The 64,918-nt window shown below is 43.0% G+C and overlaps 1 protein-coding gene across 1 annotated transcript; it reads right to left on the reverse strand.

The window, feature by feature from the left end:
• Nucleotides 1-4,817: 4,817 nt before the first annotated feature.
• Nucleotides 4,818-38,809, reverse strand: LOC137562267 (olfactory receptor-like protein COR4). Its single transcript, XM_068273600.1, has 5 exons — nt 38,176-38,809; nt 19,664-19,699; nt 19,354-19,479; nt 17,585-17,775; nt 4,818-4,868 (listed from the first exon to the last, which is right to left on the reverse strand). Exons 1-5 carry the CDS (start codon nt 38,807-38,809, stop codon nt 4,818-4,820), a joined length of 1,038 nt encoding a protein of 345 aa, XP_068129701.1.
• Between the last annotated feature and the right edge of the window lie 26,109 nt (nt 38,810-64,918).

A 64,918-nucleotide genomic window follows, 5' to 3' on the forward strand; every position in this document is an offset into this window, starting at 1 on the left:
TGAGCGTGTGTAGGGGGTTTTAAAGACAGAAGAGTTAAGGTGGCCATACACTTATGGATTTGCAGCAGATTCGACCATCAGATAGATTTCTGTCAGATACCTGTCAAGCCGAATCTCACAGGAATCTATCTGATGTGTGCCACACACTAGGAACAGATTTCCAATAAATTTCAGGATTAAATCTATCGGAAATCTATCTAAATGCATTATTGGACCATTAAATAAAAGCTACAAATCATTTCTTGTTGATAAGCAGCTATAAAGTTATTAGCGAAAAAATGGGAGGAGCGCTGACAGGTGACAATTGCTCTAGTACATACTGTAAGTGAAAAAAAAAACCTTAGTAGGGAAGTGGTTAAAGGGACTCCGAGCAGTGCAGAAACTATAGAAAGATGCATATCATTTTAAAGCTCTCTTTCTCCTCTTTCCAATGATATATAAACCGCCGCCCTACGCCTTTTAGTTTTCGCTATTTTCGCGATTGAAATTGCCGCGGCCGCGATTTCAATCACGAAAATAAAGAAAATGAAAAGGCGTAGAGCGACGATTTAGGTGTCGCCGGAAAGAGGAGAAAGAGATCTTTAAAATGATATCCATCTTTCCATAGTTACTTGTATTACACAGGACGACACTTTCCCCAGTGTCAGCAGCTCCATTCAGCAGAAAAAGTCAGCCTGTGTAATACAATGTAACTATGGAAAGATGGATATCATTTTAAAGCTCTCTTTCTCCTCTTTCTGGCGACACCTAAATTGTTGCCCTAGGCCTTTTAGTTTTCTTTATTTTCGTGATTGAAATAACAGCCGCGGCAATTTCAATCGCGAAAATAGCGAAAACTAAAAGGCGTAGGGCAGCGGTTTATATATCATTGGAAAGCGGAAAAGGAGAGCTTTAAAATGGTATGCATCTTTCCATAGTTTCTGCACTGCTCGGAGTCCCTTTAAGGGCCTGAGCACACTAACGTGCTTCTATCCACTTGTGTCTACTTTTCTCAATCTTTAATAATGACATGTTGCTATAAAGTGGGCAGAAGTGCGCTAGTGTGCTCAGGCCCTAAATGTTAATGTCAATGCAACTCAGTTTTTGTTAGTACATTACATAAAAATCACTGACATAAATGTATGAAAAATACAATACCAAAGAAGCATAAATAAACTCCACACAAGTCAGTGTTCATTTCCCCTAGATGTTTCATTTGCGTTATTCCACATACAAAAATGTGTTACACCTGACAGCCCATGATAATCAGCGTAAGTCAATAAGTTGGCTCACATCTACTGGTAATGTGTTTTTGCATGTGAAGTCGGGGAAAAAACGTCTTTTTGTAGATCTTTCCTTTCTTTTTGTAGATCCTTTTTCCTATTAATATGAATTTCATTTGTGAAAAATGGAGGTGCCCGCAAATGCAGTATGATGTTTGTAAAAATGCATGCAGAAAAACACGCTAAGAAAGCCACATTTTAAATAGAAAAATACCTCAAAGTGCACCTGACAAAAAATAAATAATAATACATACCTGGTACTTCCTTCAGCACTATTCAGGCTCATTGGCCCCTTGTCATCCTCACAAGCCTCCTGGATACCCTGCTAGGCGACCTGATAATTAAGCCAGTCAGGGCCAGTCTGCGCAGGCGCAGTCCAGCCACACGCGCTCCCCATCGCACTCCCATCACCAGAAGCATTCTGTGCCTGTACAGTAGCAGTAGACAGGGGGCGTCTAGTGGAAGATCCCAAAAAACAAGAGCAGCGCAAAATTAGATGGATTGCAGCTAGGAGGTAAGGGCAGGTTCCAAGCCCAATTAGGTGGTAGTGAATGTAGACAATTACCTCAGTGCAAAGGAAATCACTTACATGAGCGCTATCAGCCCATGATTGATGTTACACATACAATTAGAAACAACGGCACCTTCTCCTGAAGATATAGAGCACTTAGGAGCAGACGTGCGCTGACACTGAAGATAATCTTGCTGTAATCCCGATTATCCCGCGACAAACCTGCTACTGCCAGAGCGGCAAGGCTCCGCTCAGAACGATGCTGCGGCCAGCCTCCAGATTCTTGTGGCCCTCCGGTCAGTGATCACCCGACTCCTGTTCTGCCGGCCGTTACAGCGTGGTTATGTTCTGTAATCTCAAGCCAGTGACAGTTAAAAGATGCTTCCTGGCTATAGAAGAGATTGAACAGATAGTGCACAATGCAGAATAAAAGGGGCCACACACGAAGGGTGCACTTACTAGAGTTCTTATTGGTTTATTGCATATAAAAATAACCTCCACTTCCCGACTCGATTTTCTGCAGTTTGCCTGACGAAGGCATCCTTTGCGCTGAGGTAATTGTCTACATAGTTGAGGATCCAGGCGGTCTGGAAGGACAGAGAGGGACTGATGAGCTTGAAGGGGGCTGGAGAAAGTCTAAGGAATGTATATATTTTTTCTAGATCTCATGATTAGTTTAAGGCTGCGTTGACAGTTGACAGTTGACATTGCGTTGCGTTCCCTGTGACAGCAGGAAAGCAATGCAACAGATAAAGCCAGCAGCGTCACACGTTGAGCTTGCATTGTGTCAGATACAGTAAAGCAGTAAAGCATTAAAAGTATGCTCAGTAAGGAGTTCAAGGAGCTCCCTAACACTGCAGGGTGGCCTCTTGAGCATGTCCCGGCGGCTGCAGCTCTTGAGCGCTTTGAGTCCGACAGGAGAAAAACGCTATACAAATGTTCAGATTATTATTATTAGATTATTATAATGTTAACATGCACAGTTACTGGTAACGCACTCTATGCATGCAGTACATTATCATGCAGCAACCCTTTAAACTGTAGCACACCTGCCACTCAGTGAACGTTGAATAGGTGGTGCATTACAGTGCAGTAAGCCATGTTAGAAAGTGACTGTTACACCGCACTGCAATGCACCATTGTGAACTTAGCCTAAAGCTGGCCATACACTGGCCCGATTTGCCGCCGTTTTGACAGCAGATTCGATCACTGGGATCGAATCTGCTGCCAATCGTTCGCGCTACACGCCGAATTTCGATCCATTCCGTCCGATCCCGTCGATCGCGCCGTGCGGAAAATAACCGTCGATCGCCTGCGGGTAAAGAGCGCATCGCTAGCGGCGTTCGAGTGCCCGACGACCGACGCAATAGAGCTGCAATACATTACCTGCTCCGCCAGCGCGACTCCCGGGTCTCCGCTCTTCTTTTCCGCTCTGGTCTGGTCTCCGGCATGCTTCCCTTCTTCCTGTCCCGGCAGGAAGTTTAAAAAGTAGAGGGCGCTCTACTGTTTAAACTTCCCCCAGATAGGAAGAAGGGAAGCATGCCGGAGACCAGACCAGAGCGGAGAAGAAGAGTGGAGACCCGGGAGTCGCGCCGGCAGAGCAGGTAATGTATGCGGGGGAAGCGGCGGCAGCACCACCACCACCACAGATTGTGAACGGTTTCAGGCTGAAATCGGTTCACAATCTGTTTGCAGTAAAGGTAGCCATACGATCCCTCTCTGATCAGATTCGATCAGTTAGGGATCTGTCTGTTGGTCAAATCTGATGGCAAATCGACCAGTGTATGGCTACCTTAAGTCTTGCTTTTCTCTTGAGCTATCTCATCTTTCTCACCTATCTGCAAAATAACTTTTTAGTACATTCAGTCAACAAAAGCACTCGCAATTAGTTGATTCTCTTTAATAGAACTGCAGTAATACTTTACTCATCCAAATGTTTTTGGCCGGCAGCAGAGGAAGATGGCTGCTTTCTAACTCTGCTCTGCATTTGCCGAGATCTCTCTCGTCACAGCACACTGTTCCGCGCCAGACGAGGTCTGCTGGGACTGAAGTTCACCCCGGAATCTTTATGGTTGGTCGCCGTGCACAAACCTCCAGCCGAAAGCATACTACGCTCTCATCAGCTACTCACCGCGGAGGATCCAAGATGGCGCCGGGAGTGAAACAACGGGAGGCCTCGCCGGCCCCAGCTTCAGATGACAGCAGTGCTTCCTCTATCCAGCCAACTGCTAAAGGGAAGCGTAGGCAGACGACCTCCAGCAAAGGTATGGCTGACCCTGACTCCCGAGATCAAGCCCTATTGGGCAAAATAGAGCAACTTCTCCACCGCAAGCTGGACGAGGCCTCTACTAAAATAACCATGCAGCTTAAAAAAGAAATCCGTGAACTAGGCTCTCGGATCACAGACCTTGAGCAGCGTATGGACACAGCGAGTGTGACGCTCGAAGAGCATGACAAGGACTTTGAGACAATGCAACTTAAATTAGAGGACTTTGAGAACAGGGCACGCTGTGGCAATCTAAGGATTAGTGGTATCCCCGAGTCGGTCACTGACCTCACATCTACTATAACGGCTCTGTTTCAAGAACTAGACCCGGCAATCCCCATTGACAGGCTTGAATTTGACCGAATTCATAGAGCACTAACCCCGGTTAAAGCTAAAGGCCATCCCCGGGACATCATTGTGAAGTTGACTTATTATAATACAAAGGAGGCTCACCTGCGCGCGGCAAGAGATAAAACAGACCTTACTTTTGAAAATAATCTTTACCAACTTTTCACAGATCTGGCTCCTGCCACTGTCTAGCGCCGCCGAGCCATGAAGTCTTTTCTTCAAATTTTAACAGCACATGATATAAAATATAAGTGGGGCTTCCCCTTTAAGCTGTTGTTCACTTACAACTCAAGGCAGATAGCTATTGCTACCCCAGAGGAAGCGCAAAAGAAATTTGAATCTTTGAAGCTGACTTTACCTAGAAGATCCCCAGCAAGCTCACCGGCTCACAGCCAGCATTCCACACGCTCTGCGCCATTGTGGGAGACGGTTAAGCCACGCTGTACAACATCCAGGAGACGAAGAAGTTTCCTTTCTCCCTCTAGAATGTCAGATCCAGGATGAAAATTGAGACAAACCTATTTTTTCTATTTTTATATCCTGATCGCTGCTAATTTGAGTTTTTGATCTATTTTTTGAGCCTCAGTGCATAACTCCTTTTTTTTTGTATATAACGTTATTGAGACTGTTCAGGCTACAACCTAGTTCAAGAATTTTTATATTTCATAGCAGCAAGACTTAGTTCCACCAGGATGTCGGTTAACTCGAGTGTTTTGGCTTCTCATGACATTTAACTATAGTCCATTTAACCTCCTTTCTTTTTTGCAGGTTAATAGAGACTGATTAAGTTAATCTGAACTTTTATTATTATCAGTCTCCATACGGTTTAGTAATATGCTGTTCATCTACCTCAATTGAGTAATGTAGTTATCTAGGCCTGCCAAGAGGTCGAGGTTTACCCACACTCTTATCTTTATTTTTATTTTGGTTTATTAGCCTTAAAGGAGAAATCCTCAGTCGTGTAATAGTTACACTGGTATAATATTGTGACGAGTTGTTTTAGCTTTCCTTAAAAAAGGTTTTAGTCGGTATGCTATGCGACCGGAGGGGGCAGCTAGACCCCCTGCAACATTGTTGGCTCAGCACCTGACTTTGTCAGCTGCGCTTTTGGTAGTCTGTGCTCTCCGAACACAGGCTCGACCAAAACATGATGCTATATTGTCTCCCCCTGCCTGGTCTCCGTTCAGGGAGACACAATCCCTAACATTTACTTTATCTCACAGGTTCTTCTTTTCCATTCTTTCCTTCCTTCTTTCTATTTTTTCTGCTTGTCTTTCCTTCAAGCTGTCTTGTTGCAGGAAGTCCTGGTTCATCTTTTTGGTGCTCGCACTTAAGCATTCTAATATTAATGGTTATTATGGCTTCGCCAACTAACTCAGAAAATCTGATAATTATTTCTCATAACGTCCAAGGTTTTAACTCTCCTCACAAAAGAGCTAAAGCCTTTAAATACTACAAATCCTGTAAGGCTGACGTGGTTTGTCTGCAAGAGACGAGGTTCTCGGTCTCTTCCCACCCTTCCTTCCTTAGCTACTATTACCCCTTGGTGTTCAATTCTTGTGCTAGGGAAAAAGTCAGAGGGGTTACGATAGCATTCCGCAGAGGTTTACCTTTCAAATGCACATTCCACATTGCTGACCCAACCGGGAGATATTTACTACTAGTGGGGACACTACATGATGTTAAAATTACTATAGTTTCCTATTATGCCCCGAACACCTTTCAAGAAAGGTTTCTTTCTCATCTTCTACAAGTTATAAGTCACCATAGTGAAGGTATGTTGTTACTGTGCGGGGACACTAATGCTGTATTAAATGAGCTCTTAGATAGGTCCAAACCAAACAAGCGTTTAACCCCATCGCAACAACCAGGGTCCCCTAATCCTTCCGTGATTAATACCCTTTTCCGTTCAGAAAATCTCTTTGATGTATGGAGAGAATTGAGCCCGCACAGCACGTGATTATACCTTTTTTTCCAATCCACACAACAGTTTCTGTCGTATTGATCATTTTTTCCTTCAGCAGCACTTTTTGTCTAATGCACATAAAGCAAAGATTTTAACAGTCCCCTGGTCCGATCATTAATCTCTCATCCCTAGTGCCTAGGCGAACCAGTTATAAATGGCGCATTAATGACTCCCTCCTTTCTGACAAAATTATACTAGAGAAGCTTCACACTTACATACAAGAATATATAGAAGATAGCCAAGATTCGGTTACATCCCCTATCTCTTATGGGAAGCTTTGAAAGTAACGATTAGAGGTCGTGTGATTGGATTAGCTTCATATAAAAAGCGACAGCGCCAGAAAGATATTTCAGAACTGACCAGCAAGCTTGAAGCGACTGAATCAGACTAGAAGGCCAACCCAACTACTGCTTTAAAATCTGAAAGAGACCAACTTAGAACCCAACTTGACCTGAAACTTACTGACTCAGCTGAAAAACAATTGCGCTGGCAGCGACATAAATACTATCATTGGGCCAATAAATCACATACTCTACTTGCCAAAAAACTTAAAAATAAAATATATAAACCTCCTACACTGTCAGTCCGCCTACCTAATGGACAAATCACTTCTGATCCCTCCAAAATAGTGACAGGATTTTATGATTTTCTAAAAGATCTGTATGGTCCTCAACGAGACGTTAACTCCAGTGAAATTGATGCATTTTTGGAGGGGGTCCCTCTGCCACGTGTCTCCTCTGCTCTAGCGGAGGCGCTTGGCAGGGATATTTCCCTGGAAGAAGTACAGTTGGCTATAAAATCTATTAAATCTAAGACACCAGGCCCTGATGGCTTTTCAGGATTGTTTTACAAAAAATTCTCGGCGGCTCTGAGTCCCTTGCTGGTTTCTCTCTTTAATGCATATAAAAGGGGCCTTACCCCAAATGCCTGCTCTCTTCAGGCTGACATTACAATGATACGCAAAGTGGATACAGATGTCCTAGAAGTTCACCAATTCAGGCCGATATCCATTCTTAACATTGATAATAAACTCCCTGGGAAAATATTAGCAACTAGGATTAATACGTTCTTGGGGGATATAATTTATAGAGACCAGGTCGGGTTTGTACCAGGGCGACAAGCTTCAGATGCCACACTTAGGGCAATTGAAGTAATTAAGTTACTGCGAAACAGAAAATTCCAGGCCTGTGTCTTTCCTTAGATATATACAAGGCATTTGACACAGTGTCTTGGAGTTACCTGTTCAAGGTACTTGAGAGATGGGGACTAGGGAACCCTTTTATAACCTGGATCAAGGTTTTATAATTCTGATCCAAAGGCGAAAGCACAATATGCAGGATATTCCTCCCCGCTTTTTAATATAACTAGAGGCACCCGTCAAGGGTGCCCATTGTCACCTATTTTATTTATACTGGCAATGGAGCCGCTAGCCCTGACTATACGTCAGAACCGGGGCATTCAGGGGGTGGAGGTGGCGGGGGTCCAGCATAAACTTAATTTATTCGCTGATGATCTTTTGTTGTTTCTTACGGAACCTGCCTCTTCTATCCCCGAATTGCTCTCAATATTGTCTAGGTTCTCTAGAGTTTCAGGTCTGAAGGTAAACCCCCAAAAGTCACAACTTCTCAATATAACACTAGACCCAGACACTTGCCAGTATATAAAAGCTAGATTTCCATTCACATGGTCCAAAACTCAATAGAATACCTGGGTATAAACTTTACAGCTAACTATAAGGCACTGTTCTTTATAACTATTACCCCCTTGCCAAACAGATATCTCAATACTTGATGCAGTGGTCCTCTTATAATTTCTCCTGGTTGGGTCGGATAAATGCTATCAAAATGACACTATTACCTAAGATATTATATTACTTCCGAATGTTACCGGTTCGTGTTCCCCCACACTTTTTACGCTTACTGCAGTCAAAGTTGTTTAAATTTATATGGAATAACTCTCGCCCCAGGATCCCCAAATTCACTATCTATATATCCATAGGACTAAAGGGGGTTTAGGAGTTCCCAACCTAAGTAATTATTACCAAGCAGCTCAACTGGCCCATCTCATTGATCTTTATTAAGGACCCAATATGTCTACCTGGATTCTGTTTGAGATCCCAGCTGCATCTCCACAATCAGTACAAACCCCCTTATGGCTTCCTAAACAACTAAGGCCTAAATCTCTAGGGATAGTGTTCCAACACTATCTATCAGTTTGGGATTCTATCCGCTTTTCAAAAGGTCTTATGTCACCCTCTCGGCCTCTGATGTCCTTTATAAATAATCCTTTATTTATTCGTGGTTACGAGGGTCCATATAACTTTAAATGGTGGAGGGAACGTGGACTGGAACAAGTTAAATCACTTTTAGGGTGCTCTGAAATTCTTTCCTGGGGAGATCTGCAAGGAAAATACCAGATTCCTCCCATTGAGAAATTCCGTTATTTGCAACTCAGACATTGGCTTTCCTCCCTTCTTCCATCTCAGACCCAATTTCCTATTTCCCTGACCAGATTTGAAAATCTCTGTATGCATAATCCTTTTGCAAAAGGGATTCTGTCTGATCTTTATACAGCTCTAACAGACCCATTGCCATCCTTCTGCCATGGCTATGTAACTAGATGGTAATCAGATTTGAAGGGAGGAAGGCCAAAGGAGGATTGGGAAGAGACCTGGAACATAATCCCTAAGTTATCACTTAATTTGGCGATAGTGGAATCATCCTACAAGATCTTTTTAAGATGGTACTGGATGCCAGCAAGATTGGCTCACATTCCAGGAGCAGGCGAGGGCCTGTGTTTCAGGGGGTGCGGGGTTAAGGGTGATCTACTCCACGTATTTTGGTCTTGCACCCTGCTTTCAAGACTATGGTCAAGGGTTTTTAGAATGCTCCAAGCCTTATTCCACAAAACAATCCCAAGAGACCCTTGGATAGTCTTGCTACATGGTAAAATAGACGCCCTTAATAAATCACAAAGAACACTAACCCACTTTATATTTGCTGCAGCGACACAGACAATAGCACGTGCTTGGAAAACTCAATTTGTATCATTTGAAGAAATTAAATAGAGAGTGATGACCTCTATGACGCAGGAGCATTTGGCAGCTATATTAGATGATGAGGTGGATAAATATTGCAAGATTTGGGACCCTTGGAAGTTGTATATAGGTTTACCTTAAATCATTAGACCACTTTGTCTTGATCGTGCTTATATGGAACCAGTCTTCCTGCTCTCCCCTCTTTCACTCTCTTTCTTCTTTTCTCCTTTCCTTTGCTTTACTTCCTTCTCTCTGTTCTTCCTGTTGATTCCCGGAAATCCGGGATCCAGTTGTTTGATTTCAGTCTATAGTAGGCATGTTAACCCGAGTCTAGGACCACTAATGACCCACTTTTTAAATATAGAATGAGAGGCCTTTGGCAAGACTCATGTGTTCCTGCACTCTTCTCTGTGGACTTTACTTCTACAAATGCCTACATTGTAATAGACATATCTTGTTGTACAATTGTATTGGTGAATTATGTTGAGCTTTTCTATCTCTTTGAAAATAATAAAAATTTTGAAACAGAAAATTTTCCAAAACCGACACTAAGCCCATTGTTTAATATTTCTGAGTGACGTGTACTTTGTGCTGCAGTGCTGCACCAGTTTTCAGTACAGACAGCCCAATTCCATTCAAATTACTAGAATAATCATTTGCTCAGGCCAGGAACAATTGTTGGTTGTTTCCAAGTACAAACTCAGTGACTAGCCAGAAGCTCTGACACTCCCAGCATTTACACACTCTCTTTCAGTCAGTGTGGGACTGTTCAGCATTTTTATTCAAATAATCTAGGTAAATTTTATTCAATAACATCAAGAAGTTTTATTGGCTAAGTAAAAAAAAATAAAAGAGTAAGCTTTCGGCTATTGTGCCTTTATCATACTGAATCCTGTACACTGACAAGATGTTAGAAAAGACAGCTATGTACTTTACATGCAACATCAAAAGGGATTTTTTTGGAAACATAAATACATGTCATTAGATGTCCTAATTGAAAAAAGACATCCAAATAAGGTCCTGAGAGGATGTTCGCATTTATGACAAACAGATAAGACCCTTTGTTTACTCAATCATCACATAACTGAGATTCTGCCTGGCACAGAGACATCGTACAGTCTGAGTTCAAGAGTTATCTACAAGCAGAATGGAATCTGTTTGTCTGGGCTGAAAAAGTTAAGACATTAAATATCAATATCAATTTCATACCAATTTCAATTACATTTCTTTCCCATTTTTGCCAATATGCAATTCACTTTTCACCTGAGTTTTCTCCTAAGTGATATTTTCACACCTTGCCAATAAAATGCCTTTTAAATCCCCAGCAAGCAAGAAAATAACAACATAATTGTGATGTTACTTTTCACCTAGTTTGTGGTACTTTTTCAGTTGCAGAGTCCTAAAAAGTTAATTTAAAAGTTAAAAAAAGTTGAAAAATTGTCTCCTAGGAGAAAACTTTTATCGTATATAGGCCTTTGTCTTAAATGTATCTATGAAATCAATGCATGGTTATATCATTTCACTACTAATAAAAATCCCTGCTTGAACTACAAAAAACAATGTCACATTCTCAAATGTATAATCTAAAGTTATATCCTAAAAAAAGTAGAGAAATGTAAACTGGTATAGCACTGTCAATGTTAAGGTTAACAAATTTGCTCTGTGTCCGTGGTGGTTCAAACCCACGCAAAAATACTCCATAAGCACCATCAAATGGGAAAAAAATAAATAAATAAATCTCTGTATACACCAATCCTAACAATGTTTTCACACATCTGTAGGTACTGCATATCATCAGGTGGAGATCAAAGATATTCCCAATGTAGCCTTTTCAGTCTTGCTTTTATAAACAGGCAGTTCATTTGCCAGTCTTTTGAGATGCTCAATCTGATAATTGCATAGTCCCGTGTGCATTGTAACCAATGATTTGTTTTCAGTCCCTTTTTGCAAATTTTACATTTTTATATTTACATTTTCTGATCTATTTCCTTGTTTGCTCTCTCTCTTATGTACAATATCTTTATTACATTATTTTTTATTGATCCGTTTTCTAGAAAAAAAAGTAACAAATATTAACACAGAAAGTGAAAAGATGAAAATAAAACACAAAAAATACTCATACAATACAAAGCACATTCACATGGGCCAAGAGGAATGTTTGGAAGCAAATCCAAATATTGAATTGCTCTTTAACCCTCCTGGCGGTTTGCAAAAAAATCGCCAGGGGGCAGCAAATCTTTTTTTTTAAATTTTTTTTTTTCATGTAGCGAGACAAAGTCTCGCTACATGATAGCCGCTGCTCAGCGGCATCCCCCCAGCCCCTCCGATCGCCGCCGGGATCTCCCGGAGGGCTTCCCCCGTCGCCATGGCGACGGGGCGGGATGACGTCACCGACGTCATCGACGTCGTGACGTCAAAGGGGATTCCGATCCACCCCATAGAGCTGCCTGGCACCGATTGGCCAGGCAGCGCACGGGGTCTGGGGGGGGGGGCGGCTGCGGCGCGACGGATAGCGGTGGATCGGCGGGTAGCGATCGGGCACTGCACGCAGCTAGCAAAGTGCTAGCTGCGTGCAGCAAAAAAAAAATTATGCAAATCGGCCCAGCGGGGCCTGAGCGGTGCCTTCCGGCAGGTTACCCCGAGCTCAGCTCGGGCTTACCGCCAGGAAGGTTAATGGGCTTATTTGAGTTTTCCTGCTCTATTCTTATTGGTCCACAAGAATGCTCTGTGTCAGCGCTCCTAATCAGTATTGTTGCAGGATGTGGAGGGAATGGATGGCAATCATTAGATGGCCTATCAAACTAATAGTAGGTTAAGAAAACAAGAGAAAAGAAAATCTGTACAGTAAATGGAAAAATAGAAGAACCTGAAAAACAAAGGAAGAAGTATGCATATTAAAATTACAGAAGATAAAAGAATACAGAAGAGTGAAATATAGAATTATACAAAATAGGATGAAAATATAAGAGTATCCATGAAAAAATAAGGTGATAGTGTGTTTTAATGATAAATTATCTTTAAAAAAAAATGTTTATTGTGGCTTTTATTTTTAAAATTTTGGAGAACACAAACAATGTGGGGGTCCCACCCCCTAGCATGCTTACTCCCCATCCTCGCATTTAATCTGATATTCCCTAGGGAATTTTAAATATGTGAGTGTGGGGCCCTGCCTACTGAACATTATGGGCCCAAACTGTCCATCGGCTTGGGGGATTCTGCAAAGGGAGGGTGGCTTTCCAAATTCCAGAATGAAACTGCAAAATACAGCTTATTTATTTATTGTATTTATAAAGCGCCAACATATTACGCAGGGATGGACATTAGTTTAGGTTACAGACAATATATAATAGTACAAGGTAATGCTTAGTCAGTCACTGGATGGAGCATGGAGATAAGGCAAGTTAGGTTCACTCATATGCATAGCATGGGTTCACAGTAATGGAGGTGCATGATCAGGTAGGACACAAAAGGAGGAGGACGCTGCCCAAAGGTTTACAAGTTAGAGGGAGAGGTAGGGACATGAAAGGTAGCGGACCAGAGTTCAGCTGTGGGTTTAGAGCAATTATGAGGTGTGGTAGGCCAGATTGAAAAGGTGAGTGGAGGTAGTGAGTTCCATAGTGTTGAAGCAGCTCTTGAGAAGTCCTGGAGGCGTGCATGGGACTGGGTGATGCGGGGGGCAGTCAGGCGAAGTTCATTGGAAGAGCGGAGTGAGCAGCTAGGCGTGTACCTCTGAGTAAGATCGGAAATGTAGGTTGGACAGGTTTTGTGGACAGATTTGTAGGTCAGACACAGTATCTTGAATCTGATTCTGGACTGGATAGGAAGCTAGTGGAGGGATTCACGGAGGGGAGCCGCCGTGGTGGAGGGATGGGAGGAGTGGATAATTCTGGTTGCCGCATTTATGATGGACTGCAGTGGGGCTGTTCGGGTCATAGGGAGACCAGACAGAAGGGCATTGCTTAGAAATGGGAAAGCTTGAATTTCAGCTTTACAGTTTCTAGGCTGGATTGTGCAGTTCTATTTTGCTGTACAAGATAACCTAAGTAAACTCTTCCACACATCTTGTCATAACCTTTTTTGAAGATCAGGAAAACTAGCAGTTTTTCCAGCCATTCACAGAAAGGTGACGTCAAGAAGTGCCAGCGAATTACACGCTGGCAGCCAATGCACTCTGGAGAGAGGAGAGATGTGTTAGCCTGCCAAGCCTGTGTGTGTTATGTTAAGGCTAAAATATTTGGAATCGGTCTGGCCTGTCAAGACCTAAGGATTTTACAAGACATAAGGACTATGAACTGTTTATTAGCTAATGTAAGCTGTTTTCTTTTCTTTGTTGAACTGTTTGTGTGCTGACCAGAAACTGTTCAAGTTGTGTCACAAAAATAAATGAACCTGCTTTTACATGGACTGAACCGACCCTGAAATATCACAGTTGATGAGCTGAGTTTGAAAATAAATAAATAAAAGGAAATACCATTTTTTTTGGATTATAAGACGCACCGGAGTATAAGACGCACCTAGTTTGTGAGGAAGGAAATTAAGAATAAAAAGATTTTGAGCAGTAAATTAAGAAAAAATCTTAGCCAAATAGTGTTTTGAAACATTTTATATCAACTACAGTATATAAAGTGCCCAGCAGCACAACAGCATTGGCATTAAGAACCATATTGGAACCTGTCATGAAGACATTTTTCTGCATCCTGAATTCACACAATGGCCTCAAATCACTAAGCTTATCTCCTGTCTTTAACCCTCCTGGCAGTATGAAAAATTCCGCCAGGAGGCAGCGCAGCAGTTTTTTTTTTTTTTAAATCATGTAGCGAGCCCAGGGCTCGCTACATGATAGCCGCTGCTCAGCGGCTTCCCCCCGCCCGCTTCAATCGCCTTCGGCGATCTCCGATCAGGAAATCCCGTGCAAAGAACGGGATTTCCTGGAGGGCTTCCCCCGCCATGGCGACGGGGCAGGATGACGTCACCGACGTCACCGACGTCGGGACGTCATTGGGAGTCCCGATCCACCCCTCGGCGCTGCCTGGCACTGATTGGCCAGGCAGTGCACGGGGTCTGGGGGGGGGGGCGCGCGCCGCAACGGATAGCGGCGATCGGGCGCGGGGCGGCGGCGATCGGTGTGCTGGTGCAGCTAGCAAAGTGCTAGCTGCGTCCAGCAAAAAAAAAATTATGTAAATCGGCCCAGCAGGGCCTGAGCAGCACCCTCCGGCGGCTTACCCCATGTCACACACGGGGTTACCGCTAAGGAGGTTAACCTCCTTGCCGGTCTAAAAAATCCGGCAAGGAGGCAGCGCCACACATTTTTTAATTTTTTTTTTTTTTAAATCATGTAGCGAGCCAAGGGCTCGCTACATGATAGCCGCTAAGCGGCGGCATCCCCCCACCCACTCCGATCGCCTTCGGCGATCAGAGTGTGCAGGGAATCCCGTTGAGAACGGGATTTCCTGCAGGGCTTCCCCGGTCGCCATAGCGACGGGGCGGGATGACGTCACCGACGTCATGGACGTCGGGACGTCATAGGGAATCCCGATCCGCCCCTCAACGCTGCCTGGCACTGATTGGCCAGGCAGCGCAGGGCTCTGGGGCGGGGGGGAGCGACTCGGCGCGGCGGATTGCGGCGGATCGGCGGCGATCGGAAGTTACAAGCAGCTAGCAAAGTGCTAGCTGCTTGTAACAAAAAAAATTATGCAAATCGGCCCAGCGGGGCCTGAGATATCCTCCTGCGCAGGTTACCCCGAGCTGAGCTCGGGATAACCGGCAAGGAGGTTAATAACGTTTCTGGAGTTATCACCATGGTGATAAAGCATGTAGTATTCAGGAAACATTTTACCTCAGGCAAACCTAAAGTTAACTCTTCTGTCTTTAAGTTAACTCTTCAATCCTTAAAATATCTCCAGAGTTAAAGACAGGTTGTTAATTAACTGCATGTGAAAATAACTACAGAGGAGGTAACTTAACTACAGAGGAGGTAAATTAACTACAGAGGAGGTAACTTAAGGAATGAAGAGATAAGATAACTCTCTCACTGTTTGGAGGTAAGTTTTCTCTTGCCTTATTATCTCCAGCATGATCTTGGTGAATTGAGGCCATTGATTATTGATTTAGCATGGTATCCAGAACCTTCCTCTCCCCTCCCCCCCAAATTCACTTGATTTTGTTACAGTATGGAACCTCTACTGGTAACAGTATATCCACTTTCATTGAGTACTGTAAATATGGGGTATGATAAGCACTCAGTATGCCTCTCAAGACTGTATTATTATGCCCCTAAATATTGTCAGTATGGATTTGGTAATATGGTACAGTAGTTCTGTACCTGTCTCTCCTCACTAGTGCTGCCGCTGCAAGTGTGATGCTGATGTAATGGAGGTGGGAGTATGTTCTTCAGGAGCCTGTCTGTAGAGTGATTGGAGGGGGCGGAGCTTCAGCCTCTGCAGAATCCAATAGGCGAACAAGCATGTAGCCATGCACGGAGACCCGCTGATCGCTGAGTGGAGCAAGACCACACACAGCTGTCCTGCGGGAGCCAAGTGCGAATGCCTGCCAAGATCGCTGAGCCTGCAGTGCCACTCAGAACCTATCACCACCGGGCAGCACAGCGCTCTGATCCCCGCCATGGAGCCACTCCCAGACACCCAAATCAGCCGCTCAGACACAACACACATGAACAACTTTTGCGGCTCCGAGCCCCCACACATCAAGAATATCAGCCACCCAAAGCCCCCCGCACTGATCCACCTGGAAAGCACCGATCCACACAGAGGGAGACCACCCAGACAGCACAGCATTACGACTCAGAGCCCTGCACAGATCACCGCCAGCCAGGTACCGATTACCATACATTACTGAGTCCTGCAAGCTGACACGCTGCCTGACAGTGCTGCAGAGCAGACCACTCACAGGCAGGGAACGTTTTACCAACATTTCTGTGCAAGTTTTTTTTAACCTTTGGAATACAAGATGCACTGACTCCTCCCTCCCCCCCTCCCCTTCTTGGGGGAGAAAAAGTGCATCTTATATTCTGAAAAATACGGTAAATATAGCAGCCTCCATATTCCTCTCAGTTCAGGTGTCCTTTAATCTCCCCACCAAAATATTTTATTCCATAACTCTCATCTTAATGTATTTATTTACTATTTTACCTTCCACTGAAATGAGTAGGAGGTCTACGATTCTACGGTAGCGATGCTACAGTAGTGCATGTGCATTACCAGCAATGGTACTGCTTCAGTGTGTTTATTAATGTCTAATTGTCTGCAAAACTGATTTTAATAATAATAATGAATTGTCTGCAGATTTATGCAGATTCCAATCTCCATATTTACACGATGTAATGATTGCTGGAGGCCCAATTATTGCCCCATTAAGCTTTGTAATTAAACAATCTTATCTTATATACCATTAATGACAATTTCCATATAATGCTTTTAATGCAGATTTGAAAAACATAATAGAACTTAGGAAAATACAAACAAAAAAGTTAAAACAAACTTTACAACAAATGAGACATCTGGTTCCAATAATTTACTGTGGTGTCCCAGCATGAAAGCAGCATGACTTTGATACCACGCAGTCAGTGTACAGCATGTATAACAGTGTAAATTTGCTGTCCCATCAAAATAACTTAACACACAGCCATTAATGTCTAAACTGCTGGCAACAAAAGTGAATACACTTCTAAATGAAGAATTTAAAAATTCTGCCCTAAGTGTAAAAGTTTTTGTGAGTCCCCTATTAATTTGCAGCACTGCCTTAAAGGGAACCTCAACTCAGCCATAAATCATAAAAACGTACTTGTTAATGTCCGCGATAGCTTCCTATACCAGCGGGAATGCATAAAAATGTTTGCATGGCAGCCGTCCGACTCCCAGTCGACAACAACGAAACTAGCTGGCAGCGGGGGATCAGAGGAGCCATGAGTGACTGCGAGGGCACAGGATGGCTGCAGGGGGCTGGTAGATGCCCCAGATAAGTGAAACTCATTGGTTTTTTTTTTAGTTAAGGTTCCCTTTAACTCCCTTGGGCCTAATATTCACTGTTTACCACTGGAATCCTTCTCCAATCCTCCAGGACAAAGCTGGTGGATTTTGGAAACCTTGCACTCATGTGCCTTCCATTTGAGGATTCCCAACAGATGCTCAATAGGCTTCAGGTTTTGAAACAAGCTTTACCAGTCCAGCACCCTTACCCTCAGTTGACTTATCAAGGTGGTTGGAGGTGGAGGTGTGTGGGCCAGTTTCTGAAGGGAGGGGATCGTGCTCTGTTTCAGTATGTCCCAGCACATGTCAACATTCATGGTTCCCTCAATGAACTGTAGATCCCCAATGCTGGCAGCACTCATGAATCTCCAAACCATGACACTCCCACATTCATATCTGACTGTAGGCAAGACACCAAGACACGCTTGTCTTTGTACTTCTTATTTGGTTGCTGCCACTGGACTAGAGTTGGGCGAACAGTTCGGCTGTGTTAGCCGAACTGCAGCCGAACTGTTCGGCTGCCCAAGCTGTCATTTATCTTTGGCTCTTACTACTTCCGGGTCGCAATGACCCGGAGTAGTACGTCTGCGCTGGCCCGGCGGAGCGCGTCCTAGATCGCGCTCCCGTTGCCGGGCACTCTCTGCGCATGTGTGTGACGTCATGAGTGACGTCACACACATGCGCAGAGAGTGCCCGGCAACGGGAGCGCGATCTAGGACGCGCTCCTCCGGGCCAGCGCAGACGTACTACTCCGGGTCATTGCGACCCGGAAGTAGTAAGAGCCAAAGATAAATGACAGCCTGGGCAGCCGAACAGTTCGGCTGCAGTTCGGCTAACACAGCCGAACTGTTCGCCCAACTCTACACTGGACGTGGTTCTAGTAATACATGTCCTTAGTTTGCTTTTTTTCATCAAACTGCTGTGGGCTTCCTTGTGCATCATCTTTAGAAGAAGCTTTCTTCTAGGAAGACAGCCATGCAGACCAATTTGATGCAATGTGCAGTGTATGATCTGAGCACTGAAAGGCTGACTCCTCAACCCTTCAGAACCTGACCTCACCCCTTCAACCAAAGGGTCGGAGACTGTTCTCTGCTGCTACAAGAGGCTTTGGCAGTCTTTGGGAACCTGAGTGCTCCTAAAAACAGTCCGCTCTGTGTTGCGCATGTGCAAGCACACTTTCTTGTGCACTCGCGTATGCGCAGTTCGGGCTCCCGAAGATTGCCGAAGCCTCCCACGGTGGGGATTTTAATGTGGGATCCTGCGCTGGAACGAGTGGACGTGAGAGGAATGGGAAGGCTCTATAGAACCAACAGCCTTCCCTCTCCTTAGGTGAGTATCTGTTTTTTTTCCCCATGGCTTCAGACTCACTTTAAGGCAAATAAAATACTACTAATATTCCATTTACTCAGAGCTTGTTTTACATCTTGATTCCTCAGACAGTAAATAATGGGATTTAGCATTTTTATGATTATAGTATAAAACACAGAGACCACCCAGTCCTGGTCCCCTGAATACACAGATACCGGACGTAAGTACATAAAGAAAACTGGGCAGTAGAATACAGCTACACAGGTAAAGTGAGAGGCACAGGTGGAGAGAGACTTGTACCTACGTTTAGAGCTGCCGGTAATTCTACATACAGCTCTTAAAATACAGAAATATGATATTACTATACAGGTAAAGGAGCCCATTTCTATGGATCCAGCAACAACATAAGCCAACATTTGATTAAGGAAAATATCTTTGCAGGACAGTTGTAGAACAGGATTCCCATCACAGAAGAAATGGTTGACTTGATTTGACTTGCAGAATGGTAGGGTAAAGGCAAAACATGTATGGATCAAGGAATTAAGAATTCCTGTAGTGTGTACTGAGAAGATTAACCATAAACAAGTTGCTTTGTTGATAAGCCTTCCGTAATACAGTGGTTTACATATGGCTACATAGCGATCGTAGGCCATCACAGCCAATAGCATACCTTCAGAGCTTGCAAGGTCTATGAATAAGAACATCTGTGTGGCACAGCCAATTATGGAGATTGTCTTCCTTACAGAGAACATGATGATCATAGCATTGGGTGTAATAGCAGATGAATAAAGGATGTCTATGAGGGACAAATTCATGAGGAAAATGTACATTGGCAGTTGAAGACCAGGAGTTACCAGGATTAACAGAATCATCAAAAAATTGCCCAGCAGGGTCACCAGATACACTAATAAGCAAAGCAAAAAAATAGGCAGCTGCCACCTCGGGTCAGAGGAGAGGCTAGAAAGGACAAATTCACTCACAGTTGTGTTCCACGGGCTCATAGTTTTCTGCACCATCTGCATGACAATGAAGGGGACAGAGTATATTAATATATTGGTAAAATATCCAGAGATTATAATTGCCAAGGCTTGGAAGGCAGTCTACTGGCAATCCTCGTGAGCAATGCTTGCGAAAGATCGGTCCCTCCTGAGAGTCACAGGTTAGACAAATTATTTAGTTTCTTTTTGCTATCGTGATCTTAAACCATACATAAAGATCTACTGAAAATGGAATGAAACCCAACATTTCTTCTTTGCTCTAAAAGATTATTTATAGCATATAATACACCATATATAGCATATAATACATATACTCAGCATTCAAAGGGTTAAATCACAGGACTGACTTTTACTCCTGCAGGGAGATCCTGCATCCAACTGGAGATAACATTATCTTGTGTTTACATTCTTCACTTGATACAATTAAGTAAACATTCTGCGACTGTGCAGAAACTTCTGCTAATGAGTCCTGAACTGAAACACTGCTCAGAAATCATTACTGGGTGCATTTACAATAGAAATTCAACAGTTATGAATAAAATGCACCAGCAGCTTTCAAAGTAAATAAACTGGAATTTGGGAACGTATCATTTCTAAATGAATAATAATACTTGTTCACAAAAGCAAATAAGATAATTGTATGGGTTAAAAAAAAAGAAAACACATTTTTATTGAATATTATGTCAGAGTTTAAAACCACTTTAAGGTGCATACACACATCTAATTTTTATTGGCCAATCACTTACCAATTTTACCACATCCATGTAGTAGGAGGGCCAACAGACTTGTTGGACTCAAGAGCACCTATTAGGAGCTTTTTAACATTAAGACACTTTTTACAGACTGACCTGAAGAAGCGGGTAAGACCAGTGAAACACTTTTATCATTTTTAGTGTCCAGTAAATATTATTTGTAAGCCTAATCCTCAACCGAGGTAAGACTTTTAATGTATCTCATTTAAGAAGGTTTTTTTCCCCATTATACATTTGGTGCGCCTCCCCCTATTCTTCCAGTTTGTCCCTCAGAGTAATCTCTAGAGGTGTTTGTTTGTTTGGAGAGCGACCATCTGAAGACGTATCCTTGACAGATCCAGGTGGAGATGGCATTCTCCACCTGCATGCTACAGTGGTTGCCTTTTAGCAACCCAGCTTTGTAAGTAATTTTTCATCAATCTAATTATCCCATTGGTTTTAATACTAAAATATATTGTAGATCCTGGGCCCCTATTCAATTCACTTTTTCTCTTAAGTTTTCTCCTAGCAGATCATTTTTCATCGTCTGTTTAAAATAACTTTTCAGCACTCTGAAAAAGTACCAAAAGCAGGTGAAAAGGGTCAGTCAAAGGTCAGTAGTTTTTTTTTTCTTATGCTTGCTGCTGGCTTAAAAGGCTTTTTGTTACAAAAAAAATGTATTGATGCTTAACACATACAATAATCATACATATACATCGATCAATACAATATTCAGCATATGTAACGGTCTTGTGTCGTAGCTCAGATGTCTGATTATGTGGTGACCTGCAGAATCACCAATAATACCAGTATAGCAGACAAAGAGCTGAGAGTGTAGTGATTAGGTGCAACCGTAACTTTAATATTTTAATGAGACCTCACCAGAGGGCTGGTGAGGTACTATCAGTACACAGAGCATGCACTAGAGTACAGGCTCCAGCAAGCTGGAGAAAGTAATGACGAAGAGGCCGAATCTCCTGTGGAGCGGGTGATTCAGGATGTACTGCAGCCGAGTGAGACACAAGCAGTACTGCACTAAATAATAACGTCACCAGAGGTGCTGGTGAAGCTAGCACCTCACCAGTGGCGAGGGCCCACTGATGAGTAGAGTGGTCTGACAGGTAAGTTTCGGCAACAGAGAGGTAATTATTAGTACAGAATTGTGAGACAAGAGAGTAGTCGGTAATCAAGCAAAGGTTCAGCAACTAACAAGGCAGATAGGCAAAGGTACAGGATCGGAAAGCAGGATCAGAGTCAGAGGGATAGCCGAGAGTCATACACATGAGATCAATACAATAAGTGATATCCTAGTCTAGGTGTGAAGTCCTTGGCATCAACGCCCGGGAACTAGTCTAACAATAAACAATAACAATGTAGCAATATCCTAGACTAGGTGTGAAGTCCTTAGCATCAACACCTGGGACCTAGTCTAAGGTCTGAGTGCTAACACGCAAGTATTCACGACAACAGACAGCGTGCTAATGAAGCACAGAGGCTTAAGAGGCAGAGGAGACCTCACTGGCAAGCCCCCTACAATCAGCCAATCCGGGGCGCCGTGAGTCTCCTCTGACGTCAGCTGACCAGCAGGTCAGCTGACGCCTCTCTTCCTGGCATAAAGGTCCTGTCTGTGCGCGCGCCCGCGCAAGACAGCGACCCTATGAGCCCAAGAAAGCCCCGTCCTCGGCATCCTAGACGCTGGAGAGACGGGCAAGAGCACGAGGGCAGCTGCGGCGGCGGAACCGTTCGCCGCAGCCACCTCCGCCCCTGGTGACCCAGACGTTGGGGAATTGCGTGGAGACATGGAGGCAGCTGCGGCGGTGGCACCGCTCGCCGCAGCTGTAATTAAACTTGTTACAGCATAATTTTTTTTTTCAATTGCATTGTTTTGGAAAATAAAAACTTTTGTTATAGGTACAGTATACTATAGAGTAAAGGTTAGATAGGTAGGTGCTTCCAGTATAGGTAGCCAGCACAGTTGTCCCCAGTATAGGTTAGATAATACAATACAATACAATACAATAACATTTCTATAGCGCTTTTCTCCCATAGGACTCAAAGCGCTTAGGCTCTCTCAGATTCAGTCATTAGTAGGATGAAGTATTCACACAACAAAAGTTATATTTCTGCAAATGCCAAACTGAACAGGTGGGTTTTCAGTCTGGATTTAAACACGTCCAGGGATGGGGCTGTCCTGATCTGTTGAGGTAAGGAATTCCAAAACGTAGGGGCAGCATGACAGAAGGCTCTGGGACCAAAAGTTTCCAAGTGGACTCTGGGTATGACTAGATTATTAGAACCTGTGGATCTGATAGGTAGGTTCCCCCAGTATAGGTTAGCTAGTATAGTTGGCCCCAGTATAGGTTAGATAGGTAGGTGCCCATAGGTAGGTATCGACACTTTGTTACTAGGGGCATATGTGTGAGGACCACGCTTAAAAGCAAACATACTTACTGCATCCTATGGATATCATGCCTATGCCCTCTATGAGGGCTCATATATCTCTCTTTCTCTCCCCCCACTATGTGGTTGTATACTGGATTAAGATGTTACAAAATATCTCTACGCACCTATAAATATTGCAGACATTAATAGCACTTGTTTAATTTTCATATCATTAGACTGCCAAAGAGAATTAAATTCTACTCTTAGATAGGTATTCATATGCTCGCTATCCCCTCTAGCACCCCCAACTACTGAAGCGCTAACTTGACCCCACATGCATCATATGGATAACAACCATAAAGTATATCAGTGATAATTCACACTTAATTGGGATACCTCTGGACCCTTTAATAGATTGAAACCTTTCCCACCTGGAACTCGGGTTCACCGACACTCTCACCCCCATAAAATAGGAATACAAGTAGCAGGTTTAACACTCCTCATACTGACCAATAGAATACATAGCACAAGATGTTTACTGCCCGGGTCTGACTGCTACCTACGGCTGTCAGCTAATTACACTGATTGCTAAAGTGTCTTACAATATGTTTTCCCTACTCCACTTGAAAAATGGAATAAGGTGTCCTTTCATAATCTTAGATGGGTGAGGAGAACCTTTGCACCTTGTGCGAAGATGGTTCCTCTACTTTCACATAGGAAAGTCGTACAGATTACATACCACATTACGGTACAAAATTTAAGTAGATATATAAATAGCCCCCCCCCCAAAAAAAAAATTTTTTGTGTGTCGGCAAAATGGGTGTCACAACTACCGCTGACGTCAAAAGGAGAGTATTCCCCTTCCTGTAGTAATTAGATGCACAGGCCAGCATAAATTGTTGGTTGTTTGCGAGTACAAACTGAGTGACTCACCAGAAGCTCTGACACTGACTGTTTTACTGAGGCTACATTCACAGCGGGCATTGCGCTCCCTGTAAAAGCAGGAACACAAGGCTATGGAAGGGGAAATGGAAGCTTTGGAAGCCACACATTGTCAGCATACAGTGATATGTAAATGGAGGAATGCACTAGACTGACAAATGATGTGCCACAGAAAGCCAGAGTCACTGGTTGGGTTGTCACAATCAAAGGAGTGGAGTCCGGCATCACCTGAAGTATCAGTGCTCTTTTAATATTTTTGTATATACTATAGACTGTCACATTAATATAACATTTCGGAACGTATCACTGCTCCTTCTTCAAGCTGTGACTGATGCTCTGAAATGTATTGATGGGACAGTTTATGTAGAAAAAAGAGGCCTAACTAGAAATCACTGGGCCCACTTGCAAAAATTTGAATGCCTCCCCCCTGGGGCCCACTCAGGGCCGTTTTGGGGGGAAGGAGGGGTTGCAGCATGAGGGGAGAGCATTGGCCACCTACATCGGCAGGGAGGGAGGGGGGCCACTAACTCCATCGCTCACCTCAGGCTCTCCCCTCAGCGCTCCCCCTCTAGCATTAATAGGTGGCAGGAACATAGACATACCTCCATGTGTTTCACCCCGGAGGTCCGATCTCTAAGTGCCACAAGCTATTTCCTGATAAACAGGAAATAGCATCAGATGCTTAGAGAGAGGAACCTCCGACACGTGGAACGCATGGAGGTATGTCTGTGTTCCTGCCTACCGCTGCTGCCACCTATTAATGCTGGAGGAGGAGCGCTGAGGGGAGAGCCTGAGGTGAGGGAGGGGAGGAGTGGCCCCCCTTCCCGCCGATGTAGGTGGCCAATGCTCTCCCCTCATGTTGCAACCCCTCCTGCCCCCCAAAATGGCCCTAAGCGGGCCCCAGAGGGGCCCCAGCCAACCCCCAGTCAGTGAAAAGTATTGTCACTATCACTGTTAATGTGTGCATTTTGCAGTAACACACTGCATGCAGTAGGTTGGGATGCCGTACGCCGTTAAACTGCAATTCACTGGCCGAACTGTGAATGAAGCATAGATTTACCATTGCAGTGCAACATTCCACGCTACAATGCAGCCTTTTCATCAGCGCATCACTGTGAGCATAGCCTTAGGCCCCTTTTACACAATGGGTTATTACACAATGGTATGCGTTTTTTTTCCTCCTTAGCAGTGCATTGTGAAAATGCTTTTAGTTAAAATGCGTGTAGAAGGAACTGAGCCATAGGAAAACATGGGCATTACTTTAGAAAACAGTTGTCTTTGAGTTATAACTGAGAGCAACTTATTAAGGTCTTGTTCACATTAGGCAACGCATACGCCATGCAATCGGGACACAAACGCACCCGATCGCATGCCATTCGCGTTGCTGTGCGCTGCGCTGCTGATCCCATTCATTACAGTGAATGGGATTACCAATGAGCTTTTGCAAAAATGCATGCAGTAGTGCGATAGCGCATTGCACTGCTGCGCAGCTCGCATAGTCTGAACGTCAGAAGTGCTCTCTATGGGCTTGATTCACAAAAGAGTGCTAACTTTTAAGCACGGCCGTTTTCGCGCAAATTTTCGGCGTTTTCGCGTGAATTTTCGCGTTCGCGCGCAAGTAAACGTTTTCGCGCGAAAGTGGCTGGAAGTGGGACACTCGAGGGACCGCCGCAGGACACTTGCTCTTACTGTGGTGCCAACCCGCTTTTTTACTATCACTGTTTGCTCTCTATGTACTTCTGATGTTTTTGTTGATCGCATACTATACATGCTGCAAAAATGCGGACGGCAGTGTGTATAGTGTGAATGAGGCCTTAGTGTAAAAGGACCCTAAGTGCGGAGCTGCTTAACATTTTATTTCAAACAAACCAGGTAAACTAAGCCAAATCTGTGGCCCTAATCTTTGCAATTTGCAGAGGTGAACTGCGTGGATTACTGTTTTCTCATTAAAGGTAGAATTTCAACATTTTCTTTCTCCATTTTTTCTTAAATGTGTTTGTGAAAGTAAAGGATTAGCTCCATCATTTTGCTGCATGACTTGCTTGTTACAAAACAAAACAAAACAATGTCTCATTCTCAAATACTCAGACTCAATACAAATTGTTATCATGATGAATGAGAGGGTTACTGAAGCATAAAGTGATGCAGCAGTGCCAATGCTACGATGCAAACGTTTGCTCTGAGGTGATTTAAATCCGCCCAAATGCTTCTCTTATGCAATTGAAGGCAAAAAATAAAAGTCCATGTACACCAGCCCTTACATTGTTTCATACATTCTTATGTGTACCAACAGATGAAGGTCTCAAATATTGCTAAAGAAACCTTTGTGCTGTTGCTTTTATAAACAGGCAGTTAATGTGCCAGTCTTTTGAGAGGCTCATTCTGACAATTTCACAGTCCCGGGTGCATTCACAGCAGTGACTATTCCAGTGTTTTATTTTTAGATGTATGGTTTCAGATCTATTTCCTGGTTTCCTCCATTTTGCATGTCATTTTTGTAACAGTTTTTATATCAACAAAAGGAATGAAAATTATTAAAATAACAGATGAATGAAAAATATTATATGAAAATACTCATACAATGCAAAGAGCATTTATATGGACCATTAGCTATTCTTGGAAGCAAACCCAAATAATGCATTTTTTTTTACCAGGGGCTTTATTTGAATTTTCATATTGGTCAATAGGAATGCCCATGGTCAGTGGCCCGGGTCAGTATTGCAGCCAGATATGGCAGAGACAGGTGGCAAGCTTCTATTTACCTATCAAGCTAATAGAGAAAAATAAGAAATGTATTACATTTTAAAACAGGAAAATAGAAGAACCTGAAAAACAAAGATAAAAGCAGTATATAGATGTAAAAAGAAGTAAATATACAAAAACGTTAATACTTAAAGGGATAGGAGTATACAGAAGAAGAAGGAAAAATATAGATGTAAAAACAAATATACAGAATCAGAAAACAGGATATAGATAAAAATAGAAATGTACAGGCAAAACAATTAAGAAAAAGGATTTTCCTTAATATTTTTGAACATGTTTATTTTGGCGTTTTAACTATTAAACATAAATTTTAGAGAACATAAACAGTGTGTCCCCTCTCCCCAGCACACGTACAGTGGCTTGCAAAAGTATTTGGCCCCCTTGAAGTTTTCCACATTTTGTCACATTACTGCCACAAACATGAATCAATTTTATTGGAATTCCACGTGAGAGACCAATACAAAGTGGTGTACATGTGAGAAGTAGAACGAAAATCATACATGATTCCAAACATTTTTTTACAAATAAATAACTGAAAAGTGGGGTGTGCGTAATTATTTAGCTCCCTGAGTCAATACTTTGTAGAACCACCTTTAGCTGCAATTACAGCTGCCAGTCTTTTAGGGTATGTTTTTACCAGCTTTGCACATCTAGAGACTGAAATCCTTGCCCATTCTTCTTTGCAAAACAGCTCCAGCTCAGTCAGATTAGATGTGAACAGCAGTTTTCAGATCTTGCCACAGATTCGCGATTGGATTTAGATCTGGACTTTCACTGGGCCATTCTAACACATAGATATGTTTTGTTTTAAACCATTCCATTGTTGCCCTGGCTTTATTTTTAGGGTCATTGTCCTGCTGGAAGGTGAACCTCCGCCCCAGTCTCAAGTCTTTTGCAGACTCCAAGAGATTTTCTTCCAAGATTGCCCTGCATTTGGCTCCATCCATCCTCCCATCAACTCTGACCAGCTTCCCTGTCCCTGCTGAAGAGAAGCACCCCCAGAGCATGATGCTGCCACCACCATATTTGACAGGGGGGATGGTGTGTTCAGAGTGATGTGCAGTGTTAGTTTTCCACCATACATAGCGTTTTGCATTTTGGCCACAAAGTTCCATTTTGGTCTCATTGGACCAGAGCACCTTCTTCCACATGTTTGCTGTGTCCCCCACATGGCTTGTGGCAAACTGCAAACAGGACTTCTTATGTTTTTCTGTTAACAATGGCTTTCTTCTTGCCACTCTTCCATAAAAGCCAACTTTGTGCAGTGCATGACTAATAGTTGTCCTATGGACAGATTCCCCCACCTGAGCTGTAGATGTCTGCAGCTCGTCCAGAGTCACCATGGGCCTCTTGACTGCATTTCTGACCAGCGCTCTCCTTGTTCGGCCTGTGAGTTTAGGTGGACGGCCTTGTCTTGGTAGGTTTACAGTTGTGCCATACTCCTTCCATTTCTGAATGATCGCTTGAACAGTGCTCCTTGGGATGTTCAAGGCTTTGGAAATCTTTTTGTAGCCTAAGCCTGCTTTAAATTTCTCAATAGCTTTATCCCTGACCTGTCTGGTGTGTTCTTTGGACTTCATGGTGTTGTTGCTCTCAATATTCTCTTAGACAACCTCTGAGGCCGTCACAGAGCAGCTGTATTTGTACTGACATTAGATTACACACAGGTGCACTCTACTTAGTCATTCGCACTCATCAGGCAATGTCTATGGGCAAATGACTGCACTCAGACCAAAGGGGGCTGAATAATTATGCACACCCCACTTTGCAGTTTTTTATTTGTAAAAAAAAAATGGTTGGAATCATGTATGATTTTCGCTCCACTTCTCACGTGTACACCACTTTGTATTGGTCTTTCATGTGGAATTCCAATAAAATTGATTCATGTTTGTGGCAGTAATGGGACAAAATGCTGAAAACTTCAAGGGGGCCGAATACTTTTGCAAGCCACTGTATGTCCTGCCCCACATATGGGCTGATATTCCTCAGAGATTTCTGAGTGTGGGGCTCCACTCTCTGGACATTATTTGCCCAAGTGGTCTGTAAGAATGGGGGGCATTCTGCAATGGGAGGATGGAAAAGCCTCCAACTTTAAAAAAATGCTTCATATTATCTTAGCAAGTTGGCACCATAGACTTAATACATATAAATAGAACCAAAATTCTAACTTTTATGGCAAATGCTGGCTTTCCAGATTCAGGATTGGAATAGCAAAATCCAGCCTAGAATCCAAAAGCTGGAATTCCACCTCTCATCTCTATTACACACACTCTGTAGTAAACTTTGGCAGAACAATGATATGTGTGGAAACTGTCAGGTCTTTGCCCACATCACCAGTGTCTGCTCCTTAGCAACTTCCGGAGGTGCACATCATACTGACATCTTCCACACCTCCCAAAAAGTTGATTGTGTTCCACCGAGAGTGTCCTTCCACTTAAAGGTATAACTTGTATGACCGTGAATAACTGGAAAGCAGTGAAACCCACTAAGGGAGGCATACTGTTTATATGCGTTCTCGGGAAATATTGATGATCATTTGGGAATATTTTTTACCAGCTTATTAGAAAGATCTAGAAGATAGAGGATTTCCTTCCCCCCCCCCCCCCCCTAAAAGGGTATTTAACTGCGTACATGCAAAAAGGGCGTCGGGAAAAAAGGGAGCGGGGTGTAAACGACAAGTGGCAATAACGTTTATAAAAAATAATGTGTTGTATTTCATTTACAATAATGTTTTACAAATGAAAAAACATTAAATAATGTGTATGAGTTTGCAAACTGTAAAAACGATAATCTTCCCTATTTTGAAAGTGAAATTTATAATAATGTTTGTTAAAAAACGATAATATATGTATAATAATTATAATTGTATAATATTGTGTATAACCTTCATTTATTGTTTCTTCATGTAATAAAATCAGAAAATATTGTTTGTAACAATGAAAAATAACTGTAGTAAAACATTACTAACATTTTAGAACAACTAAACCTAACCCTACTCTGACACAGAACCCTCACCTGTACCTATCCCTAACACCTAGACCTCCCTGGTGATGCCTAACCACCCCCCTGGTGATGCCTAACCCTAACCACCCCCCTGGTGGTGCCTAACCCTAACCACTCCCCTGGTGGTGCCTAACCCTAAGACCTCCCTGGTGGTGCCTAATCCTAACCACCCCCCTGGTGGTGCCTAACCCTAACCACCCCCCTGGTGGTGCCTAACCCTAAGACCCCCCTGGTGGTGCTTAACCCTAAGACCCCCTTGTGGTGCCTAACCCTAAGACCCCTCTTAGTGATTGCTTTATTGTGTGGGTAATAATGTTTTACAAATAGTGACTGTAAAAAAAATATTACGATTTACTTACTGATCGCTTTATTATGTGAATAATAATCTTTTACAAACAGTAAGTCATAAAATTTTAAATAATGTTTTAGTTACATACGATAGATATGTTTAATATATTTGTAAACGTGATTTGTCACGAGTGCAGTTATGAAACGTTAATAATCTCCGGCGCAGTTATAAAATGTTAATAATCTTTGGCGCCCTTTTTTCCTGTTTGGCACCCATTAAACAATATTTATTATGGGAGTGAATAGCAGCGCCCTTTTTGTCCTCTAGCTGCCGGTGCCCTTTTTTCATGCTTCCATTTAACTTATGTAATTAATTTTACCACTATTGAAACCACTATTTAAACAAAGTGGAGAGGGCTCTAATAAGCTGGTAAAAAGATTCCCAAATGATCATAAAGAGTTCCTCTGTATAACCTGTCTCACATTATTTTTAATTCTAATGCGGAGTTCGCAATGTAAATTTGAGAATGCATATATATCCCTCCCTTAGTGGCTTTCACTGCCAACCAGTGCTCACCTATGAGTATATAAGTTGCGCCTTTACAACAGGACATTCTCTGGGGAACGCAGTGAACTTCCGGGAGGTGCGGAAGACGTCACTATGACGCGCACTTCTGGGAGTTGCTGCAGAGCAGACGCCAGTGATGTGGGCACTATAGGGGGCAATGCTATTAATTTCTAGACCGGGAAGCCCATTATGCCACATTGCCTCTGAAGACGCTTCGTTAGTGAATTGGTTTTTAGGTGGGCCACTGCTCCCACACCACCCCACAGCTTCACCACGGAAGCGGGCATGTAAACTATGCTATGCTATTGTATGTTTAAGCGATTGAGCCTTTGGAATAAAGCTCTTTTATGTGAGAATCACTGTGTCGGTAATCTTCTTTCTATGCAACAGGGCGTTTCCATTTCAGAGGGATTATTGCTCTTGCAGCATTGACCATATGGATTATAATTCATTTTTTATAACTTTTCACAGAGGTATTACTATCATTTAGCAATATACTGTTAAGGGTTTAGTTTAGGGTAGTTTAAAATAGGAAATTTGCTCAATAAACAGATGGTCTTGTCTCCAGAACGGCTGAATGGGTGGACATGACCAGAAAATGTGTAAAATAGAGCCCTCAGTGTACCTACATATCCATCACAAATCCAACTTTGAAGGGAAATTTGTATGTAGCACTGTGGGGGTTCTGTACCATTGTAGCTTGTGAGTTTTGATGCTCAGTGACCCTTTGTGATTCAGGATGAAGATCTTCAGGCATTGATTGTCGTCTACAGGCCTACCCATATCCCTCTCCTACTTAAAGAGAACCTGTACTGAGTAAAGTTATTTAAAATAAACACATGAGGTAACTTCAAATGAACATTACATAGTTACCTTGCCATCAGTTCCTCTCAGAAGCTCACCATTTTCTTCTTACAGTGATCCCTTCCAGTTCTGACAATATTTTGTAAGAACTGAAATATATCAGTTGCTGTCAGTTATATATCAGTTGCTGTCAGTTACAGCTGAGAGGAGAACTGATGTGTCCATGTTTCCCAATGGCTCAAGTGGGCAATGTTACAGTTTAACAGTTAACAGTGTGCTGACCAGGAAGCTGTTATGGGGTAATAGCCATTTTCAAAATGGAGGACAGAGAATTTCATTGATCACAGTGGACAAACAGGATGCAGGAGAGGAAAAATAGATTGAGGAGTAGACTACACAGGAGGTAAGTATGACTTGTGTATGTTTATTTTGACTTTTAATTTTCAGTTCAGGTTTTCTTTAAACTCATACTGAGTTTTCCCAGCCCAAAAGGATGTAAGCAGCATCTGAGAAGTCAAAGAGACCAGACATCTATAGGAGCCCTCACTAAGAGCTAATGATTTAAAATCTGTGAGTAAAGTAGTCCAATTCAGTTTACTTTTAAAGGAAGGCAGGAAATGACACACGTGGAAATATTGCCATGTATTCATGTGTACACTTTCTCTTAGCTGAGTCATATCAGCTAATGATCTAATAGATCCATTCTGGAAAAGTATTATAACCTAGGGAAACATTACCATTATTGGGAAAATTTGTAAAAATGGAAAACTCATAAATATAAAATGTACATTTGATCAAGAATAAGATGCACTATGCATTTATTTTTTCATATGTTGCTATCACCTACAGTAGATAGTTATAATCTGAGAGATCTGATAGGTTTTGGAGTAATCCATCTCCTCATAAAGGATTCTCAGGGTATTCTTTATTTTCAAAACCACTTACCGAGTGGCAGTTGCTTGGTCCAACTGCCAAAATAGTATGCAAAGGAGTAGGGAGGCTGGCTGGTATCTTTATATTGGACCTTTACAGGGAGTGTTTTTGTAAAGAAAAAAGAACATTTTGATAAACGCCATGAGGAGAGACTAGTCTGAAACCTGTCAGATTGCTACTGCTTACTGACAGTGACAACAACATAGGAAAAAGGTAATTTGTAGTACATTATACTCAGAAAGAATTCACACATATGTGTATACACGTGTTTTAAATCTTACAAATTTTCATGATAATGGTCCTTTAAGAATTTTTTTGACGTCTAGGTCTCACCGGGGAAGGAAACAACTATTCACTGCAAAAACTAAGCTTATTTATGTAACGATTGTGGAATTATTTCTGTGGTCAGCGCACAGGATGCACGCTGACACTGCGGAAATCCTCCACAAGCGTATAATCTGAGAGAACCCAGCAATGGTGCTATGCACCTGTAGAGGGGAATTCCTGCCGGCAGATGGAGCTGTGGAGAACAGAGGAACGACCCCTCTGTACTGCCACAGATGCCAGATAGGAATTGTACGAGGGGAAGCAATGCAGGGCAAGATAGCCCTTAAAGAGAGAGAGCACAGAGACAGAATGTATGTGTGTCCACCAATCTAGTCGCCACCCAGCGACGATGAACACACAACAGTGAAGACCAAGTGGGAAAGCAATCGCAAGAGATGGCGATTGCTAACAGCGACACAAGACTGAATAAACACAGAAAAGGAATGTATGTATGTCCACCAATCTAGTCGCCACCCAGCAACAGCGAACACACAACAGCGGAAAGCAAGTGAGAACGCAATTGCAAGAGATGACGATTGCCAATAGTGACACAAGACCGAATTAGACAGTGCACAAGTGTAGCAGGAAAGGCATAACAAATAACAATGATGAGAACATAAAGGAAAATAACAAACGCTAGCTAAACGCGAACACCGCACTCATTCGCAACAGCGAACGCGTTTAATCACGATCACTACGCGTTAGGCGCCCAGTGATAAGCGTGCCACCCTAACTAACCAAAGTACACAAACACGAAATAGAGAACGCGAACGCTTGCTAAACGGTTACCTCACCGAGCCTACAGCAAGCGTTCGTACCAGACAAGACAGACAGACAGATGGGGCTACCAGTACCGCTGGTCTGGCTAGCACCCCTAAGGCAGAATATAGAAGGAACCACCGCTGCTACCGCTAGAGCGGATGCGATCCAGACAGACAATCAGATGGGGCTACCAGTAGCAACCGCTGCTCTGGTTAGCACCCCTAAGGCAGAATACAGAAGGAAGCACTGCCACTACCACTAAGGTGAATGCAATCCAGACAGACAAACAAATGGAGCAGCCAGCAGCAACCGCAGCTCTGGCCTACACTCCCAGACAGACAGAACGATTTCCTGTCGACCGCCGCTGGCGACAAGACAATCGAGGCAGAGAAACAGAACAAGGCACTACAAATAATACAACCTGACTGCACTCGAAGGGATGCCTAGTGCAGTCCCAAGGAATTACTCTAAGATAATCTTTAGCAAACGATAGCAAAGGCTGACACTCCAGGTGTTAGCAGGAACAAACCATCATGACCAGCAAAGGATCCTGGGAGAACATGGTATTTATACTGCAAGCCTTCAAAGGAGGCAGCTAGGCAATTTGCATGACAAGTGTATGCAAATTCCTCAGTGACAGAGCAAGTCTGAAATTTTCAAAGTAAAGACAGGACTCTTTTCCAGAGACCTGCAGCCCTCAGACTTAAGGAATGGTCAAACAGCTGTCTGTCTGTGCAGACAGCTGAGCGGATCATTACAATTTAGAGAAGATTTCAGCTTCATCTGTGTTTTTTTTTTGTAAGTCACATAAAACTAATGCTTAGAGGATTCGCATGTCCTTACCTGTTCACAAAAAAAAGAAATAAACTTGCAGAGATGTTTTATAAACATTTTCTTATTCAAAATATGAAATAAAATGTTTCTATTTTTAACAATAATTTTTTTATTAAAATTTTTCACAAAGTTACAATTTTCAAAGAAACACTGTGGCAGGTTAAAACAATCAGGCAGGTATGGATACAAATAATGTATAGTCATAGATAATGTATAGGGGACATCTGCCACTACTAGTAGTCACAATAAAGCTAGATGACATTCTGTCGAAGGCAGCCCGAACTGTTCTGCTTCCTATGGGTGATAGTAATTCTGTGTGTCAACGCACCTTAACACTGGCACAAAAAACACAAACTATATGATGCAGGGATGGATGACCAGCTGAGCTTATAATGGAAAATGAAATTTCAAATTTTGTATTGCATAATTAATGTCAATTATAATTAAAACTTGACTTATTTTTCCAAGCAAAACATTTTATTCCTTGAATTCCATCTTAACCACTTGAGGACCCACCCTTTACCCCCCCTTAAGGACCAGCGCTGTTTGTTGTGATCTGTGCTGGGTGGGCTCTGCAGCCCCCAGCACAGATCAGGGTGCACGCAGAGCGATCAGATCGCCCCCCCTTTTTCCCCCCTATGGGGATGATGTGCAGGGGGGGTCTGATCGCTCCTGCGTGCAGGCTAGTTGCGGGGGGGGCACCTCAAAGCCCCCCTCCGCGGCGACATTCACCCCCCTCCCTCTCCTAGCTCTCCCCCCCGGTGATCCGGGCTGCACAGGACGCTATCTGTCCTGTGCAGCCAGTGACAGGACGTCCCCTGTCACATGGCGGCGATCCCCGGCCGCTGATTGGCCGGGGATCGCCGATCTGCCTTACGGCACTGCTACGCAGCAGCGCCGTACAATGTAAACAAAGCGGATTATTTCTGCTTGTGTTTACATTTAGCCTGCGAGCCGCCATCGGCGGCCCGCAGGCTATTCACGGAGCCCCCCGCCGTGAATTGACAGGAAGCAGCCGCTCGCGCGAGCGGCTACTTCCTGATTAATCAGCCTGCAGCTGGCGACGCAGTACTGCGTCGCTGGTCCTGCAGCTGCCACTTTGCCGACACACGGTATAAGCGTGCGGTCGGCAAGTGGTTAATACATTTATTTACTACCAAAAATTTATAGGAAAACACTGCTTTAATATATATACCAATTGTCTATATCAGTGCTGTCCAACTTCATGGGCATCGAGGGCCAAATTTTTTTCTGACTACATGGTGGATGTCCGACTTCCCCGCCCCAACTCCACTCCCATCCCCAGACTCCGCCCCAACTGTCCACCCCAGTATAAGTAGCCAAGTGTAGGTGCCCAGTACAGGTAGGCAAGTACAGGTGCTCAGTGCAGGCAGCCAAGTATAGGTGCTTAGTACAGGTAGCTCAGTATAAGGCCCAGGATAGGAAGCTCAGGATAGGTAGCTCAGTATAAGGCTCAGGATAGGTAGCTCAGTATAAGGCTCAGGATAGGTAGCTCAGTATAAGGCTCAGGATAGGTAGCTCAGTATAAGGCTCAGAATAGGTAGCTCAGTATAAGGCCCAGGATAGGTAGCTCAGTATAAAGCCCAGGATAGGAAGCTCAGTATAAGGCCCAGAATAGGTAGCTTAGTATATGGCCCAGGATAGGTAGCTCAGGATAAGGCCCAGGATAGGTAGCTCAGTATAAGGCCCAGGATAGGTAACTCAGTATAAGGCCCAGGATAGGAAGCTCAGTATAAGGCCCAGGATAGGTAGTTCAGTATAAGGCCCAGGATAGGTAAAGGTGCTCAGTTTAGCAATAACTTACCTCGCTCCAGCGATGGGGCTTGTCACCATTTTTCCTCCTTCAGCCGCGGCTCTTCTGATAAGCAGAGGGGACGAGTTATGATGAGAGCGCTGCGTTCCAATTACAAACATGCCCGCGTCCTATCAAATTCTGCTGCGCTGCTTCTGGCCAATCAGGGAAGGGATGGAGCGGGGAGATGCGTGGCTGAAGAGAAGAGAGCCTCTCCCCTTCAGCCGCGCATCTCCCTGCCCCATCCCTTGCCTGATTGGCTGCTAGCAGCGCTGGCAGAAGAAACAGTTACTGGCAGCAAAATTTGATGGGACGTGGCTTAGTGGCCTCGATCTACCCATACCCACACCGCTGGGAAAAAAAAACGGAGAGGTAGTAAGTCGCAGGAAGACTCCTGGCAGGCCGGATGTGGCCCGCGGGCTGCCAGTTGGATGGCGCTGGTCTATATATTAAGTAAATGATCTCTGCTAAACCAAGACAATGGCTGGTTTGTACGTTTATGTCTGTAAAACTGATTTATGTAGGTTTCAATCTCTGTATTTGCTTTTAGCAATGCTGACTGGAGCCACACCTGTTGCAACACTCCTTTTTTGTAATTAAACAACATTATTTGTCATATTTTATATATTCTATGTAACATTATTATAATTTCCTTCTAATGCCTTCAATGCAAATAGCTTATTATGTACATATTTTTTGTAAATTCACACTAACCATAATTAACCTTATGGTAAGTGTAAAAATACACTCGCAATAATTTACAATTTTGAAATGCAAACTCGGAATTAGCAAAATTCATTAAAAAAAATTCCTGCTGTATTTTGAAATGTCATTGTATTTGGAATTTGACGATTCCAACCATCCCTATATAAAAGTACTGCCTTGAAAATATCTATCCAAAGATGTGGGCTGGCCACAAACTATTTTGGAAGTTATACTGAGCATTTGTTATTCAGCTCATCTTTTGAAAAGGAAAAAAATCCTAAAGAGATGATGGACTAGTCCAAAGCCAGTCAGATTTGTATTACCTTCTGTAAGTGGAAGCAACATTAGAAAAAAAGTTATTTATAGTGCATTTTGCTCTGGGACCAATGCATATCTTTTATATATGTATTTTAAATGTTTCACTCTTCTGTGACAGTGGTCCTTTAAGTATGAACTGGTAGCCTTACAGACTTTTTGTTATGTCGGAAAACAAAATCTCTTTTCTGCTTACAACACTTATCAACCAAAGCAGCAGAAAGAATTACAACAAATAAGTATGGTACATTAAACAATATTTCTAATTAATAATATTTTTTTTACTAAATATATGGAGACACTATCCTTTACATTGGAATTCCTTAATATGAAACATTATAAACAAAGCAATTCAAAGTTAACCCAAAATTAGAATATGGTACCCAAGGAAGGTTTAATTTAAGACCAGATGTACAGATACAGTAACTTACTTTATCTCATAGTTTATTGTCACTTCAGGTTTGCTTAAAAGCTCATCTCCAGGCATGGATCTAAAATTTCATCTATTAGCTTGGAAATCACAGTGCTCAGATAATTTTTTGTGTGTGAAAGGAGGCTTACCTAAAATGTTCAGTTCAGTAAGACAAAGAGAAACGCTTATATCGTGCTTTTCTCCTGGCGGACTCAAAGCACCAGAGCTGCAGCCACTAGGACACGCTCTATAGGCAGTAGCAGTGTTAGGGAGACTTGCCTAAGGTCTCCTGCTGAATAGGTGCTGGCTTACTGAACTGGCAGAGCCGAGATTCAAACCCTGGTATCCGGTGTCAGAGGCAGAGCCCTTAACCATTACACTATCCAGCCACATTAATTTCTTTTGGGTGTGGCTGCTTATTATTGATGACTTTTTTGCATTATCCTCACTGTTCAAACTGTAAGGGGGGAAGGAACAGTGTGAATCTCCCTGAGAAGATTGTAGCCTATAACACAGACAAGTGATTTATTTGATATTAGCTAACCACCTCTATGCATCAGCATCTGAGTGTCTACACAAATCTAGATAAACATTTAAGCCTGGAATGGAGACTTAAAGAAAGTAAAATGCTACTAATATTCCATTTACTCAGAGCCTGTTTTACGTCTTGATTCCTCAAACAGTAAATAATGGGATTTAACATCGGTATAATTATCGTATAAAACACAGAGACTACCCAGTCTTGGGCTCCTGAATACACAGATATTGGCCGTAAGTATGTAAAGAATGTTGGGCAGTACAATACAGCTACACAGGTAAAGTGAGAGGCACAGGTGGAGAGAGATTTGTATCTACTTTGCGAGCTAATTCTAAATACAGCTCTTAGAATACAGAAATATGATATTACTATACAGATCAAAGAGCCAACTTCTATGGAACCAGCAACAACATAAGCCAAAACTTGATTAAGGAAAATATCTTTGCAGGACAGTTTCAAAATAGGATTTGCATCACAGAAGAAATGGTTGACTTTATTTGACTTGCAGAATGGTAGGGTAAAGGCAAAACATGTATGGATCAATGAATTAATAAATCCTATAGTGTGTACTGAGAAGATTAACCATAAACAACTTGCTTTGTTGATAAGACTTGTGTAATACAATGGTTTGCATATGGCTGCATAGCGATCATAGGCCATTACTGCCAGTAACATACCTTCAGAGCTTGCAAGGTCTATGAATAAGAACATCTGTGTGGCACAGCCAATTATGGAGATTGTCTTCCTTACAGAGAAGATGATGACAATAGCGTTGGGTGTAATAGCAGATGAATAAAGGATGTCTATTAGAGACAAATTCATGAGGAAAATGTACATTGGCAGTTGAAGACCAGGAGTTACCAGAATTAACAGAATCATCAGAAAATTGCCCAGCAGGGTCACCAGATACACTAATAAGCAAAGCAAAAACACAGGAAGCTGTAGGCTCGGGTCAGAGGAGAGACTAGAAAGGACAAACTCACTCACAGTTGTGTTCCACAAACTCATAGTTTTCTGCTCCATCTGCATAAAAATAAGAATAAATAATATAGTATACTGTACAAATAAATATGCTGTGGCAGGACAAAACATTAGGATTATATACAGTGCAGGCACAAAGTGAAGCAGGTCATTTCGGCGCACGGCGTTTAGCAGGGAGTGCGAGAGCTGGGCGCTGCTATAGCAGTAATGCTATAGTGTGCGGGGCGTGAAAGGGTAATTCAGGATTCCCGCGATTGTTGGACCCAGAATTACTTCAACTCGGAGGGGGAATAGTGTTCAACGCCACCAGGAATTTTAGCAGCAGCAGGGTGAGCCCTTTGCAATTTTTGAGCGAATCACCAGTGATGGCAGTGAGATCACTGCCATATACTTTACATTACACTGGCGCTTTTAAAAGTGCTAGTGATCGCCGGCGTTTCAGCTATCCGCGGTAAACCTCCGCGAACCGCCCCAGTGTGAATGGGCCCTTAGATGTCAAGCCCCAGGAGCTGGCTTCTGGCATCTAACATGGGACTGCCCCATATTACTCCCTTCTATAGTGACCTTATTTCTTTCCTATCTAGAATACTGAATAGACTTATTTTTACCTCTACTTACTAAGAGACAATGGGCCAAATGCAATTCACTTTTTCACCGGAGTTTTCTCCGAGGTGAAATTTTCAAACTTCTCAATAAAATGCCTTCTAAACAACCAGCAAGCAAACACATACGCAAAGTAATTTTGATAACACCTTTTCACCTACATTTTGGTACTTTTTCAATTGCAGAGTGCTAAAACGTTATTATAAATCGAAGATAAAAAATTTTCTCCTAGGAGAAAATTTAGGATAGAAAGTTAATTGCATATGGCCCAATGGGTATACAAGGTGCAAAAAGCTATAGTTTTCTATTGGATGATACCCACTGCTGCCACTATTTCTAACTGGAAAAATATCAATAATCAAATAATTCCTTCTGAAAAAATTAACGAAAAAAGAATGGCTTCACAAAATGTAGGATAAATGGCTTCCTGTAACACAGTCTCTGCAGAAGCTACACTACCATTTTTTTTGCGCTGTAATTTGATCTACTGGATACTTGTAATATGATCTGGTACAGTGCTCTGTCTGTAAGTGTTTAAAAGCCTGGCTGCCTGTATGTGCCGATGTTTACCGTATATTTTATGCCACTACACGGTTATTTGCTCGTACTTTGTATATTTTTGGATTGTATTCATGATTCAAATATTATTCAAAAAGAGTTAAAGAAAAGTATACCTTACGGTGCTTCAACAGCATAGAGTCACTAAAATGTTAAGGTAAAACTTCGAGACTTTGCTTTTATAAAACAGGCGCTTGGCACAGGCAGTCTTCTGAGATACTTATTCTAGTAATGACACAGTCCCATGTGAATTTACCGCAGGGATTATTCTGGTATCTCTCTGCTAATTGCTAATGTTAATCTGTTATTTTTAGATGTACATATTCTGATCTATTCCTGGCTTGTTCTTTCTTGATTGCAGAATTATTTTATTTTTTATGTAGCAGTTTTCTTTACTTAAAGTGGAATGAAACACTGCTTTTTAAATCATAAAAAAAGAAATCAATGTAACATTGATTCAAATGTATATAATTCACCCCCCCCCCCCCCTAATAAGTAATAATTGCACATCCAGGAATAAGTATCTTTTTGAGCCTGAAGTCTCTTAGTAACTGATGCCGATTAGGCATCACCTACTTGAAGCAGGTGATAAGGCTCTGTCACTCATTAGCTGTCAGCTTTATTTGTTTGTTGCTGTTTTTTCTTGTTTATTTTAAAATAAGGGTATTAAAGAGACTCTGTAACACAATTTTGTGCCTTATTTCTTCTGTCCTATAAGTTCCTATACCTGTTCTAATGTGGTCTGTCTTACTGCAGCCTTTCCTACTTGCACTGTCTCTTTAATAAATCTTATCTCCTTTCCTCTGTCGTGTCTGTCGGGCTAAGGCTGGAATGTGTGGAATGTGCAGCACTGCTTGTCATTGGCAGAAGCTTTACACACACCCTCCAAGCCCTGCATGAGAACAAACCAGATAGCTGTTCACAGCCTATGATACTGTGGTTAGAAGCCATGTCATTTGTTTGTAAACACTGCCTAAAACTGTTAATTACAAACCAGGATTGCAGCAGGGAGTGGCAGAAACAGCACAGAGGGGCCCAGGGGAAAATAAGGAATAGAATGGTATGCTTTTTATTGTAAGAATATTAGAGTACAGATTCTCTTTAAAAAATGCATTGGGCCTATCCCCAAAGGCTTTGTTAAACGCTTGTCCCCCTGCAGACTGTTATAGCCAGGATGGTGGAGCCAACCTGTGGGGGGGGGGGGGGGGGAGACTACCATTGCACATCGTTGACCACTTCTTGCTGCAGCTCTGCTGAACACCATCGGCATCATCTTCCCCCATAGCATAAAAATACGTATCCATCTGCCATGTTGCAGTAAATGGAATGTAGGGTCCGAACTTGCTGCCTTTTTCAGGAATGGCCGGGTGCACGTACCCAATGAAAGCCTATGAGAATGGACAGTGTTCATTCTCGGTAGGCTGGTAACCGTGTAAGCTTTGATCACTGTCATCACGCAAATACTCATATGCCTCCCGGCTTTGCTGCTGCTTACTCCTGTGCTTGGTCCCCGGAAACAGATCGGTGCCGGGTATAAGCCTGGAGATCCCCATTAGGTTGCAAAAGACCAATGCGAATTCTCAGCAACAGCGATGGACAGAGAGGATGCTCATTGGTTCATGGTGGAGCAATGAAAATTCTCTCTGTTGCTAGGGAGGATTGGTCTATTGAATTCATAAGGGGAAACTCATGCTCCTGTAGGTCCCAGTGTTTAAGCTCTAGGCCCCAGGAGTCAGTAGCAGCAGAACCTGGGGTACATGTGAGTATCGGCAATCACGATCGAAGAGGAAGGACTGATGGGCAAATTAAATGCAAAGCGGACAGCGCAGATGTGAGATAGAGCAAAGCCATGCTGTTTTGCATCCACTTCAAGTGAGAGCTGAACCTTACTCATGTTTTATGTTGGTGGATGAATTTCACATTATTTGCTGATTGGATAAGAGCTGACCGGGCCCTGTGAGACTGGTTGGCTCCAGCTGGGGTGGGCATGAGCACCACCCGTTAACCTAAAAGCACCACACGCATTACCGGGAGAATGCGTTTTGCGGTAGCATACATAGCACTAATGGGTTAATGGGCGGTGCTACTCTGGCATTAGTACCAGAAACATTGCCATGGCTTCCTGCACACTGCAATCTTACAGCAGGATGGTGAATCAGGGCCTTTGTCAAGGTCCATGGTATGGGGGGCTCTTGGATTGGACAAGGTCTCTAGGGGAGAGGGGGAGGCTTGGCCACCTCTCTGCAGAGGTGGCCAAGCCTCCCCCTCTCCCCTAGAGACCTTGTCCAATCCAAGAACAAGGGGCTCTACTCCACCTCTGGTGCTCCAGGAGGTGGGGGGCTCATAGTGGCATCTGGGAGTCTCCTTTAAGAAGGGGACCCCCAGATACCAACACCCTCCGCAGGAGAAGGAGTATAGGGTTTCAAACCCCTTACTCATTTCCACAAAAAGTTAAATTAAATAAAAACACAACCATGAAAAAAGTCCTTTAATATTCTTAAATAACCATAAATACTTACCTTTAAAACATGTTCCCATGTCAATATCTTTGGAAATGGTCCCACGCCAATATCCTCTAGATACCTACATACCTTGATGTCACTCGCATCTTGAAATTTGGCTCCAAGGCTCCCCATTGGTCTATTAACAGACCTATGGGAATCCTCAAGCTTCCCATTGGTCTATTAATAGACCAATGGGCAGCCCTGGAGTCAAATTTAAGGATGCTTGTGGCTCTATCTATACTTAGTATATTTATATAGATATTCAATCAAGGTATCTAGAGGATATTAATGTGGGACCATTTCCGAGGAAATTGGCATGGAATAATTTTTTGTAAAGATACGTTTTTATGGTTATGGTTAACTTATGGTTAAAGGGAACCTGAAGCGAGTAAAATTATTTAAAATAAACACATGAGGGAGCTGCAAATGAATATTACATCGCCATCAGTTCCTCTCAGAAGCTAACCCTTTTCTTCTTACAGTGATCCCTTCCAGTTCTGACAATATTTTGTCAGAACTGAAATAGACCAGTTGCTGTCAGTTATATATCAGCAGCTGTCAGTTACAACTGAATGTGCAAGGTAATGTCCATGTTTCCCTATAGCTCAAGTGGGTGATATTACAGTTTAACAGTGTGCTGACGAGGAAGCTGTTATGGGGTAATGGCCATTTTTAAAATGGAGGACAGAGAATTCCATTGATCACAGTGGACAAACAGGACGCATGAGAGGAGAATGAGGTTGAGAAGTACACAGGAGGCAAGTATGACCTGTGTATGGTGATTTTGACTTTTAATTTTCAGTTCAGATTCTCTTTAAGTAAGAACATTAAAACACTTTTTTTAGGGGTTGCGTTTTTAATTTCATTTGAGTCTTTGTGGAAATGAGTAAGGGGTACTGTGTGCCCCTATACTCACTTCTCCTGGGGAGGGGGCTGGTATCTGGGGGTCCCCTTCTTAAAGGTGAAACAATCCACCTAATTATTGTATTTAATATTGTAATTGCAGCGATTTTAATATTTCTAGTTCTTTTTGTCAATACTATTATCATTTCATATGTGAACCTCCAATTAATATTACTTTTAAGAAACAGTATTGTTTTTGTTTAGTCTAGTATGTGAGGGGATCCATGCTGGAATGAATTATCCAACCAAGTGACACCAACCCATGTTACACCTCTGCTTACTGCTTTTAGCACAGAAGTGCTAGGAGGTACCATTTCATGGATATTCTGTATCATAAAGTTCACTTAAAAAGTCTGCTTAAAGGGAATGTCTGAACAGTAGTTCTTGCATGGCAGGGACCCCGGGCCGGTGGCTGAGAGCTGAGCTCCAGCATGGGACATGTCGGCTGAAAGGGCCTGGAGGAAGTACCGTGTAAGTAGATTTTTTTTTTATTGCATGGATTTCCTTTAAGGCCTGTACACATGCCAGATGGATCTTGACTGAGTGGGCTAATAATAACTGCCTCTGTCGAGAATCCAGCATGTGTCTGGCAGCCCCACCATCTGTCCCAGCGGATCACTTTGGCCAAGTGACAGGCAATTGTGCAGGCATTTGTACAATCTCCAAACGAGTTTGGAGGAATAACATTTAAAGTGTACCTGAGTCATGTGGGGGTAGAAGATTTTAACTTACCTAGGGCTTCTTCCAGCCACCTGTAGTCCGTCAGCTCATTGGTGTCCTTCCAGTCCCCTCCATTCTTCTGCAGTCATCCCTGGTAGAGTCCCCGACTAAGCTGGTCGGAGACTACTGCGGATGTGCAGCCCTGATGCCGCACTTTCTTGGTCACGCTCCCAGGTGTTCTGTGCCTGCGCAATTACAAGATTTAACTAAATGTGCAGGCGCTGAATGCTCCCTGCCACAGGAGCGCAATTGAGGAGGTGTGGAGAATGGAGGAGACCACATGGACACTGAAGTAGCTGTGGGACTAGAGGGAGCTAGAAGAAGCCCCAGGTAAGTATAAATCCACCTGCTCCTCTAATGACAGGTTTAATTTACAATCGTGGTACTTTGCAATTCAGAAATCACAAGCGGCTTCCGAAACCAAGAAGCTGCTCATATTGGGCTCTGGGCTGAATGGTCATTTCTCTACCTTATTCATAAACTAATTGACAATAGAGATGTCGCGAACCTCCAATTTTCAGTTCGCGAACCCCGGTTTGCGGAAAAGTTCGTGAACCGCAATAGACTTCAATGGGGATGCGAAATTTGAAAAATAGAAAAAATTATGCTGGCCACAAAAGTGATGGAAAAGATGTTTCAAGGAGTCTAACACCTGGAGGGGGGCATGCGGAGTGGGATACATGCCCAAAGTCCCGGGGGAAAATCTGGATGTGACACAAAGCAGCGTTTTAAGGGCAGAAATCACATTGAATGCTAAATTGCAGGTCTAAAGTGCTTTAAAACATCTTATACATCAATCAGGGAGTGTAATTAGAGTTCTGCTTCACACTGACACACCAAACTCACTGTGTAACGCACCGCAAACAGCTGTTTGCGTAGTGACGGCCGTGCTGGACTGATGCGCAACATGGCCAGAGTGCAGGCCGAGGCCGTTTTCCAGCCCATATGGTCGCCGGGCTGTGGTAGCTCAATGATAGAACAACAGTGACTGTCCAGCTGATCAAATTTGGTCTGTCCACAATGAAGCAACAACCTTATTATCTTCTTGTATGTAGATAGGCATAGGTAGGAGTCCCAGTATAGGTAGGTAGGCATAGGTAGGTGCCTCAGTAGTTAGCTAGGCATAGGTAGGTGTCCCAGTATAGGTAGGTAGGCATAGGTAGGTGCCTCAGTAGTTAGCTAGGCATAGGTAGGAATCCCAGTATAGGTAGGTAGGCATAGGTAGGTGTCCCAGTAGTTAGCTAGGCATAGGTAGGAGACCCAGTATAGGTAGGTAGGCATAGGTAGGTGTCCCAGTAGTTAGCTCGGCATAGGTAGGAGTCCCAGTATAGGTAGGTAGGCATAGGTAGGTGCCTCAGTAGTTAGCTAGGCATAGGTAGGAGTCCCAGTATAGGTAGTTAGGCATAGGTAGGTGTCCCAGTATAGGTAGGTAGGCATAGGTAGGTGCCTCAGTAGTTAGCTAGGCATAGGTAGGAGTCCCAGTATAGGTAGGTAGGCATAGGTAGGTGTCCCAGTAGTTAGCTAGGCATAGCTAGGAGACCCAGTATAGGTAGGTAGGCATAGGTATGTGTCCCAGTATAGGTAGGTAGGCATATGTAGGTGCCTCAGTAGTTAGCTAGGCATAGGTAGGAGTCCCAGCATAGGTAGGTAGGCATAGGTAGGTCCCCTAGTATAGGTAGGTAGGTGTCCCCGTATAGGTAAGTAGGTGCCCCAGTAGTTAGGTAGGCATAGGTAGGTGTCCCAGTATAGATAGTTAGGCAGGGCCTGGCTGGCACAGTAACAATTACCCAAGGTCCAGCTGCAACAGATAGGGCTGTATAATGTTAGTGAGCAACACACACACAAAAACACATCTGGAAAACATTAGCTCTCAAAAGAGCTGTTGAGGGGTGCTATTTTAGCAATAACAATCAGCCAGGAGCAAGCCAAGAGCCTAACAAATCTTTCGCTAGGAGAACAAGTCTGCAGCAGCAGCTGTCCCTAGTCTGTCTCTAGCAGGCGCACGAGTGAGTGTAATGGCCGGTAAGCCTGCCTTATATAAGGGGGGGTGGGGCTCCAGGGCTTAGTGTAGCCTGAATGGCTACAATGTGCCTGCTGACTGTGATGCAGAGGGTCGAAGTTGACCCTCATAGTGCATTATGGGGCGAATCGAACTTCCGCAAAAGTTCGCGAACCACCGAAGTTCGCCTGGAACCGTTCACCGGCGAACCGTTCGGCCCATCCCTAATTGACAAGAGTGCCATTGCTGTACTGAAATGATTAGATTTTGTTTAGCTAATACTATTGTGTAAGGGGGGGGGGGAGAGAAGGGGGGGGGGGGCAGAGGGCTTTTTTTACCTTGTTTGCATTGCATAGCAATTCATTAAAGGGGAACTTCAGCCTAAACAAACATACTGTCATTCAGTTACATTAGTTACGTTAATTAGAATAGATTGGTAATATAATCCCTTACTCGTCCTGTTTTAAAAGGAAAATGTTTGTGATTCATGGGGGCTGCCATCTTTGTCATGGGGGCAGCCATCTTTTTGGTTGAAAGGAGGTGACAGGAAGCAGGAGACACAGTTCCAACTGTCCTGTGTCCTGATCACCCCTCCCAGCTGCGCACCCTAGGCTTCAAATATCAAATTCAAAATGTAAGAGAAAAAAAATTGCACCAAAACAGCAGAACGAGAGCAACAACATCAGAAATCCCATCATGCTTTGCACAGCATCAGGGAAAAAATGCCCGGGCAGTTTTCTTCTGTGCATCTAAAAATGAGGCTTGTATAAGAGAAACAAAGTTCTGATGCTGTGAAACTGTTAAAGAAACACCAGGCCTTTTCAGTGCTGCTGAGTCGATTTTTAGTCTGGAGGTTCACTTTAATTACAAGGCAATCCGGCAATTTGTCCTTCAACCAGCAATTTTATCAATTAGTTTCAGTGAAGAGTAAAGATGCCTTTTAGCAACTCAAGGATTGGTAGGCACTCGAGTGTCGCGGGTCACGCTTATAGTGTAATTTGCAATATATCCTGCCGTAGCAATGGTAATATTGCTGTGGGGTTAGTTAAAGGAATCAGGACCTTGAGGCTGGGTGCACACATAACATAACATGAAAGGCTGCATTTTATGTCATGTGCACATTTTTTGTGTGTGCATTTTTGTGCATTTTACTGCGTTTTTGGTGCGTTTGCGTTAGCATTATTTTTACCGCAGATGCATTTTTTAGTTTTGCATGCATTTTAATGCGTTTGCAGTTCGCATATACAAAAACAACAGGAAGCAGAAATACACCACAAAAATGTTTTTTTACAAAAACGCATATAAAAACGCATGGAAAATGCATAAAAAACGCATACCACTGCATTTCCATTGACTTTCATTATGTGCGTTTTTGATGCATTTTTGCCTATTATGCAAGAAAACCAGAGTTTTTAAAAACACACGCATATAAAAACGCATATGCGTTGTTTATATGCATTTTTTCCTGCGGCCCATAGATTTTAATTGGCGGTAAAAATGCAGCGTTTTCTGCAACGCTAGCGTTTCTGCTATGTGTGCGCCCAGCCTCATAGCTCCAACTCTTGTTTTTCTACGTTTGATGTTTTAGAGCGAAAATTTAATTTTGAGTCTGATACCACTTTAATATACCTTTTCAGTAACTAATAATTGTAACAAAACTGAAATTCACATATAAGAAGTGAAGTCAAACACAACTTAATTGGATATTAATTATTTTACGTATCTTTCTGCTTGAAGGGGGCTAAAAAGGGTATTTTATTGATAAGTTGTCAAAACATCTACTGTGAGAAATTACTATTATCAAACTGCAAAAATCAAGGTATATATTACTTCTATGTGGAACATCGTGATAATCCAAAACAATTATAGCTAGCATTACACATCTGTTCTAAACAGCAGTAATTATTTGCTGCAACAATAATTACGCAAACGTGTTAATTAGGAGAACTATACACAAGGGTATTTTAAACATTTAAATACAGTAAACAGCTGCCATTGCACACCATACTTTGCTGTAATGATATATGTGCTAATTTGTAATGGTATCTTGTTCTGTCTTAGAAATTATGCCATATTTTGAATATTCTGCGGACTACTGATGTATGAATAAAATAGCATTTTACATTATCACTAACATTCATGTTTTTCTCGAGCTGAATAGGAATCTGTAAATAAAATGGCTTAATGACACCGCCTGCAAGGATACCATACAGAGTTATATTGCCTGCACTATACAAATTGACATTACCATGCTTACTAGTGGTTTGTATTATTTCTGCACCAGGGTTACCGCCTACATGTTAACTGCTATTTTTTTCATAAACATGATGTTTTTCTGAATGGTAGGTTCATTTCAAATAATAAAAACACAGGTTATTTTAATTGCATACCTACTTATGTGCAGAATCTCTTCTATTTAAAGGACAGCCGAAGCAAAAATAAAATAATGAAATAAACGATTGTATCTATCTTTCTTCTCCTAAAAATGACTTTTTAAGATATTCCACAGTGTTATTTTATGTTTAAATCTACCTTGTAAGCTTTAATTTATTGTTTTTGCTCAATGACACATTCATTGAAGTATGCCAGAGCTAAAATCTATGAACTATTGACCCCTTTTATCTCTTTCCTGCTCTCAGAAGCCATTTTCTGCTAGGAAAGTGTTTTAGAATTTCTTATCAGTGAGGGTCACACTGTAGTCACTTCATGTCTGAGTCAGGACTGAGTCAGCCACCTACATACCTGATATTTAACTCTTTCAGGCAGAGAAAAAAAAAGGAACAAGATAAACAAGATATAGATGATGTCATTGTGATAAGCAGTGATAAAGTTATTGACAAATTAATGGGAGGTGAAAATTGCTCGGATGCATAAGGGGAAAAAACACTGAAGGCTGAAGTGGTTAAGGGCTGGTACATCCTATGCTGCAGTGGCAATATATCTGTACAGCACAGGCATGTGATTCTATGGCAATGTATCCACTGTCCCATAAAGCAGTGTAGGTCAGGTTTGTACATTTGTGGCGGTGACAAACTGTGTAATTGATAAATGGAGGTCACATACCATTTAAAGGGAACCTTAAAGAGGAACTCCAACCAAGAATTTAACTTTATCCCAATCAGTAGCTGATACCCCCTTTTACATGAGAAATATATTGCTTTTCACAAATAGACCATCAGGGGGCGCTGTATGACTGATATTGTGGTGAAACCCCTCCCACAAGAAGTTCTAAGGGACCGCGGTGCTCCTGGCAAACTGCCACAATGTAACAATGTTCACAGACAGGAAATAGCTGCTTACAGCTGTCTCTAACAGCCAAAACAGCTAGCAGCAGCTACATAACCTGCCCACAGTAAAAATGTCACCATGTGATACATGTCAGAATGTAAATCGGGGAGAGGAAAGATTTTACAATGAGCAAACACTGACTAAATCATTTATACATAATTATGGTAAAAATGAAGCACTGTTTTTATTACATTATTTTCACTGGAGTTCCTCTTTAACTCTAGAAAAAAAATTAGTTTCACTTACCTGGTGCATCTACCAACCCCCTGCAGCCATCCAGTCCCCCGCCGGCAGCTAGTTTCATTTTTGCTGACTCAAAGTAGGCAGGCCGCTATGTGTACGTTTGCACGCATTCCCGCTAGTGCAGGAAGCTATGGCGGACATTAAAACGTACATTTTTACGTGTTACTGGTGCAAGGCATACATTTTTATGCATTGCACCTGCAACAAGGAAAAATGTATGTGTTAATGTCCGCGATAGTTTCCTGCACCAGCGGGGATGCGTACAAACATACGCAACTCCGAGTTGGCAAAAACGAAACTAGCTGGCGGTGGGGGATCGGAGGAGCCATGAGTGACTGTGAGGGCACAGGATGGCTGCAGGGGGCTGATAGATGCCCCAGGTAAGTAAAACTCATGTTTTTCTAGAGTTAAGGTTCCCTTTAAAAGCAGAGTAGGCGAGTGGGTGCACAGGGATAGTTGAAAGCCTGATGGCTATTTTGCGAAGATTTGCTTCAATGCAGGCTACCCATACGTCCATCAGGCTTTCAACCACCCCCGTGCACCCACTTGCCTACTCTTTTATATGGTGTGTGACCTCCACTTATCGATTACACAGTTTGTCACTACTTTACCATTTGACTTTTGTCATTAAAGTTATTTCCAGCAGTGCCGACATTTCCCTTTTTACCCATCTTGTGCATTTGGGATTACAATGGGCAAACCCAGGCATGGTGGCGACAGGTGTGTGATGGTTTCATGTTTTCCCATAGGAAAGCATGGGGTCTGTTCCCCATTTCTGTTAGTCCACTGCTATATAGTCTGGGAAGCAATTTGGCAGTGGACCTAGTATGACTTAACCCTAGCTATCAAATGTTTCCATTACTTATATAACTGAAGTATTTCTATATGTAGTTCATCAAGTATTGCATGTTCTATGGACAGCAACTTCACAGCCAAAAAGAGGTAGATATTAAATATAGTGTGATGGACCCAAATAGGAGATATGTTTTCCTCTATTTGGGTCCATCACACTATATTTAACCCTCCTGGCGGTTCAATTTTTCTGCCAAATAGGCAGAAATCCTTTTTTTTTTTTTAATTTTTTTTTGTTTCATGTAAAGCTACCAGAGTGGTAGCTACATGAAACACCACTAGAGAGCGCATGTGTCCCTCTAGTGCGATCGTCGCCAGCATCAATAGCAAACAGGGGAACGCGTATATAACGCGTTCCCCTGTTTGGCTTCTCCCGTTGCCATGGCGACGATCGGAATGACGTCATGGACGTCAGCCGACATCCTGACGTCACACGCCTCCGATCCAGCCCATAGCGCTGCCTGGAACTCATTGGTCCGGGCAGCGCAGGGCTCTGGCGGGGGGGCCCTCTTCCGCCGCTGCGTGTGGGCGATCACCGCAGAGCGGCGGCGATTAAGCTGTACGCGCGGCTAGCAAAGTGCTAGCTGCGTGTACAGCACTTTAAATGGGCAAATCGCCCCACCAGGGGCTGAGATATCTTCCTGCGCGGCATAGCCCGAGCTCAGCTCGAGCTTACCGCCAGGAAGGCTAAAGTGGAACTCCAGTGAAAATAATATAATAAAAAAAAGTGCTTCATTTTTACAATCATTATGTATAAAGTATTTAGTCAGTGTTTGCCCATTGTAAAATCCTTTAAATCCCTGATTTACATTCTGACATTTATTACATGGTGACATTTTAACTGTTGGCAGGTGATGTAGATGCTGCTTGCTGTTTTGGCAGTTGGAAACAGCTGTAAAGAGCTATTTCCCACAACACAACAAAGTTCACAGACAGGAAACTGCCAGAAGTAGCACGGTACTCAGAGCTTCTTCTGGGAGGGGTTTCACCACAATATCAGTCATACAGCGCCCCTTGATGGTCTGTTTGTGAAAAGGAAAAGATTTCTCATGTAAAAGGGGGTATCAGCTACTGATTGGGATAAAATTCAATTCTTGATCGGAGTTTCTCTTTAAGTTAGGGTCTCTTTAAAACCTTTGTGAAGTAGGGTAGGAATCCTTGAATATTTCTGAGCAACTCACGGTTGCTCTTATGTTAGCTTTCCAGGGCCTCAGACTCTAGAATGGGAGACAAGTAGGTGGGCTGACTCATTTCACCTAGGCAATCACCTCACTTTTGTTCCTGCCATACAAGACATTTGAGCTAGATAAGGCACAGGTGCACTGTCAGTCACTGTGAATGACAGTCTGTTATTGTCAGTTACAGTGATCACTGTGACCATGTGACCCCCAGAGCAGCCGATTGGCTGCTCTGCTGCTAGCTACGGGACACAGCTACAGTACAGAGCTGGGTCATGTAGTATACCACCTGGAGGAGAGGCACGCATGTCCATGCGGTTTCTCCTCCATTGTTATGTGACAGGCAGAGGGTGTGCAGAGCGGCGATTGGCCGCTCTGCTACTACCCACGGGACCCGGCTGCAGTGTACAATTGGCAGGGGGAGCGGGCGGCTGCAAATTTCCAGCGACAAATATAAAAGGTGCTGCGGCTGAGAACTGACGGCCATGATATAAAAGGTGCTGCGGCTGAGAACTGACGGCCATGATATAAAAGGTGCTGCGGCTGAGAACTGACGGCCATGCGCAGTTTATATATGCGACGTTGGGTAGTAAAATGGTTAAAGTCCACATTAACTATTCAGTTTTTTTAATAATCAATTACACATTCAATTTGGTTTAAAAAATTTAAATAATACAACCTCAATCAGCTGATTTCAAATTGTCAATAAAAAGAGTTAATCATAAAACATGGTCATTTTTATTGATCACTGGGAAGAGTAGCTGGGTTACATAGCTTTGCACACTAGTCATAAGCTGATCTTTCTTATTTGATACTCAGCACATAGCTCTCACCAAGCTCCTATCACGACACAAAAAATTACAGCCATGTTCAGCTAGACTAGTAAACATTGGGCTTGATTCACAAAGCCGTGTTAACTGTTAGCTCGCTGGTAAAAAGCCCTTTAACACGACTTTGCGCGCGCAAAACTTTGCGTGCAAGTTTTTCCCTCAAAGCGGTGCTAACCTACTTAGTGCAATGCTTATCACGCCCAAAAGTCTTTAGGCGTGCTAACTAGGTTAGCACCGCTTTGTGAATCAAGCCCATTTTGTTTGTCTGGCCTTTTGCCATCATAGCCATTGTTAGTCTCTGTCCTGCCTAGTGCAGGGGGCACGTTCTGCTGAGGTTTGAATAACTGGGCAGACAACAGACTAGCTGTGTGTGTGCTTCTGCTGTTGATGAAGGTGAGGCTGGGTGTCCACCAAAGCAAGCTTTTCTGCCTGTGGACAAACCATTTCTGCCTGCCTCCTGCTAAAAGATTGGTAAACTCAGAAGCTGTAACTGGGACTTCCACTGAATAAAAGTAGCTGGACTGTTGTTGCTGGGGTGGTGACCTACTCTGCAGCAGAGGCGTATCTAGAGGGGTAAAGGCATGGCTTTTGCCATGGGCGCAACAGCACCATTGGCGCCATGCCTGCTCCTGTGTTGCACTGCCATGCCTGCCCCTGTGCTGTGTCACCATGCCTGCCCCTGTGCCTGCCCGTCACTTACGTTTCAGATACAATTAATTCTGTTATTTGGGGAACATGGCTACTTAATTTATGTGTGTAGGGAACACTTGGCTTAGTGTTAGAAAAGGAGGACAGAGAAGGAATAAGAGATATTTCCAAAAAATTAACTTCAGCAATATCCCAAACCAAAAAACACAAGCAACCATAACAAATGACAAGAGAAAGGATGGTGTTTTTAAACTGGGAGGGGGGCTCTGGCTGGAGGGGGGAGGGTGCAATTTCAGTGTTTGCCGTAGGCTCTATATAACCCAGATATGACCCTGCTCTGCAGACAGGACCCCATCATCTCACAGTGTAAGTTGACTGGAATTTGCATTGCCCATTCTTTGTGTCTGTGCCCCACTGCCTGGACTTGTGGGGATTTTTGGTTTATTTGTTTGCTGCTTTGCACCCAGGACTTACCATACTATAAATTGCGTTTTGACCCGTGTACCCTATTTGCTTGGTAAACAAACTGTATATATATATATATATATATATATATATATATATATATATATATATATATATATATAGTATTTCTTTTAATTTTGGGTTGCTGCTTGTACCAATAAAAAACTTTGTTATTAGACAGTCCACCCTGAGTCTCTTTGTTATCTTTTTCTCATATTTTCATTACAATAGTAATAATGCAGTCATTCAATCAAATCTCAATCAGTTTTCTGTTCATGTCTGTAACGAAAAATCCGCAACACCGGATGGATTGCGGAAATATGGTCGCATCCAATCCGGCAAGCGGACTTTCCAACACGGGATGCGGAGATTTGTCCGCATCCGCTGCGCAAACCCGTCCGAGCACTCTGCTCCAAACTCACCAGCATGCTGCTCACCAGGGCTCTGCCATCTTGCCTCTAGGGGGCGTGCGCGCACGACAGACACGCCTTTATACTCTTAGAAAGCGTGTCAGCTGACCTGGAGGTCAGCTGACATTTTAGCCTGCTCTGATTGGCTGCTGCCTGGGGTGGAGACTTCTCTCCCAGGCAGTATATAAGGAAGTGCTTTGCAGTCACATTTCGTCTGTGTTTGCGATACCCTGTGTCAGCACTCAGACCTAGTCAGCCTTGTCTCTGATATTGTGTTATATATTGGTTTATCGCCAATATATACACATATTATACTGTTTACTTTATCGTGTATGATCCTGTGCCTGTCTTGACTACTCTTCTGCTTCCTGATTCTGTACTTCGCCAGCCCGTACCGTTATCGACTATTGGCTTGGTTTCCGACTATTCTCTTGTCTCACTTTTCTGTACTGCTGCCGCCTGATCTGTTGCAGAACCTCATTTTGTCTGACCTTTCTCCCTTCAGTGGAACGTCTCCCACTGTAGGGTTCTATCAGACGACTGCCACTAGCAAACCCTTGCTGCTAGAGGCCGAGACTCCTCCACTGCGTCCCTTGGAGGATCTCACACACGGGGTTCCCATTCAGAGGTAACCACACCTCTGAGGAATTATGGTGTGGTGGATATTTCCACAGACTTGAATTTACACTGTATATTATTATTGTTGTCTGCTATTCCAGCTTGCTGGAGGTTGTATCTCTGTGCCCTATATAGATACTCTATTGTACCAAGCACCCTCTTGCATACGATTGTATCGTGTCACGCTATAATTGCATTATTGGTGATTCTGCAGATCACCATATAATCAGGTATAGCATCTGTATTATTGGTGATACTGCAGATCACCAATAATCAGAATAGCGGTGCTTGCTGACACCAATCATTACAATGTCTGAAATTGAGTAGGGTTATGTGTTACATTGATTGCTACTCCATAATTGATATTTGAGGAGTAATTGATCATTTATCAACCCAAGCATATTGGATGGCTGTTTTAAAAAAGTACTATCATTTTTAAATTACTAAAACTTGCTTCCCCCAGAGCTATATTATTTCGTGCGAAATGTAAATTAATGGAAAAGCCATTTTTGAAGATAGTTGGTGTGATATATTTCCTAGAAATGTAACTTATTTCAAAAGAGATATTCTTTTGTCCTTTGCAACAGATGATCCAGCCTTCAGATGAGAGAAATGATGGAAACTACTCAAAGACAACCGTATTTATCCTGGTGGGTCTCACACCTGATGTACATCTCCAGCTTGTGCTTTTTAATGTGTTTGTTATCATGTACTTGATGACCTTGATGGGAAACTGTGGCATATTATTAGTCATCCACCTGTCCCCCAGCCTCCAAACTCCCATGTACACATTTCTCAGCCATCTAGCATTTGTAGACTTCTGCTATGCCTCTGCAGTGGCTCCTAACACTATGATTAATCTACTCACACAAAACAGGTTTATATCAATCTCCGGTTGTGCAACTCAACTTTTCATGTTTTCATCCTTTGGCTCTACCGAGTGTCTTCTCTTTGGTATAATGGCGTATGACCGGTATGTAGCTATATGCCATCCCTTTCACTATGGAACCATGATGACAATAAGATCATGTTACATTCTTTTTGCCACTTCGTACTTTGCTGCTACAGTGCAAGCTGCAATCCAAACAGGGTTCACGTTCAGCTTAAACTTTTGTGGCTCAAACGTTATTGACCATTTTATCTGTGATGCTCTACCTTTGATTCGACTGTCATGTTCTGAGACCACATTAAACAACATTATTGTCTCTATATCTGCTGCTCTCATAGGAGGAGGTTCACTTTTCATTATCTTAATATCTTATGTCAAGATTGTGGGCACAGTTGTCAAAATACCATCAACCCAAGGAAAGCGGAAAGCATTCTCAACATGTGCCTCTCACCTGGCGTGTGTGACGTTGTTTTATGGCACAGTGCTATTCAATTATCTTCACCCGAGTGGGGGGGTGTTGACGAGACAAGAAATAGCGGCATCTGTATTCTATACAATGGTTATACCAATGTTGAATCCACTTATATATAGTCTGAAAAACACAGAAGTCAGAAGGATTGTACAAAAAATTGTAACTCGTAAAACTGTGTTACCTTTGTTTCATCAGTAGCTAGTGCAGAGAAAGGTACTTGTAAAATATATACATATTTTTTGTTGTATTTCTTTTAAAAAATAAATAGCATCCTTTTCATCTGTAGTTATCATAGAGCATAATGTACTTTGTTCAGAGAGCATAATGTACTTTGTTCAGTGTATACCCTTACACTGGCCTCAATTCACGGAGCATTATCAAACGTTTATCAAACACTTTATCAAACGTTTGATAATTTACCTCATGGGTAAAATCTCATTTTAAATTCACGTAGGTGTTACATGTTTATCGAATGTTTTACCGATAAAAACGTTCAACAAATATATAACACCTTAGTGAATTCAAAATGAGATTTTACCCATGAGGTAAATTATCAAACGTTTGATAAAGTGTTTGATAAAGCTCCATGAATTGAGGCCAATGTAGTAAACACTGTGACATATGCAACCAAAACCTATCAATATTTCTCTGTAAAACATCTCTAGGTACTTACAGTGTTACTAATAAGGTAAGCTTAGGCAGTGCTTATTTTGCTGTTAGTGCTGTCTTTAGAAAAGCTTTTGTTGTTTCTCAACCATGGCAATGAAACTCCTTCCTGACCCCAAAGTTTAACCTTCCTCTTCATTTTAACCCCTCTCTTATGTTTAACACTGATAAATATGCCTAATTGAATGTGCCTAATATATTTGCCTAATATAACTAAAAGGCTACAGTATATCTAAGTAACCCTCCTAAACTACACCTATTCCTAATTAATTACCCTTACCATAACTCATCTTTCAATGTCTTGATCCCCACCACCAAATCCAAGTGTAGCAGGACCAAATTGTAATAGTCAATGAAGAGGCTAAGATCAAGGCTGGTTCTAGACTTTTTGCTCTCTCTTGCTCCCCACCAGTGGCGTAGCAATAGGAGTTGCAGACTGCACCAGGGCCCTTGGGCCAGAGGGGACCCGTAGGCCCCCCTCAACCACAGAATTAGCTTTCTATTGGTCCTGTGCTGATAATAATCACGTATATAGATGCTTTGAATAGAAGCAATCCTTACCAAACTGTTCCCCATCCCCTTCTTGCACTTCTGACACTGTGGTTGTCCTTGGCAGGTTTTGGTGTGCTGCATCAATTGTTATGTATAGAGTGCTTGATAAAACGCGCCCTGGGGCCCATTGCTTCTTAATTATGCTACTGCTCCCCACATAAGACACACAGCAATCACCCCACATATAAACTGCAACAATTGCCCCCACATATTATCACTGGGTCAGTGGGGATTATAGATACAAAAAATACCACAACATGCTGCATATTATTATCCCCCCAACCAAAGTACAGTCACCACACCTGGCCTTCATTGGTGTTCAGTGGGCAAGGGTGGCATTCCTGGGGGATCAGTGAAAATGCCATTATTCTTTTTGCATTAATGTTCACGAAAATAATTTGTTACATTTGATTTTCGAGTAAAAATGCCATCGAAAATGAGTTATGATATTTTTTGCATTTTTGTGCTTTTCATGAATTTTCGTGGTAGAAATATCGATATTTTGCATTTTCACGATAAAACATTTAGCTGTAAAAAAGTTGTTTTTCAGTATTTACTCATTTTTTGTGGTAAAATAAAGATATTTTGCATTTTCGCAAAAAGAAAAAAAAAAAAAACCCACGAAAATACAAGCAATTTTTGTGGAAATTTTCTCCAAATAAAAAATAGCATTTTTGATGCAAAAATGACTTAAGCGACAATTCGCAAGCAACGCTGTGGGGGATGGGCGAGAGTGTCACATGACAGTTAAAATGGTTATAGAAGTAGAATGGATGGGGTTAGATACAGGCTTGGGAAGTGTATGCGTATGGGGGGAGGATTAAGATTGAAAATCACTCTTAAGCATTGCTTATTTCTGAGCATACTTATAATAAAGCTACAGGTGACATACAGGTCGAGCAATAGAAACAATCCATCCCACACCCAACTGTTTGCATTAATCCCTGTTGCTAATCATACTAAACACCTAACTACATGGCCAGTACATCACAGACCTAACTGGTGAAAGCATTTTTATATTGGTGCTGCTATTTTGAACTTATCAGCCCATTTCAGATCCAGCAAAATCAATCAGCTTAAAACATTACTGCTGAAATCTGTATATGCATGATATCTATGTTAACAAACAATACGTAACCTGCATTGTTTTAGTATTGTGCAAACAAATGATGGTATGTTTCTTTACTGCTCACTGCAGACAAGCAAATGTTGTCACTTTTGAGAGTAAGTGGGGTAGTACAGCCTTGCATCAGAGAATCGCGTAGTCAGGGGCGTATCTCGGTAATAAAGCGCATATGGAAACGCTTAAATTGCACCCCTCCCCTTTCTCGTGTACATGTGTTATGCTTGCCTATGCTTTTTTGGCTCTGGATATTGCTGAAGTTACATTTTTTGCAAATATCTCTTCTTATTTCCTCTCTGTTCTCTCTGCTAATGCTAAATCAAGTGCACCCTACATACATAAATTAAGTAGCCATGATCCCCAGATAACAGAAGTAATCCGCATAGAGGCAGGCATGATGGAAGCGCAGCACAAGGGCAGGCATGGGGCTCAGCACAGGGATAGGCATGGTGGCACAACACAAGAGCAGGCATAGCGTCCATGGTGCTGTGGCACCCTTGGTACGAGACATGGCTGCACCCCTCTAGATATGCCTCTGGGCTAAGCTGTCCTAGGAATATATTGCCAGCAGAATGCTCCATAAATATGTCTTCTCAATGTGGTCAGATATTCATATTTAAGCTATTAAGAACCCAGATGAACAAGGAAAATCTGCAATACCAAAACTTTTTTTTCCCAAAAGAAACATTTTCTCAAAAACCTACTTCAATTTTGCCATCTGGTGTGTTTTCATCAAGATGTAATTTTCATGTGGTGAACCTACTCCACACACCCCTTTTTTATTCATTTGAACCATTCCAGGTGACTGTGCAGGCTATGTGAGTGCCCAGGGCAAGCCCCAGCAGGCGTCTAGGCAAAAAGGGCATGAGGAAAAGTGGTTTTGAAATATGTAATTATAGTAAATATCGTAATTATAGCTCTTTTCGTGTTAAAACTATTTTATTGTTATTACTATCGTAATCACAATAGCCACTAGTAAAATACCTCCCTCCTCTGATGCCTCGTCTGCCGATGCCTAAACTTCCCAGATGCCTAACCTTAGCCCCCCCCCCCCCCCCCCCCCGATGCCTAACATTAAAATCCACCTCCTGACGCCTAACCTTATCCCCCCTCCATGTCTAACCTTAACACCCCCCCTCCTGATGCCTAATCTTAAATCCCCCCAGATGCCTAACCATAACACCCTCCGCCATGGCACCTAGCCTTTACCATACAAAAAAAAAAGCATTAATGATTTTTAGCCCATACAATTTTATAACGAAAAACAATAAACCATATTTTGTAGCTAATACTGTTTTGTAATTGAAAAATAACTTTGCACCCAAATTTCTGTTTCGGCACCTTGTCTAGTAGCGGATATTAAAGGGGAACTTCAGCCTAAACAAACATACTGTCATCAAGTTACAGTAGTTATGTTAATTAGAAAAGATAGGTAATATAATCTCTTACCCACCCTGTTTTAAAAGAACAGGCAAATGTTTGTGATTCATGGGGGCTGCCATCTTTGACATGGGGGCAGCCATCTTTTTGGTTGAAAGGAGGTGACAAGGAGCAGGAGACACAGTTCCAACTGTTCTGTGTCCTGATAACCCCTCCCAGCTGCACACACTAGGCTTCAAATGTCAACGTCAAAATGTAAAAAAAAATAAAATAAAAATATTGCACCAAAACAGCAGAACGAGAACAAAATCAGAAATCCCATCATGCTTTGCACAGCATCAGGGGAAAAAAGCCCGGGCAGTTTTCTTCTGTGCATCTAAAAATGAGGCTTGTATAAGAGAAACAAAGTTCTGATGCTGTGAAACTGTTAAAGAAACATCAAACCTTTTCAGTTCTGCCGAGTCGATTTTTAGTCCGGAGGTTCACTTTAACAGCAATTTGGGTGACAGAGGCGCCCACTAAGATTACTCTTTTTACCTGCTTTGCCTCCAATGCCCCCCCCCCCCCCAAGTAAAAAAAGACCAGCACAGTGTGCCATTGTCCACTCTCCAACACCCTCTTACTCTCCGCCTTGTCACATGAAGGTAACAAGCTGTCTCCTTGGTACTCCTCGGTACTAGGAGGGAAGGCTGCAGTTTCATGGTCAGTCCCCCAGCCTGTCAAATAAACAACCCCCTTCCCAGCGCACCAGCCAAGGCTTCCAAACTTCATCATGATTCATCCATCCCTCCCTTGTCCGTAACCCGCAGACCACACACAGGCACAGTGACTGACAACACTAACTACTGCTGCCTGTCACGCGGCAGCACTGCACCTGATCTCCTGGATTGTTTGGAGCACACAGATCTGGTCAGCCCTGTCCAGATGAAGTTGGGGCCGGTCTCTTCATCAGTCCAGCATTGGTCACTCTGAAGTCTGCAGGAAGCCAGCACCGCTGCAGAACTTGGCTTCCTGTTGCCTAGCTGCAGCACAGCACACACTACAGCCGGCCCATGTCTATCATCTCTTGATGACAGCATGGGGTCCCGGTTTATGTCCGAATTAAACGGGCTGGTTATTTAGTACCACTATACCAGGAGCATGGACAGGGAGAGGAGGCAGATGTGGGCAAGGTGGCCGAGCATGTAGAAGCGGAGAGGAATGCGTCCTCACGGTGCTGCGCTCAGAGGCTGTCGCCTTTCTGCCTCTGCTACGGCCCAGCCCTGGGTACATAATACAATGTTGGTAGACAACAGTGACTAATACAGTGTGACTAACAAAATAACAATAAAGGTTATAAAATAAATTATTAAAAAACAGCACAGTAGATGTATGTTTTTTATTATATTTTGTTATGTAACTAAATGGAGACGCACTTTGACTATATTGCTAAAATATATTACCATTTTATTTGACAGAATGTAACCTTAGTATCTTAATTGATTTATTTTGTTTCTTTGATGGCAAAAAAATAGAAAATGAGATAAGAGACAAACAATGGTAATTAGCCATTATCAGATGTTTGTTTTTTTTGTAAGACTACAATAACATTTTATAATGAATCCTTAGGGATGCTTCTGAATTACATCAACTAGCATTACACAAATTGTGTTTGACACAGGCACACCAAGCTCCTGTGGCCGTCCCCATGAGGACAACATCTCTGATTGTGAAGATCCATCCTAATTTCTCACCAAGAGATTTATTAAATAATATGTCCTTTGAGTTTATCAGGAAAGCCAGCTGAGCAGTAATATCCCTGAGAATATCATGTCGCAGACTAAACATTACAAGAATATTTTTATCAACAAACCTAATTCAATGAGCATTGACAAGAGACAGGAATTGCAAAATTATAAGTGACAGACAGATAATCAGTTAGTATTCTGTTAAATGAAAAAGACATGGCTTGCCAATTATGGAGAGATCACACCCATGCTATTTTCAGTACAGTAACTGTTTAAAGTGTAACAGGTTGAAAACAGCTGAAATATTCAATTATATCATGCTGTTTTTTCTGGTATTTATTAACAATGAAATCTTGAGGGTTGAAGTTTGAATTAAAGCAAACCTGATCAGAAAATTAAAAGTCAAAATAAACATTTACGTGAAATACATACCTCCTGTGTAGTCTACTCATCAATCTCTTCCTCCTCTGCTGCTTCCTGTTTGTCCTCTGTGATCAATAGAATTCTCCATCCTCCATTTTAAAAATGGACATTACCTCATCACAGCTTCCTGGTCAGCACACTGTTAAACTGTAATGTTGCCCAACTGAGCCATAGGGAAACATAAACATTACCTTCTTCATCAGTAGTCCTTTCAGTTATAACTGACAGCAACTGATATACAACTGACAGCAACTGATATATTTCAGTTCTGACAAAATATTGTCAAAACTGTCAGAAGAAAATGGTGAGCTTCTGAGAGGAACTGATGGCAAGTTAAGTATGTTATATTCATTTGCAGGTACATCATGTGCTTATTTTAAATCATTTTACTCGGTTCAGTTTCCATTTAAGTGTAATAAATTCTAATGCTGATTCTAATGCCAGCTTAGACCAGCCTGTGTGACAGAGAAGATTCCTCAGGGGCACTTGCTACTGTGCAGCAACATCACCCCTTCTACTACCAGCTGTTTACAGCCTGCATTTAGGGCGGAAGAGTTAAATTTGAGTGTGTTCGTAGACAGGGAATTGTGGACACCACCATATGCGTAGAGTTGGGCCGAACGGTTCGCCTGCGAACGGTTCCATGCGAACTTCAGTGGTTCGCGTTCGCGTCCCGCAGGCGAACCTTTGCGGAAGTTCGGTTCGCCCCATAATGCACATGGAGGGTCAACTTTGACCCTCTACATCACAGTCAGCAGGCCCAGTGTAGCCAATTAGGCTACACTAGCCCCTGGAGCCCCACCCCCCCTTATATAAGGCAGGCAGCGGCGGCCATTACGGTCACTCGTGTGCTGCCTGCGTTAGTGAGAGTAGGGCGAGCTGCTGCAGACTGTCTCTCAGGGAAAGATTAGTTAGGCTTAACTTGTTCCTGTCTGGCTGCATACCTGTTCTGTGAACCCACCACTGCATACCTGTGCTGTGAACCCACCACTGCATACCTGTGCTGTGAACCCACCACTGCATACCTGTGCTGTGAACCCACCACTGCATACCTGTTCAGTGAACCCACCACTGCATACCTGTGCTGTGAACCCACCACTGCATACCTGTTCAGTGAACCTGCCACTGCATACCTGTTCTGTTCAGTGGACCCGCCACTGCATACCTGTTCATTGAACCCACCACTGCATACCTGTGCTGTGAACCCACCACTGCATACCTGTTCTGTGAACCCACCACTGCATACCTGTTCAGTGAACCCGCCACTGCATACCTGTTCTGTTCAGTGGACCCGCCACTGTATACCTGTTCAGTGAACCTGCCACTGCATACCTGTTCTGTTCAGTGGACCCGCCACTGTATACCTGTTCATTGAACCCACCACTGCATACCTGTGCTGTGAACCCACCACTGCATACCTGTTCTGTGAACCCGCCACTGTATACCTGTTCTGTTTAGTGAACCCGCCACTGTATACCTGTTCTGTTTCGTGAACCCGCCACTGCATACCTGTTCTGTTCAGTGGACCCGCCACTGTATACCTGTTCAGTGAACCCGCCACTGCATACCTGTTCTGTTCAGTGGACCCGCCACTGTATACCTGTTCAGTGAACCCGCCACTGCATACCTGTTGTGTTCAGTGAACCTGCCACTGCATACCTGTTCTGTGAACCCGCCACTGTATACCTGTTCTGTTCAGTGGAGCCGCCACTGTATACCTGTTCTGTTTAGTGAACCCGCCACTGCATACCTGTTCTGTTCAGTGGACCCGCCACTGTATACCTGTTCATTGAACCCGCCACTGCATACCTGTTCTGTTCAGTGGACCCGCCACTGTATACCTGTTCAGTGAACCCGCCACTGCATACCTGTTCTGTTCAGTGGACCCGCCACTGTATACCTGTTCAGTGAACCCGCCACTGCATACCTGTTCTGTTCAGTGGACCCGCCACTGTATACCTGTTCATTGAACCCACCACTGCATACCTGTGCTGTGAACCCACCACTGCATACCTGTTCTGTGAACCCGCCACTGTATACCTGTTCTGTTTAGTGAACCCGCCACTGTATACCTGTTCTGTTTAGTGAACCCGCCACTGTATACCTGTTCAGTGAACCCGCCACTGCATACCTGTTGTGTTCAGTGAACCCGCCACTGCATACCTGTTGTGTTCAGTGAACCTGCCACTGCATACCTGTTCTATGAACCCGCCACTGTATACCTGTTCTGTTTAGTGAACCCGCCACTGTATACCTGTTCTGTTTAGTGAACCCGCCACTGCATACCTGTTCTGTTCAGTGGACCCGCCACTGTATACCTGTTCATTGAACCCACCACTGCATACCTGTGCTGTGAACCCACCACTGCATACCTGTTCTGTGAACCCACCACTGCATACCTGTTCAGTGAACCCGCCACTGCATACCTGTTCTGTTCAGTGGACCCGCCACTGTATACCTGTTCAGTGAACCTGCCACTGCATACCTGTTCTGTTCAGTGGACCCGCCACTGTATACCTGTTCATTGAACCCACCACTGCATACCTGTGCTGTGAACCCACCACTGCATACCTGTTCTGTGAACCCGCCACTGTATACCTGTTCTGTTTAGTGAACCCGCCACTGTATACCTGTTCTGTTTAGTGAACCCGCCACTGTATACCTGTTCTGTTTCGTGAACTCGCCACTGCATACCTGTTCTGTTCAGTGGACCCGCCACTGTATACCTGTTCAGTGAACCCGCCACTGCATACCTGTTCTGTTCAGTGGACCCGCCACTGTATACCTGTTCAGTGAACCCGCCACTGCATACCTGTTGTGTTCAGTGAACCTGCCACTGCATACCTGTTCTGTGAACCCGCCACTGTATACCTGTTCTGTTCAGTGGACCCGCCACTGTATACCTGTTCTGTTTAGTGAACTCGCCACTGCATACCTGTTCTGTTCAGTGGACCCGCCACTGTATACCTGTTCATTGAACCCGCCACTGCATACCTGTTCTGTTCAGTGGACCCGCCACTGTATACCTGTTCAGTGAACCCGCCACTGCATACCTGTTCTGTTCAGTGGACCCGCCACTGTATAC

This window comes from Hyperolius riggenbachi, chromosome 3, assembly GCF_040937935.1.
Source record: "Hyperolius riggenbachi isolate aHypRig1 chromosome 3, aHypRig1.pri, whole genome shotgun sequence".
NCBI classification, from domain to species: domain Eukaryota; kingdom Metazoa; phylum Chordata; class Amphibia; order Anura; family Hyperoliidae; genus Hyperolius; species Hyperolius riggenbachi.

Bases quoted from the DNA above. Each gene is read 5' to 3' on its own strand.
- LOC137562267 (XM_068273600.1), bottom strand. From the start codon at position 38,809: ATGAGTTTGTGGAACACAACTGTGAGTGAGTTTGTCCTTTCTAGTCTC. The intron at 19,480-19,663 runs GTGAGTGAATTT...TGTCCCTCATAG, and splicing joins TGAGCCCGTGGAACACAACT to ACATCCTTTATTCATCTGCT. The intron at 4,869-17,584 runs GTAAGGGTGCTG...CTGACATTCTAG, and splicing joins CCTTGATAAGTCAACTGAGG to AGGGAGAAAGGAAACTTCTT.